Source organism: Prosopis cineraria, unplaced genomic scaffold (assembly GCF_029017545.1).
Source record: "Prosopis cineraria cultivar Desert tree isolate PC_DT_omini unplaced genomic scaffold, ASM2901754v1 PC8, whole genome shotgun sequence".
Lineage (NCBI taxonomy): Eukaryota > Viridiplantae > Streptophyta > Magnoliopsida > Fabales > Fabaceae > Prosopis > Prosopis cineraria.
This window is the reverse complement of record NW_026555339.1, coordinates 1,686,047-1,755,642: the sequence shown is the minus strand read 5'-3', so window position 1 is coordinate 1,755,642 and position 69,596 is coordinate 1,686,047. Positions and strand designations below refer to the sequence as shown.

At 35.0% G+C, this 69,596-nt stretch overlaps 8 protein-coding genes, 1 long non-coding RNA gene and 1 other non-coding gene across 21 annotated transcripts; 3 read left to right on the top strand and 7 right to left on the bottom strand.

Annotated features, from left to right (window-relative positions):
- Window positions 1-1,652: 1,652 nt before the first annotated feature.
- On the bottom strand, window positions 1,653-1,724 carry TRNAR-CCU (transfer RNA arginine (anticodon CCU)). The gene has a single exon. It is a non-coding gene; the product is annotated as a tRNA-Arg (tRNA).
- Window positions 1,725-2,688: 964 nt separating this feature from the next.
- LOC129317162 (protein WEAK CHLOROPLAST MOVEMENT UNDER BLUE LIGHT 1-like) lies at window positions 2,689-7,575 on the top strand. Its single transcript, XM_054961526.1, has 3 exons — window positions 2,689-2,785; window positions 3,624-4,882; window positions 5,396-7,575. The coding sequence occupies exons 2-3, from the start codon at window positions 3,662-3,664 to the stop codon at window positions 7,265-7,267; spliced, it is 3,093 nt and encodes a 1,030-aa protein (XP_054817501.1). The 5' UTR covers window positions 2,689-2,785; window positions 3,624-3,661; the 3' UTR covers window positions 7,268-7,575.
- LOC129317163 (uncharacterized) lies at window positions 3,748-7,159 on the bottom strand. Of its 2 annotated transcripts, none has more exons than XR_008594956.1 (4): window positions 7,019-7,159; window positions 6,462-6,923; window positions 4,566-5,471; window positions 3,748-4,470 (listed from the first exon to the last, which is right to left on the bottom strand). It is a non-coding gene; the product is annotated as an uncharacterized LOC129317163 (long non-coding RNA). The 2 variants fall into 2 exon arrangements; XR_008594957.1 differs by having other exon boundaries at window positions 4,566-5,468.
- A 195-nt stretch (window positions 7,576-7,770) lies between the features above and the next one.
- Window positions 7,771-10,313, bottom strand: LOC129318836 (pentatricopeptide repeat-containing protein At2g04860-like). Its single transcript, XM_054963807.1, has one exon. It carries the CDS (start codon window positions 10,193-10,195, stop codon window positions 8,009-8,011), a length of 2,187 nt encoding a protein of 728 aa, XP_054819782.1. The 5' UTR covers window positions 10,196-10,313; the 3' UTR covers window positions 7,771-8,008.
- Window positions 10,314-11,646: 1,333 nt separating this feature from the next.
- Window positions 11,647-15,143, bottom strand: LOC129317652 (uncharacterized). Of its 8 annotated transcripts, none has more exons than XM_054961996.1 (6): window positions 14,986-15,136; window positions 14,744-14,872; window positions 14,271-14,607; window positions 13,672-13,867; window positions 12,803-12,934; window positions 11,647-11,949 (listed from the first exon to the last, which is right to left on the bottom strand). In XM_054961996.1, exons 3-6 carry the CDS (start codon window positions 14,579-14,581, stop codon window positions 11,803-11,805), a joined length of 786 nt encoding a protein of 261 aa, XP_054817971.1. In that variant the 5' UTR covers window positions 14,582-14,607; window positions 14,744-14,872; window positions 14,986-15,136; the 3' UTR covers window positions 11,647-11,802. The 8 variants fall into 8 exon arrangements, with proteins under 8 accessions (XP_054817971.1, XP_054817970.1, XP_054817967.1 ...); XM_054961995.1 differs by having other exon boundaries at window positions 14,271-14,625; window positions 14,986-15,134; XM_054961992.1 differs by having other exon boundaries at window positions 14,271-14,625; window positions 14,804-14,872; window positions 14,986-15,127.
- Window positions 15,144-15,578: 435 nt separating this feature from the next.
- Window positions 15,579-18,531, bottom strand: LOC129317654 (cold-regulated protein 27-like). Of its 2 annotated transcripts, none has more exons than XM_054961998.1 (4): window positions 17,807-18,531; window positions 17,444-17,620; window positions 16,078-16,324; window positions 15,579-15,978 (listed from the first exon to the last, which is right to left on the bottom strand). In XM_054961998.1, exons 1-4 carry the CDS (start codon window positions 17,891-17,893, stop codon window positions 15,932-15,934), a joined length of 558 nt encoding a protein of 185 aa, XP_054817973.1. In that variant the 5' UTR covers window positions 17,894-18,531; the 3' UTR covers window positions 15,579-15,931. The 2 variants fall into 2 exon arrangements, with proteins under 2 accessions (XP_054817973.1, XP_054817972.1); XM_054961997.1 differs by having other exon boundaries at window positions 17,801-18,351.
- A 172-nt stretch (window positions 18,532-18,703) lies between these two features.
- Window positions 18,704-24,822, bottom strand: LOC129317651 (uncharacterized). Its single transcript, XM_054961988.1, has 12 exons — window positions 24,460-24,822; window positions 23,477-23,651; window positions 23,310-23,393; window positions 22,492-22,733; window positions 21,635-21,857; window positions 21,289-21,453; window positions 21,077-21,208; window positions 20,658-20,771; window positions 20,265-20,312; window positions 19,696-19,774; window positions 19,561-19,617; window positions 18,704-19,159 (listed from the first exon to the last, which is right to left on the bottom strand). The coding sequence occupies exons 1-12, from the start codon at window positions 24,645-24,647 to the stop codon at window positions 19,101-19,103; spliced, it is 1,566 nt and encodes a 521-aa protein (XP_054817963.1). The 5' UTR covers window positions 24,648-24,822; the 3' UTR covers window positions 18,704-19,100.
- A 4,938-nt stretch (window positions 24,823-29,760) lies between these two features.
- LOC129318145 (protein DCL, chloroplastic) lies at window positions 29,761-42,757 on the top strand. 2 transcript variants are annotated; one of them, XM_054962753.1, is made up of 4 exons: window positions 30,219-30,355; window positions 30,668-30,968; window positions 31,527-31,641; window positions 42,371-42,757. In XM_054962753.1, exons 2-4 carry the CDS (start codon window positions 30,679-30,681, stop codon window positions 42,545-42,547), a joined length of 582 nt encoding a protein of 193 aa, XP_054818728.1. In that variant the 5' UTR covers window positions 30,219-30,355; window positions 30,668-30,678; the 3' UTR covers window positions 42,548-42,757. The 2 variants fall into 2 exon arrangements, with proteins under 2 accessions (XP_054818727.1, XP_054818728.1); XM_054962752.1 differs by lacking the exon at window positions 30,668-30,968 and having other exon boundaries at window positions 29,761-30,355.
- Window positions 42,758-49,604: 6,847 nt separating this feature from the next.
- Window positions 49,605-54,341, top strand: LOC129318444 (bZIP transcription factor TRAB1-like). Of its 2 annotated transcripts, XM_054963204.1 has the most exons (5): window positions 49,605-51,353; window positions 52,188-52,259; window positions 52,381-52,410; window positions 52,858-53,000; window positions 53,896-54,341. In XM_054963204.1, coding segments are annotated over exons 1-5 (1,347 nt in total). In that variant the 5' UTR covers window positions 49,605-50,252; the 3' UTR covers window positions 53,897-54,341. The 2 variants fall into 2 exon arrangements, with proteins under 2 accessions (XP_054819179.1, XP_054819181.1); XM_054963206.1 differs by lacking the exon at window positions 52,858-53,000 and having other exon boundaries at window positions 49,610-51,353.
- Window positions 54,342-55,644: 1,303 nt separating this feature from the next.
- On the bottom strand, window positions 55,645-58,557 carry LOC129317688 (THO complex subunit 5B). The gene is made up of 5 exons (XM_054962041.1): window positions 58,277-58,557; window positions 57,689-57,979; window positions 57,093-57,429; window positions 56,269-56,606; window positions 55,645-56,140 (listed from the first exon to the last, which is right to left on the bottom strand). Exons 1-5 carry the CDS (start codon window positions 58,478-58,480, stop codon window positions 55,871-55,873), a joined length of 1,440 nt encoding a protein of 479 aa, XP_054818016.1. The 5' UTR covers window positions 58,481-58,557; the 3' UTR covers window positions 55,645-55,870.
- Between the last annotated feature and the right edge of the window lie 11,039 nt (window positions 58,558-69,596).

The following is a 69,596-nucleotide window of genomic DNA, read 5'->3' as shown; positions in this document are numbered from 1 at the left end:
CATAATATGATAAACTTTTAAAATTTTAAGATATGAGTTCAGAAATATTTATAATATATATTTTAATATTTTATAACATAAATATATATATATATATATATATATTTTGATTTTTAAATAAGTATTTTTAAAATAATATAAAGATATTTATAGTAATCAACTAAAATGTTAAGTGTTTTATCAAATTTTTAAGTGATTTAATAAAAAATTATTAAAAAAATTATAAATGTTATAATGCGAGATATGCATATAAAATTATCCTATAAATATCGTATCGAATACAAATATATGTATTTTCTTGAAACATCCATGCTTTATAGAGCTCCACCCATTTCAGCTGGAAATCCATGTGATGGGTTGTTCTTCTTCTTTCTACTAAAAGTGCTAAACTAAGGTCAAATATATTTGGTATCATGCGATGAGTTTGGTGGAATGGGAAATAGAAGAAAAATTGACGAGGTTTAGATGTTTTGATACAAATGAAAAGCCATTAACAAGGATTGGCCCATTACCTCAAACGTGGCGATGGGCAATCCTTCCCAAGATCAAAGGACTGGCCACCACTCCATGGGAATGAATATCTATGGACCAAAGTATCCCTGCCATGTTTTGTTATTTCCAAGCTTGCCCACCACTTTTTCCTCATTTCAGTATGCACTCTGGGTAGTGGTATATGTTCATAGAATGATACACTTTCCAAATTTTCCTATTTTGCTGTATGTACTTTCTACTTTGCTTTTGAATGCATCTTTGCTGCCAAATTGGCCCTCTGCCCATGTCATTTTGTAACATTTTTTTGTGGCTTGGCTAAATCTCTTTCTCTTTATTTTTTTCTCGCGTCTTCCTTCATTGTAAGCAACCTTAATTTTCAATTTATTTATAAAATAGGAGCCTCCATGCATATTGGAGTCCTTACACTGTACTTTCTACTTTGCTTTTGAATGCATCTTTGCTGCCAAATTGGCCCTCTGCCCATGTCATTTTGTAACATTTTTTGTGGCTTGGCTAAATCTCTTTCTCTTTATTTTTTTCTCGCGTCTTCCTTCATTGTAAGCAACCTTAATTTTCAATTTATTTATAAAATAGGAGCCTCCATGCATATTGGAGTCCTTACACTCATTAAATTGAAGAGCATCTTTTGACCTTCTTGGCCCTACAAGGGACGTATTCTTTGATAAGAAGTAAAAGTGTTTAATCTCAATGTAATTTAAATGTATTGAAGCTAACTCATCAAATTAATTTGAAAGAACCATCTTAACAGAAGTATGGGATCCACTAAGCATTTAATGATGCACAAACAATTAAAACTAAAATTTAATGGTCAAACTTAACGATGGCACCAAAATGTAATTTTATTTTTAAGTTTTAGGGCAATATTACTTAGAGAAAAAAATCTAGGATATCAAACACCACTCACAAATTAACATTTTTGCGTTTTAATCCTTGTTTATATTTGATATATGTTTTTCTTGTTCGTTACATTAACGATGTATAGCTGTATAAGTGATATTCAACATCTACAGTTTAAAATCTTTATCTTTCTCAGACCAGGCTACATCCATAATCCTCTGTAACTGTTCTGTTTAAGTAAAGAAAGGCAATAATAATAATAATAAATATGCGCGTTTGCTTAAAAATTGGCACAAACAAAACGCGCCAGGTAGGGTCGAACCTACGACCTTCTGCTTAGGAAACAGACGCTCTATCCACTGAGCTACAAGCGCCGCGGTTGCTTCTTGGGGAAATTAAACATCAAATAAAGTTCTAATATCTTGACGCCGTGAAGAATTAAAACGCAGGGGGTACAATGGAGAAATAAGTGGTGGCCTATGGTAGTAAACGCTTGAGCATCTTTTACGTCAACGGTTGCTAATTCGAACCTGCATGGATGTAATGAGCATATTTGATTAAGATGGCCACCTTATTTATCTATTTATTTCCCTGGTCACTTGGAATGATGTGAGAGGAATCCCTAAATAGTACTTTTTCTAAGACAGTACTTATCTATTACAAAGAGAGGATGATTAATATCAATATTATTCTTCATTTTAAAACATAAAATTTACATAAAAGTGCACTGTTCATAATAATGTGAACTGTTTTTCCTTTTTCAATTAAAATGATAATAACTTGTGTGTTAATTAATGAAACAAAGGATTTATTAGATAATCAATATAAAATATTAAATATATACTCCTTTCATCCCCCATATATGAGGTATTTTTTAAAATTTTATTTTGTCCCTAAATATAACAGGTGATAATGATATTTTTGAATAATTAAATAATTTTATCTTTGTTTTAAAAAATAAAATAGATAATTAATTATACATTTTCCTACTACAATCATGATATTAATTATGATATTATTAGGAATAAAATTAAAAAATTATTACATTTTTATGTGAATTTAACTAAATAACAAATTTTTACTAATATATGAAATTTAGTATTTAAAAGTACTAAATGATACACTCATGTTTATTTATTGCGCTAGAAGTCACGTAAAAGCGGGCATTGACAAGAAAAATGGGAGGATGAAGTGTAAAAGGGGGAAGAGAGAGAACGTATAGATTGGTAGTCCGTGTGATGAGGGTACGCTCCACTAACTGTGTACCCTTCCCGTCCTTCCCGCTCTTCTAAATTTAGTTGCTTCTTTCCCACCTTTCTTTATTTTTGAAGAACCTAATTTCGATGTTCATCCCACTACGTCTCTCCTCTCAGTTTTCAGACATCATGATTTTTCGTCGAATATCAATCATCTAATTCCTTTCTGCTTATTCTGGGTGCGCTTCTCTTTTTCTTTCCTTTTCATTGCTGCCTGCTAGTTTCCGCTTCGTCTGTTTTTCTTTTTTATATCAACTTTCTTTCCTCCTTAGATAGACGCATCAGAAGAATTTTCAGTTCTTCATATCCTTCCAGTTTCACATTGGCAAGGCTTCGTTCTATATGATTTATTAGCCCATCCCATGCATAAGTACATTCTAGATGCCATAATAACTTCCTATGGTTTACAAGAGGAAACCGATATCTTTTCTTATTAAAGTTTAGTAAGCGCAGATAGGAACATGGGCATACATGTATGGTACTTACCATTTTTTTTTTTTGCAGTTTAAATAAAGTATTATTGTCCTGTCTCTTTCTCTCAACTTCTGCTGTTTTGGTGATTGTATATTTGATTTCAATATTATGAATTTGAGAGGATAAAAAACTTACGTTCCATTTAGTGTATAATTATATAACTCTAAAATCTAAATATTTTTATTGATTGATCTTAAAGGACGTGGACGTGAATATATGTCCATTTAGTTACGGTTCAGACTAACGAACTTTTGAAGAAACTTTGTTCTATTATCATTCTTCCTTAATTTCCTTATAGAGACGATGAAAGGGAAACAGTTAATGAACTGAAATCTCATTATTTGGCCACCTAAGGTTTGCTCAGATCATAAAAGTAGGGTGGATTTAGGGTTTGAATCCTCTTGGATGAAACAAAAGAGAAGATTATCAGTATTTGGGAAAAGCATCTCCTCTTAATTTTGAAATTTTACGTTGTAATTCTTAATCTTGGAAATCATGATAATGAATCTCTTGTTTTTGCATTTTGTTGTTGATTGATTTTAGACACGCACCTCCTTGGTGCTCCCAACTACTTTATAACAATGGAGGGTGTCGAAGTGAAGACGCCTCTCTCGGAATCATGTTCAAAGTGGTCAGAGGAGAAGCCAAAGGCAGAACGATCTAAAGAGACTTCTGAAGATACAAATTCTTACATTGAAGCTCCAGCCAATCAACTTAGCAACGGAAAAGTGAAATCTATCACAAATTTTACAGAGACTGAATTTACATCACCACCACATGCTTTGGATGGTCAAATTGCAGGGCAAGATGAATTTTTTCCTGCGGTTAATTCAACTTCAACCTCAGATTCTATGGATGCTGTGAAAGAAAGAAGCAATCAGGAAATTGTCATTGAAAATACCGGACCAGAAGTTAAACACAATTTCTCGGATAGGCAACAAATGCTAGATGGTAGCAAAACTGCCACTTATAGTAGTGATGACCACAACCAAATTATTTCAGCTTCCTATCATGAAACACAAAATATGCAGAATGTTCACAGTGAACAAAAAAGTAATCCATCTCAAATAAGGGTCACCAGTGCTGCTGATGAAGTCTTGGGAACGATCGACAGTGAAGATCATAATGAGATTACACTACCAGCTTCCTCTTCTGAGATGAAAGGTCTTCAAAATGACCACAATGAACTAAAGTTTGGTTCTCCTCAAACACCAGCTAGTAGTTCTGATACTGAATTCTTGGAAACAGTTCAGACCGATGATCACAATGAGATTATACAATCATCTTCCCCTTTAGAAGCCAAAGATTTGCAAAATGGCAACTATGAACAAAAGAGAGATCCACCTCAAGTAAATGTTCCTACTGCCGCTACTGAAGTCTTGGGAACGATCTACAGTAAGGATCGTAATGAAAGTATACTATCATGTTCCTATTTTGAAATGAAAGATTTGCAGAATGATCACGATGAACTAAAGATTGATTCACCTGATATGCAAATTGCCAGTCCTGCTGTTGAAGTCTTGGGAATGGTCAACACTAATGATCATGATGAGATTGCAATATCAACTTCCTCCACTAGAGTAAAAGATTTGCAGGATGATCTCGACGAACTAAATATCAGTCCACCAGAAGTAGAGGTTGTGAATGCTGAAACTGATGTCTTGGGAATGATCGACACACCTACACGGGCCAAGCAGGTTGGCCATATTGATACCGCAGCTCCAATTGAATCTGTCAAAGCAGCTGTTTCCAAATTTGGAGGAATCGTGGACTGGAAGGCTCATAGAAACCAAACAGTGGAAGTAAGGATCTCTTATATATATTTTCATATTTTAATATCACCATTTTCCTTTTTCAAGTTACTCTCTCTCTCTCTCTCTCTCTCTCTGTGTTTCCAAATTTGGTGCTTCATAAGGAAATAAATCTTTTGGCCGCTTTGGTTGCTTCCTAAAGAATCTTGATCCTGGGGAGAAATATGAAAATAATAGCTATAGCTTTAATGGTTGTTGTAATGTTGTTTTGGGGGATGTCTTCAACCTGAAACTTCCTCTCGTTTGGCCTAAGTAATAATTTTATGGGCCAAATATTTTGCCTTAGTTGAAAGAGGAAGTTTTGTTTATTAAATAACCTTGGACAATATCAAAGCAGGAAATAAAGTTTAAATATGTGTATAAATGGTACTTTGTTCTGGAATAAATTTCATTAGCAAGCAAATTGGAACTGTCTTCCTCGCTTGCATCCTGCCAAGCCTAAGATAAACTATTAGTACTCACAATCACTATATCTGAAAAGGAGACTTTTACATGGTTGTACAGAGACGCCAACATGTAGAACAAGAACTCCAGAAAGCACAAGAGGAGATCCCGGGGTACAGAAAACAATTTGAGGCTGCTGAACATGTAAAAATCCAAGTATTAAAGGAGTTGGATAGTACTAAAAGATCAATTGAAGAATTAAAACTAAACCTAGAGAGGGCACAAACAGAAGAGCGCCAAGCAAGACAGGACTCGGAGCTTGCGAAGCTTAGAGTCGAAGAGATGGAACAAGGTATTGCAGATGAAGCCAGCGTGGCAGCCAAGGCACAACTTGAGGTTGCTAAAGCCAGGTTTACAGCAGCTATTTCTGAGCTTATGTTTGTGAGGGAAGAGTTGGAAGGATTGCGCAAGGAATATGCTTCCTTAGAGATTGATAAAGAAGTAGCTGTTAAGAAAGCTGAAGATGCTGTTCTTGCATCAAAAGAAGTGGAAAAGACAGTGGAAGAATTGACCATTGAATTAATTGCTGCAAAGGAGTCATTCGAGTCGACACATTCTGCACACTTGGAAGCGGAGGAGAAAAGAATAGGAACAATCATGGCTAGAGACCAAGATTCTCACAACTGGGAGAAGGAACTCAAACATATAGAAGAAGAGCTCCAAAAACTAAGCCAGCAAATTTTATTAACAAAGGATCTCAAGTCTAAACTAGACACTGCCTCTGCTGTGCTGCTTGATCTAAAAGCTGAATTAGTTGCTTATATGGAATCGAAATTGAAGCATGAAAGTGATGTTGAAGGAGTTTCAAAATTAGATCCAGAGGAACTAGAGAAGAAAACACATACTGAAATAGTAGCAATTGTCGCATCAGCTAGAAAGGAACTAGAGCAAGTGAAGATCAATTTGGACGAACGAACTAATGAGGTTAATCGCTTGAAGGTGGCTGCTGAGTCACTAAAATCGGAACTTGAGCAAGAGAAGTCAACTCTTGCCAACATTAGGCAGAGAGAGGGAATGGCCTCCATTGCGGTTGCTTCGCTTGAAGCAGAACTAGAGAAGACTAGATCTGAAATAGCTGAAATACAAATAAAGGAGAAAGAGACGAAAGAAAAAATGGTTGAGCTACCTGAAAAACTACAACAAGCAGCTGAAAATGCTGATCAGGTCAACTCATTTGCTCGAGTGGCTCGTGAAGAGCTGCGAAAAGTAAAGGATGAAGCAGAGCAAGCCAAGGCTGCAGCAACTACAGTGGAAAGCAAATTACTTGCAACTCAAAAGGAGATAGAGGCAGCCAGGGCGTCTGAGAAGTTGGCCATAGCAACAATCAAAGCGTTGCAAGAGAGTGAGTCAGCTAGAAGAAACCTTGATGCAGACCCTTCCAATGGGGTGACACTTTCTTTAGAGGAATACTATGAACTCAGTAAACGTGCCCATGAGGCAGAAGAGCAAGCCAATTTGAGGGTTGTAGCTGTTAATTCTGATATTGAGATGGCCAGGGAGTCTGAATTGAAAACCTTGGAGAGATTGGAAGAAGTGAATCAAGAGATGTTTGCCATTAGGGAATCTCTGAAGGTGGCAATGGATAAAGCTGAAAAGGCAACAGAAGGAAAATTAGCCACAGAACAAGAATTAAGAAAGTGGAGGGCCGAACATGAACAGCGAAGAAAGGCTGGTGAGTCTGACCAAGGAGTCGTAAACCAAAATCAAAGCCCCACGGTCAGTTCTGAGGGGACTGGGGACGTAAATCTCCAAGAAGCAGCTTCCGAGGAAGGTAGTCTTGTACATTACTTATCGAGTTCAAAGTCCAATGTACATGCAAACAACACTGACAATGGACCTGCCCCAGAAAAAAAGAATGGTAAGAAGAAAAAGAGGTCATTGTTCCCACGTGTTTTAATGTTCTTTGCTAGAAGAAAATCAACGAAGTCCTAGTTTTCCTCGGTAGAAATCATATGCCATGTAATGCTGTGGCTATCTTACTCCTCATCCTTTTGAAGTTCATGGGCAAGAATGGCAGGAAACTCGAATATGTAAAGAACCAGTACATGGTTAGTCATTGTTGTATGTATGATTGGCTCGAATATATTTTGCCTTACTGGAAGGATCATGTTTGGTTGGTAATTATATCATCCTTGGTAGGAAAAGAGAGAATAGGATGATTCTGTAATGTACATAGGCTTATGTTATATTGATCCTCAGGTTTTGTAAAGATTCATGAGATTTGATCAAATAAAAGTTCTTTTCCCCAGTGGTTACTTTTGCAAGTACAACTTCGTTAGTCAGAAGTTACCTAAAAATGGCATGATGCATGAAAATTCGGAAGTATTTTATAACAAGTAATAGAAATTAATCTTATGAAGCTTATTTGCATAATGAGAAAGTTATATTCATCATTAGTCCTGAGTCTCAAGATTTATTTCTGTTGCCTTAAAAGAGGCAGGATATTTTGATAATATTTAATAAATTTGAAAAAAGAATTACATGAAATATGATTAGAAGGGTGACATTTAGGTTTTTCGTAAAGAAATTATTGACACTTCGATCCCTTGAAATAAATGGCCTTTTTGAAATTGACAATAAGATATACCACGTTAACATTTTTTAAGTAGGAACCAAATGTTAGCAACTCCCTTATAAATTATAAGGGACGCAAAAACGGATCTCCTGTCGATATTATAGGCACAAGAGCATAGTATTTGCATTCAAATAGACTTCATTCATTCCAAGGTTGCTGTTCAAGTCCTCGATGGATGTTACTTCGACAACACTCACCCCATAAAATCCTTCTTGTCCATTGTCTCTCATCATATCCCTCACCCTTGCCACATCATCCCACCTCCCTACCACCGCATAAAGATTTGACATTAATACGTAAAGCCCACCATTTCTATGATCCAAGTAAAACAATTTATTCGCCAAGCATTCCCCAAGTTTGATTTCTTGGTGGATGCTGCAAGCACTTAATAATGATATCCACACAGCAGAATCAGGTCGGACCTCCATACTGTTAATAAATTCCATTGCTTCGTGAAAAAATCCTGCTCGACCTAATGTACCAACCATGCAAGCATAATGTTGCAAATCTGGCATCAAACCATACTCATCTTTCATGATTCGAAAGTACTCGATTCCTTCGCAAACAAGTGCACCATGGGTGCATGCAGCTAGAACTCCCAAAAAGGTTATTTTATCAGGTTTTAGCCCTTGTTTTTGCAGTTCATTGTAGCCAGTGAAAGCTTTATGTTCAACCCCGTAAAGGCTGTATCCTGATATAATCGAGTTCCAAGTTGCCAAACATGGATCAATGATGCTATTGAACACCCTTTCAGCATAATCCAACCTTCCGCACTTGGTGTACATGTCTGTTAGAGCAGTGCCCGTGAAATCTTCCATTTCCACGTTGTTCCTTAGGACATAGTTATGCAGCGTCTCCCCAGTCCTTAGGTACCCAAGCTGGCTACACGCGCATAGTATACTAGAAATAGTTATGGCATCAGGTTTTTGTCCAGACCTTTTCATTTGGCAGAACAAGTCTATGGCATCACTTGATTTTCCAGCCCGCACACAGCCAGATATCACAGAATTCCAAGTGATAAGAGGTTTATAACTCATCTCAAGAAACAAAAAGAAAGCAGCTTCTATCTCATCAAATTTTGAATACATGCTTATTAGCCCATTAAAGACTAAACCGTCGATAGTCAATCCATTCTTTAAGCCATAAGCATGGAAAGCACGTCCAACTGCAAGATGAGCAGGATCTATAATGCCATGAAGGACGCTAAGCAAAGCAACTGCATCCAGTTTCATGTCCAATTGCTGAGTTTGGATAAAATACTCAACTACTGACTTTATATCACCCTTCTCAGCATAGCTTGACATTATTGCAGTTAAGGAAATCAGGTTGTTGGTTGGCAAATGTTTGTAAAGAAGTTCTGCTATATGCGTGAGTCCTTGCCTTGCATATAGGCAAACTAGTGAAGTAATGACAGAAGCATGATTGATCATGCCACATTTAATGATGTAACAATGAATAGTTTCTGGAACAGCATTTGCTGACAGAAGGCACATCATTGTCACTGGGCCGGGTTGCAAACCCTCATTTAGCATTTCTTTGAAGCAAATCATTGCCTTCTCCAAGAATCCATTTTGGCCATAGGCACCAACCATAGAATTCCAAGAAACGAGACTTCTTTCGGACGTTTCTTCAAACAAAAGTTCTGATGCTTCCAAATCCTCGCATTTAGCATACATTGAGGAAAGGGCATTTTTCAATTGACAATCAAAACCAAGGCCAGCTTTAATTCCAAATCCATGAAGGGATCTTCCTTGAAGAATAAGTTCAAAGCAACCACAGGTTGGTGCCAAACCAACAATTGTCGCATGATCAGGTCTGGAACCATCTCTAAGCATGTGTACAAAGAGAGCCAGAGCATCATAACCATGTCCGTTCCGTGAATATCCATAAATCAATGCGTTCCACGAAACAACATCTCTACAAGGCATATCTTCAAACAGCTGTCGAGCATTAGTTGTAAGGCCCACTTTCATGTATAAATCCAGAAGAGCAGTATTTACGTAAACAAATCGGTTGACGCCCCGTCTTACTAATTGAGTTTGAATCTGGCTAACTTGAAATTCCGTAGCCACAGAGCTATGAGCATCGGAAGAGAGCAATGAAGCAATGGCTTTTACAAGTAGCGAAAAGGTGAGATCATTGGGATTCACATTAGCCTCTAGAAGCTGCCGAAAGATAACCAGTGGCCACTTCGCATTTTGGCTTCCATGATAGTATAAGGCAAGCAGCGAGTGAAAGAACGAGATGCCACGAGTTTTGGAGCTCCAGCCTGTACAAGCGTTCATAATCTCAGGACCTCGCGGGGATTGTAGGAGGAGACTAGCTTGTACATATTCCAAGACGGCATCGTCGTTTTGCGTGAACTGATAATTAGACGGACGACACGAGGAAAGAGTCACTCGCGTAAATGGAAAGCGCAATTGCTTAATAACGCACCATATCATTCATGTTCCATGTAATAAAAGCATGGTCTTCAAATAATATTAAATATAAGTTAATAATTATTTTATTAATAATAAAAAAATTTAAAAAAATTAAATAAATATTTTATTATAAAATAAAATTATTAAAAATAACACATAAAATTTTATTTAATTAAATTAGTATAATTTTATCGGATGGAGTATGAATAATGTAGTATATTAGATATATACAAAAATTTGTTATTTGTTATCCCACTTGACTTGAAGTTTTGACAGTGGAATAATGCTTTTTGTTGCATTAGCACATTCTACACATGGCTCATATTTTTCCTGGCAAAAGAAAGGGCCTCATATTCTCATGTCATTAGACTTTGGCGGGATTGTTTTTTTTTTCCCTGGTTATCAAATTTTTTGATTGAATTTTTTCCTATGGTTATTAAATTTTAATTTCAAATTTAAATTGTAAGAGATTTTCAACTATTGTGCTGATTTTCTAGCTCAAATGGCTTTGAAAAATTATTTTAATACTATTTTTTTTAACCACTAAATGTAAAAACCTTATAAATTTTGATATAACTTAATTTTGATCTCGTGCATGATTTTTTACCATAGACATGTATTTAAAAAAAAAGTTGTAAGAGATTTTTTAATAATAAAATCACACTTTGAAATTAAACCACCGACACTTTTGGAACAAACTATACAATTTGTGACCAAATAAACAAATTAAACTAAATTAAATTAGTTTTTCTTAATGCTTATGAAGTGATTATTTATCCCCCATATATAATACCATAGGAAACACACTAAATTCTAGCATCATACATTCTCTCTACCTATTCTTATTAATCAAAGGAATATATAGTCCAATCTTAATTATAAGAAAAGATTAACCATTTTTCAACTATTAAAAAGTGATAATTAAGTTCTTAAACTTGTTAAAAAAATATGTAACTTTTGAATTTCACTCTTCATTGGAATTAATATTTACAATAAAGTGCCCAATTTTATCGGATCATTAATTATAAAAATCCCAATTCCCATAAAACATAATGATACATTGATACTTACAATAAATGAATGCATGATTAAAAAAAAAACATATGAACACTGCATCTTTACACTTTGGATTAAGTGGGGAGAAAATAATTTTTCTATAATGATTTGGCCAAACAAATAATTTTCCTATAATTAGGAATAGAACCAAAGATAGCGTGGAAGAAAAGTAATTAATGTTTTGAAATATGAGGTGACCAACTAAAATTAAGAACGCCTTTTAAAAGTCGGCTTAGGACTAGAGAAATAGAGATCACTTAGATTAGACCCAGAAACGCTTTATAAAGAATAGAAACAGAAAGGATCAATAATTCCTTTGGATTACAATAACCACAAGACAATAGCATTGAGTGGCAAACAATCAAAAAGCCACTCAATCCTCGATTAAATTGTGAATTGATGTCAACTACGTTCTAATTGCGAGGTGCAGGATAACTTTGTGCTCTTTCACCATATGGATTTTCGAGGACTGGCACCTCCGGTCCATATATCAAACGGCAACGCTCAGTAAACGAACCAACCATTCTAGAGGCCACCTCCTTAAAGAACATTGAAGCAATCTGAGAACCAGAGCGTCAGTATTTAAAATATATATATATATATATATATTCTATCAATCAATAGTCATAACTCAAAAGTCCAAATACGAAGATGCCTGATATGGGATATTCAGTACTTACAACATCCATGAACACGAATAGAGAGCACAAAAGAATAAAGAAAGGGACCACATCACTAGAACACTAAGAAAACTAAACACGAATCTAAAATTCTTCTCCACGGGTTGACCATAGATTGCCTCTTTAAACTACATGCAAATATTTTCATGTTTAGATTTTGGACTGAAATCTAGGCATAAATATGTACGAATTGTAAAATTATGTAACTCTCATGTTGGCAAGACTCAAAGATCGATAACATTAACAACATATGCAAAACCCATGTTTTTAAATCAGACCAAATGTTTCGTCAGAAGTTGACAGTGTAACAGAGCGTGATATAAATCACAACAGCAGGAGGCGCACTAGCAATATAGGATAAAATTACCGCTAGGAACAAAAGGAGGAAGCTGAAGTAACTAGAACAGCATCTGTCATTGACCTCGTTGATTGTGTCAAAGGCCATGCTGGCAATTTTATGTTTAGAAACGTGGGAACATTGTGAAGGGAAATGCATGCCAAATTGCCAATATATATCAGGTATTAAGTTCTAAAAAAGCACATATTCTTTAACACACAAAAATATCTATTATGAAGGTGGCTAAAAAGACTTGGCATGGACTTGTATGATGCATTCAAATGAAGGGTTCAAGTCAAATCAATTTAATATTAACGGAAGAACTAACTCCAGTCAAGCAAGAATGACGACAAAAACAACACTGAGGGGAAAAGATACAGAATCACCGAGTCATACCTGTCTGTAAAGAGGAGATTGAAACTTAAAATCAACCAGGAAATAAACGTTGCAAGATCCTGGAACTGGCCCGGGATTAAATTCCCATATGTTTATCAAATGTTCAAACAGGGTACTCTGGGATACAGTGGTCTGGAGGCACAAGACAAACATTATGAGCGAAATGAAAAAAGACAATAGAGTTGGAACCCCCTACATAGTCAAATAAAGAATCTAGAGTTACACATTAAATTCAATCCATTATCTGAAAAATGACTTGAAGACACACTAGCATTGCAGGATTTTCTTCCTGCTGATTAAAAAACTCAAGTTCAATCGGATATAAAACCATGACAAGAAAGAAAGCACAATTACAAGGACAGCTGTTCGAAATTAGTTTGTGCAAAGTCTGCATTACATGTAACATGCCCATGCTCATCAGCAAATACATATATCGTAGTGGCTTAAATATAGCACTTTTCACTCTTGCCAAGATTTCAACAATCCACAAACAATTTATTGCATGCTGCATACCAATTGTCCTTGAGATGCTAAAGCAGAAGACATGAACAAAAATTAGACAAAGATGATATTTCCCATATCATTAATTGATTTTTTTCACAAGAATAAGAATATGTTTTCTAGTGGATAACAGAAATACTAGCCTCATCTTTTCTGAATGAGATAGAAGTAGAAATTAAAAGTAATATCAAAATTTGACAAAAATGGATCTATCAGTCTCATCCTTTCCATCAAAATTTGATGTAACAAACGAAATTGCTCATAAGTCTCAATAATAATCCAGAGACAATAAAAAAAATAAAACAAGGTAACCATAAGCAAGCTAGAATCCTAAACTACCATGCTGCAGGTCATAATAGGATGGATACCTTTATACGCTTTGGTCTTTCCAATTCAACATGGGAAACATAACTCTCAACAAGATATTTAAATCCAATCTCCAACTCAGCATCAAATGAACCGTCTGGATAGTCTTTAATTATCTCAGATCTCTGACACCATGGGACAAAACCATGATAGAAGTCAACAGCGGCAACGACGTTAAATAATTGCTCTGGGGAGTACCTACGGATTAAACAGTATATCAGCTTGCATATTCATTGATATATGGCTTCCAAGCTAAATTCCAATTTGCACAAAAAGAAGAAGAAGAAGAAGAAGAAGAAGAAGAATTAAGAAACGCGAGAAGCAAGGGCTTATACTTGCATTTAAAAGGTTAATAAATCGATAATTGGCAGAATTACACTGCGAGAGAACATATATCCTGTGTAACAATAGATGGAAACTTCGGGAAAACAAAATAATAACCAAATACGTCTATCGCTCACCAATTTACTAAGGAAGCTCGACTGAGACACCGAAATTAGAAGCAGAACACTCTGATTCCACCAAAGAGCATTCATTTTGTACACGTAGAAGCAAACGCATTATCGAAGGAAAAATAAAAAGAAGTATATAACCACATTACCCCAAAACGCGCTTCTCCTCGTACACTTTGGATAGTACACCTTCTTCACCATCTCCACATCCCAGAAACTGCCTCATTTGAACAAAATAATTCTGATGAAAACCTCCAACTGCTGATATAGAATGAGCGTAGCAGCCAAAGGGTTTGCAAATGGACCGGTTCTGGATGCCCGCAATAGTACTGAAGCATTGGCACCGATCGGGTTTCTCGAGCTGCCAATGGCTCGCGCCGAAACTAATTAATTGTCTGACACCGGTTTTACGCGATGAAAAGGATCGGAGAGCTTTTGAGGTAGACAAAAATGGTGGCATTTTCGAATCCCAGAAATTGGGGAACCCTAATAAAACGGGCGCGTCTAAATAGGCGCAAATCAGAAATACAATAATTACAATACAAATGCTGCTAAAATCACGGAAACAAGCTCATTGGAATTCTAACCGCAGAAATAATTGCCGATCAAAGGAAAAACTCACGAGCGAAGAACACATACTCCGAGTTAAAGCTTTTGAAGCCTATGAAACAAAAAACCGAACCTTGCAACAATCCTGAAATGAATGAAGACGCCCCGGCAAAGCAAAATCGACAAAGATTGAAAGGAACTGCAGAAGCCAAGGATTTCGTGAGAAATCGAGATTGGGGGTCGATCAACTGAACGGGGACTTCAAAGTGAAAATAACAAGAAATTATAATTGAACATGAACGGAGGCGGTTCCTGAACAATTGCGTTCCAGCCAAAACCACGTGGTTGTTCCCTTAGAAGGACCAAACAGACAGCGCCGTTGCTGCTTGACCCGAACCAAAAAAAAAATAGGAACACGCGCCTTCCACGGCAGAACCGCCTGCGTATTGTTTTGGTAATTGGCAGGTGGAAATTGACGGCAAATTCTTGTGAATGAATTTTTTATCTGCCGTGTACTTTTTTTTTACTCACTTATTGACCTTATATACTATAATACAATCACGAAAAAATTTAGGCATATTTCCTACATCATCGCTATGCTATTTATGCGGCATAATTTATGCCTATGGCATGATAAATACATGAATTTCATGAATTTTTATATAGTTTTATTTTTTAAATTCATATAATTAAATTTTTTAAAAAATAATATGTTTGTGTATAATTATTTATTTGAGGAAAAATATTTTGATGGAAGCTAATTTGGATGCACTTCAATTGTGCGCAAGAAATAGTCCCCCTTTTTTCGGGAGATTGGAAGGCTAGTCTCGTAAGCAACATTATTGAAGGGCAAATAATTCGAAAACGTACGAATGGAAGCTGGAAAAGCGATGACAGGTGATGCCAACTAAAGAAGCATACGTAATTATAATTAATAGTGAGGACAATGAGCTACAGACTCCAGAAAATAACTACAGATGCTGTAACTTGTACATCCATACATACATCACCAGCAGATCAGAAGCCCCGTATTCGTTGAAGGAGATGAGCAACGGTGCATCTGCAGCTTGCTGGTGAATGGTGATGCATGTGTTCTCCAATCATATATTCATTCAAGTCAGTATTAACAAATCTAGCAACGGTGCATGTGCAAGTGATCAATTATTCTCAGCTCCAGAATCACTACAGATAGATATATTATCCAAATACAGCGAAATTTCTTAATACTGGTGCATGGAATCGGGTATGAAAGGCTCGAGTTTTAGCATTCCGCCACTTGTTCATCAACAAAGTTCTGATCTGTCATCTCTGCAAAAACCCCCGGCTGCTTAATTAAGCGATTGGAGGACAGACAGAGGAGGGAGATAGCTAGAAGGAGATGAGACGAGTACAGTAGCAGTGGAGTACCTATATCGTTGAACAACATGTGGTGAGGTAGAGCTGAGTGAATATGGATTCTTGGGCCTGTACCGCGCACTTTGCTTGTGTCTCTGGACGTTACACTTTCTTCCACAACGCTACCACTTGAGCAGCTCACCTGCTGAATCCATGGCTTTGCCTTCCGTTCATGATGCCCCTCGTTCTTCCTACTTGTTTGCGCCTTCTCTCTTTCATATTTGATCTCTTTCCAGCGTCCATCCCCCATATCCTTCCACTGTGAAAAAAAAAACAAAAGAAATCCAAATTTTTATACCAAATTCTTAAAAGGACTATATGTGATAACTTGTCCACAGAGAAGTCACTCATACAACTTGTCACTGGGTGCAGCGTGTTTCACGATATTATGAAATTAAACTGCGCCGAAGGCACATATCTAATTAAGGGCCATTTTAATCAACTTTATGTATACGGCAATTTATATATTATATACTCCTTTGGTTAAAAAAATATAAATTATTTTTAATTTAAATTTCACCACATAATAAAATAGTTAGTTATTTTCAAACGAACATCATTTTTTTATATTTATTCTGTATTTAATAGGATATTTCACTTTAAAATAAATATAAAATGATATGTTTATTGAGGGTACTTTAAAAATATATATTAATTATATATTTTAAAATATTAAAAAACATTCAAATCTTAAAAAAATATCTTATATTTTTTAAGGAGGGAGTATATTATTTCAAACCATGCAATATATCCTCCTTTTGTTGTGTGTATTCATTAATCATATGATATAGCACTTTAAGAAGGCAAACGCAAAGGGAAACAACAATATCAGGGCAGCAATGATTATATTAAATTGAATATAAAAGTGATCTTAACTTATATAACTAGCTTAATTAGCATTAAATTTGTGCGAAGTCAAAAGTTATAACTTGGTGCATTAGAAGTTACTCCTCTATTCTTGTATATATAAATTATCTCCTAAAAGAATTTTATAATCTTAAATATAGGTCAATTTGAACTTGCCAAAAAAAAAATTATATATATATATATATATAGGTCGATTTGAAAGAGCGTAGCATTAACTACTTTATTTCAAATATGCTCTTCTTTTTCATTTTCAATCTCGATGAGGAGATAGAGAATATTTATTTTTAAAAATTTATAGCATCTATTAAGAATAAATTAAAGTAATTTTTAGACAAATTTTTCTTTATTCATGTGAATTTGTTACAAGTGATTTAATAATAAGAAATGAAGATAATAGAACATTATTTTTACTCACAGCCAGGAAAAAAAAAACTAGTTATCATGCATCGATTATTAATGAATGCAAAAAACACATTTTGTTTGAATCCGGGAGAAAAACAATATAAGAAACCTGAGAAGTGATGGGGGCAGTAGAGTGCGAGAGAGTTGCTTTAGGGGGGCGCCAACCCAGCACTTGCTTGGAATTATACAACTGATTTACAAATGATGCTTCCATGGACTTGAGATACTTGCTGTGTTTCTCATCGGTCCACTCTTCCGTTGACAAGCATCTCTTCCCCAGATGGTTCTGGTTAAAATAAACATGAAAATAAAAAACAAAGAAAAAAAAAAGTAAAGTAGACATGAAAATGCGTTTTTAATTTTAATTTCTTGGGATTCATTTTATGGATGGTTTTCTCCGAGGACCAATAAATTAAAATCGCATGGGATGTGAAATGAGTTGATGATGAAGAGAAATGAAAAGTACCTGCACCTGATTGGGTGGTAGCTTGAAGTCGCTTGACTGGTGGAGGAGGTTGGGTGAAATCGTCGGAACTTGGGCCGATCTGAAATTCTTCATAGTATCTCGTCGAAGATGAACAGAGGAGGAGGGAGACACATTAGGATATAGGAATGGGAGAGGAGGTGGAAGCGGTGGTTGCAACCAGGAACAAGAATGAAAATAATCAAAGGTAGTTACAGTTGTCAGCGCTTTAACACGTGTCAGCGCCCATCACATCGCCACGTCATCTATGTGGGAGAACACAGGGCGACTGATATTTAGCAGCATGAAAAATATCTGGCTTCCCACACTTGAAAAGTTGGAATGGTGATGATTCGTTACATTCGATGACGTGGCACTGCACTTTCAGGCCTGAGCCCCCTCACTTTTCCTGTTCTTTAAATAATCCCATTCCCATCGGATCCTGTTGTCCTTTTCTTATCCTATCCCCGGGCGATCTTAAAGTGTAAGGTTGCGAGCGACAACTCCACCTCACCTACTTTCATATTCTAGGATATTTTACACTATATAGTGATAAGCTTATAATTTTCCCCCCTAATTTTAGTGTCAGATTTTACTAGGAAATTTAAAAATTTAAAAATTACAAATTAGTAACACTAATTGATCTTAATGCTGCTAATATCTGTCAGAATAAACCGTTAATCAATTATTATTAATAGCAACTATTGTTCAGTTATTATTAACATTTATGAGCAAAAGACTATTCTTTTCTTTGGGTCGAAACGAACAAACAAGGAAACGACTACATAATGTGCCTTACGCACACCATATAGGATTTGTTTGGTCCGTGCATTTGCAAAAGCAAAAAAACGAAAAACGAAAAAGAAAAGAAAAGAAGGCATCACCATAAATATCAAATGGGGCGTCTAACGTCGAATAAACGAGTTTCATATATACTGCAAAAACCTTTTTATCATAAGAACCATATAAAACAAGACAAATCTGTCGTTCAAAACTAAGGAGTACTCGAAAATATGAGTGGATGCTGCATGATGCGGAAAAACTGCGTTAGAATTGCACAAGTTTTAACTTTTGTGTCACGTATAATAGGCAATAGCATCATCACTCGAGAGCCCAAAGAGCAGGTGATCTGAGCCGCTTGGGACGTTTTAGCTCTCCAACCATTACATGACCTTATTCCAATCTGCCCGCATTGAATAATTGTCTTGGGAACATTCAGTGATCAGTGATGTTCTTCTTCAAATGGCATGTGCATAGAATAAAATACACGATCCAGCAGAGGCACAACAAGGAAGATTATGACTCAAATATCTGGCTTCTGCTCACTTTCTGGAATGGCTGTGTCTTGCAGATCAATACGACCTGCATAAACAAAGCAAGTAAAAACAGCAGGCTTGAAAATTATCAGCGGCTGGAGAACAGTAGAAGGATTAGCTGGTCTTTTTTTTTTTTTTATTTTAATAACAAGAAGTGGAATTGCAGCCAATTACACAAGTCTAGGGGCAGAAACCCCAATACAAGCCTAGTACATTTCTCCTACCATTTCTCTTTCAATTGGAAAGAGAAGAAACAAGGGACAAGGGCGGGGAGAGGATAAGTAAGTGTACTTGCTGCAATTTTTCTCCTTTATCCAGGCAGATTTCTACACTACTAGGTTTTGTAAGGATAAAAAAAAAAAAAAAACTTTTTTTGCCTAGTCCTGTCCTGCCTGCCTGAATTTATTTGTGCGAAGTGCGAACCTGTGCAAGTATATCAGATCATACCTAACAAGGAAATTAGGGACGGGGATTGTGATGATCCATGCAATCTGACATCCGTATCTGCAAAACATTGTGCATTTAAAATTACAGAACAAGATGTTTCGAAGCAAAGTAATTAGACCACCGTAGATGACCTACCTGAACTTCCTATTGATTTAAGGACGTCTGATTTCTTATAAGTATATCCTATGAAATTGGTGTCTTTAGATGTTAACATCTGCGAGAAATGTCAAAAGGAAAGTCATAAAATTGCGGTTTCAATACAAAGGGAGTATGTATAGCACGTATAAAAGACCTTGAAAGCAAGTTTTAGGGGAAATGAATAAACAAAATATCTCCCAACAGACAAAAAATTTTGAAAACGAAAAATTTCACTCGACAGTGATAGTGGTCAAACTAGACTGCTGAATGTCATCAGTCCAGCGGAATATGCATTTCTTTAATAGGCCAGAAGAACAAAGAAGTGAGATCTAATAGTTAGCCCAAGGCCAAAAAATATATTGGGCCCACTTCAGAATAACTTTGGTTAGCAAACACTTTTGGGGGAAAAAATCAGAAGTCAATATTAATTATATAATGGGCCTAGCCTAATGAAAACAGTAAGGTTAAGGGAAAAAAAATCCATGCACATAAATCTTGGCCATAAACTAAATCCACACGCTTAGAAATGACCTTAAGCAATTGCAATATGACAGAAAATGATTTACCTTTCGCCACGGTCCCATGGTAGCTGTTGTGGATGGTGGTCCTTCTAACTGAAATAAACAAACTCACAAAAGTTGAGTTGTGCTGAGATAGTATGGAAATTGAAAGCATAAGCCTAGGATCACTAAGGAACCTCCGTGATATAGTTTACAGTTTTCTGCTACACTGGCTCTCAAACAAAAAATAGTATCTAACATAATTTGCAATGCGATGAAAAACTTGAAAGATAAAATGGAACATGTTGACATTGAAAGAAGCAACCATTTCCATTCTTAAAAAGGCCAGTGGAATTATATTAGTTTAGAAATTTTGTGAAAGTTTCTCCGCAGAATTGGCAGCGCAAATTTTCCATTTTCACCTGTCAGAATTTTCTACATGTACATTTTTGTACTCACATCTGGAAACTTCTCAAAGTTTTGTGTGTCCAAGTCTCCAGTGACAGTAGGTTTATATGCAGCTTCCATTTCATACAGCGTATCCCACTGAATAGATCTGAACCATGGATGAGCCTGGAAAAGGAATTAAAGGTATATTAACAGTGGACTTGCCACATAGGCATGTTCAAAAATGGGCAAATGTGCATTTTTGATTTTGAAGTATTCTTCAAGAAGCACCCAACACACTAAATTATTGATTAGAGCAGTTTTTCCCTTAATGTAATTATTTCAAGGACAAAATTGTTTTGACCAATAGTTTAAGGTGCTGGGTATTTCTCGAAAAATACTTTAAGAATAAAAATGCACCTTTACTCTTAAAAAGAAAATATAATTTCCCTAGTAAGCAATATATTGGCTATACTTAACAGAGTTGTTACCTTTATTTCTTCGACCCCTCTGGTTCCAAGTCTTGTATCCACATCACATAATAAGTGACAAATAAGATCCTCAGCCTCAGCTGATATTTTGGGCTCTCCAGGGAATTTAAGGCATGTTTTCCAGTTAATTATCTGATACAATAAACAACACCATGTCCTTATGAACAAATGGGAAAGATTATGAGAACAGAGAAACCAATTTAATTAAATACCTTACGACATGTCATCCTTGGATCATCAGAACAAAAGGGAGGATATCCGATAAGCATCTCATACATGATAGCCCCGAGAGACCACCAATCACATTCCATTCCATAGCCCTTTTTTATCAAAACTTCAGGTGCCATGTAATCAAGAGTTCCAACAGTTGAATATGCCTGAAGAAGTAAGTTAGAAAACATAAACTACCTTCGTACTAACGTACTTTTCTGTTTATAACTAGAAGCAGAAATTTAAAACTTCTGTAAATCATTAAGTCATTTTGTCGTAGCTATTGATTTTTTTTTTTTCCCGAACTAACAATTAACGATGATTTAAACTGGAGGGAAATGGCAATACCAATGCTCGGCGATTACGTTTCCACTGTTGTAATTGCTCCTTTGGCATCAACCAAGGGGATGCAGAATATCCTTCAGCCTCACTTGTTGATTCATTACTGGTCAAATCTTCACTTTCCAACAAAATTGATGAATACTTATCATCAAGAGGCTTACATAAGCCAAAATCTGATAGCTTCAGGTGGCCATTTTTATCCAGTATCAAATTATCTGGTTTTATATCCCTACAAGCAGAGTGCATGCGACTAAGCATAATCTTTATTGCTTGATAGATTTGAGAATAACTACTCACCAGAAAAAGTTATAAATCCTTTTCCATAAACAACGTTCCTCAGTAGAATTTCTGGATATGGACTGATGTGACTTAAGCGGTGAGGAAAACCCACCAGGCCCCCATAAGAAACTAGGGTATTATAGGTGGAGTGTCTTAAGACTTACATACCATTTTTATATTTTGACCGTTACTCTGTATGGGACATTCAAGAGATTCATCTTAAATGCATTCTTCTTACAAATCTGACAAGCTATATCTAAATTGTACATGTTATTCTTTTCTTTTCTTTTAACTGCAAGCAATCCGTGTTTAAGAAGATGAAATACTGCATTACATATTGTACCTTAAGAATACAGGCTCCTGGTAATTTGAGCCAGAGTTTGCAGAATTTTATCCTTTTTAGACCAAGTCAAGAGCTAACTTTTTTTCCTTTGAGATCGAACTTGTTAGTATAAAGGATGGCTCTAATGGCGCATGAGAATATGAAGAACTTTCAAGGTATTTTATGTTCACATATCACAGTTCTTGTACATAAATTAGCTTCGCGTAGCAGGGAGACCAAATTAGTTTCACAATAGCCATACCTGTGTATGTAATTGTGTTGATGTATCGAGTGGATAGCTAAGATGCTTTCAGCAATGTAGAAGCGAGCAACATCTTCAGAAAGGATATCTTCTCTCATTAATAATGTCATGATGTCACCACCGGGTAAATACTCCATGATGAGATACAGGAAATCAGAATCTTGGAACGAGTAATGGAGTTTTACAATGCATCGGCTATCAACCTCTGCTAGTAAATTCCTCTCAGATCGAACATGTTCCACCTGAATTAGAACGACAACGTGATGTAAGAAGTAAATGAGTTCACTCTAGAGGTCCTGTAGACGCCATTATTTAGCACTAAAAATTTGAAAACATTTAAAACTCCTTTTTGAAACTGAAGCTCATGTATAATAAAAATCTTATTCAATCTTTGCCCAACATCAAAGTACATATGCAACGCCCTTTTTCCAGCCAGATATATCCCATTAGACCAAAGGAAAACAAATATATTTATTGAAAAAGTTAAACAACTTTAAGCAGATACAATATACCAGGTAGCACCCTATTTTCCATTGGAATATCACATAAAGAGTTGGCATTCAGCACTTAAATTTTGTTAATGTCAAATGCTCTCTTGAAGCCCGATGAACGGCAATGAGCAAGATCAAGAAAAGTATAAGACAAAGTTTATGTCTTTGATTGCAATTTGAAATAACCCATCATTTTGAAATGAATACTAATTAAAGTGATAGGCCGATGAGCACAAGGGTTTCCGCTTTCTTGCGATGAGTGGTTAGAAGATTGCTGCATTGGAGTAACATGTATGCAGAGCATGTACCAAGCTTGACTGCTATTACCTGTCCTCGGCTAAGCATTTCTGATTTCTTCAGTTTCTTCATGGCATAAATCTCTCCTGTACTTTTAGCACGACATAACCTCACCTGCATTATATGACATGTTACGGAAATACAAACTATTAGAATTTAAAACTTAATTTGCAATGCTATCTATCTTCATTGCGCACCTCGCCAAAAGCGCCTTTGCCAATTACAGTTAACTGCTCAAAGTCATCAATTCCAACTTTACGCCTCTGCAGTCTCATGTATTCAGTCTCTCGGCGCTCCAAATTCCTCATCATTTGCTCTTGTTCTTCAGTTGATACCTGAGCTTCTTGTGCTTGCCTTTGAAGTGCTATACGTCTGAAACAAAAGCATAATTTATTGAAGTAACACCTATTCTTCGGAAATAAAACAATATCCGCTTTGACTATTCTGAGTTAAGTTGATAATTATAAAATATATGCTAATATATCCACCCCGATGGTCCATCATAACTCAAACGCAAGATAATTATAAAGCGCGGGCCTCCTAATATAATTGTTTTAAAGCTCGTAAATGGAAAATATAGCATGTTCTCAATCTGTTACCCGAAAGATTCTTGAAAAGCATCAGACAGCGTTCTAATTTGGATTTTTGGGAAAGCACATATATGAAACAGACATTTGAAAGAGGATAACACAAGTTTTGCTGCCCCGGCGGTTTTTACTGGACATGTCTCTTTCCAAGTGATAAGAGGAGTCTTCACACATCATATTTGTCAAAGGGATGTATAATATGAACCACCAATTCAGGATAAGGAGAGACGATAATACGAAGACTTAACCAAGAACAACGTCAATATTCCTATTCCATTGCTTTAATATTCTCAAAAGGAGCCAGCAAGAGTTTAACCAAAAACTATGATATGAACACGATTATACAAAGGGTGAGAAAATAGCAGAGAGAAAAAAGAAGTGTAAACAAATGCACGTAAAGAGAAGCGACCAGTAGACTGAAACAGTAAATCAGTTCTATGAAAGCATTAACTGGAAGATTGGCAACGGAAATCTCAGAAACTCTGAATCAATGGAGGAGGAGGATGGAAGTAAATGCAGAAAATTGTGTCATTAAAAACGAACAGAGTTAGACATGGCATAGCAAAAAAACTAAAAAGAAGGAAAATACATACCTCTCTTTTCGATCCTGCAATCCTTGGAGATAATTCTTGTAATGATTTTCAATGAACTGCTTAGCAGCAGCAGCCTTCTGTCTGGTAACTGGAGAGGAAACCGACACATCAGGGCCGGAGTCAAATTCATTCCGATCGTGGTTCATGTTAAGAGCTCCAAGTCTCACAGTCCCGTCGTAACCTTCCATAATCGTACGGATCACTCAAAACGGCAGAATCAGAGAGGAAGAAGAGCGCGCGGAAAGAGCGGAGGCTTCGGAGTCAGAGGATTTCGTAAGAGAGATCTGCGAGTGTTGGTGAAACTGACGCAGAGACGGACTGCTTGGCAATTGGTATATATTGGGATGGAGTCTACGAAGCTGTGGCAAGGCTGTCTTATCAGTGAGTTGTCGTCCGCACATATTTTGTTGTTTGCTCAGAAAATAAATTCAAATACTCCGATTTTGTCCCGATTTATTTGATTTTGGAGGAGAGACATATTTTCTTCTATATTTTTTTTTTTTAATTGGGGGTGGGGTGGGCGCCAATTTTTTTTTTTTTTTTGAGGGTTCAATTGGGGGCCAATCTTTATCTGGAGTTACTGATGAGATAAATTTTGTTGGGAATGGAGTGGGATCGACGCCATCGTTTTCCTCACATTAAGTGGTGGAATCTTTGGAAGCATTTCGCATCATGGTGATATCTGACTTTTGACGCGAAAGTGGGGAGAGATAAATTTTGACGCTACTGTCGGCGGAGATCCGTTTAAGGCTACACAGTCACGTTCTCATCCCCTGGATGTGAGAAATGAAAATCATACTTCCACGAGATTCCTCCCTCATTTAGTATTTTCTAAATATATTATACAAATAGTTATTTTCTTTCTCTTTATAAAATCTGGCTGTTGTTTGAACAAGTCAAGGCCAATATTGACAAGACCTCAGTCAAATAAAGAAATTAAATTCATGACGTCTTGGTTGCTTGGAGTAGAGCCCAAGGGATAAGAAATAAGAGCAGCGTCTCTGGCCACAGGCTTTACCCAATCGCTTGGTGCGTTACGTTGGAACCTCTATCTTACATTCTTCTCACGTAAAAGCACACACAGGAGAGCTAGTACTTGTTGGATTTGCAGAAGGTTTTTATAATAATAAAAATAAACAAGTTTAACATGTCAAGGAAAAAAATTTGCATGCTGTTCATGAAAAAAAAAAAAAAATTGGATGCCGATGGTCTAGGGGATCAGATGATGCTATCTCCTTCCTAAAAAGGGCAGCATGCGGGTTCAATCCTGTATGTAGAAGTGTGTATTGTGGTTGCCCTTTAATTAAAAAATTAATATTTATATGTTGATGAATAATAGTGACTCTAATACATATTAAATATTTTTATAATTAATTATAAAATTTACATATATTCAATAAAATGAAATATTCGGTTTTGAAAATTTTGTTATGTGTTTTATATAAAAATCAAAATATATACAGTTTGTGTTGATAATATGATTCATTTGAAATTTCTTTAAATAGCATCATGAAACAAAAATAATATTAGAAAATTGATAAAAGTGAAAATTCCTTTTCTCATAATCATAGGTAAAGTTGTTAAACTTGCAACTTTAAATAAACTCGTAAAAGAAATGTGAATTGGTATTGAAAACTTAGATTGTAAACTCATAAAAATTTACTTATATTGATAAATAATCATTAAAATATGATTGTAATTTAATTTAAATATATTAAAAAATAAATTATTGAAATTAAATGCATCTACATTAATAAATTATCATATATAAGATATAAAAATTTTAAAATAGGGAAATTAGTTTTGGCATTTTTGTTTTCTTTTTTATTAATATTAGTTTTTACATTTTAAGTTTTTTTGTCTTTAAATCAAATATTATAACTTTTATGAACCAAATTTTTTATAATATATACTTAACATAACGAGCTTAACAAGCTTAAACAAATTTACATTTAGTTCGAGTTTATGAATTAGTTAACATGATTTTATAAATTAAAAATGTAAAAATGATAAACTCACAGGTATAACTAAATTTGTATGTAGTCTAAGTTTATGAGTAAATTGACACAATTTTATGAGTTGAAAATGTAAAAACATTAAACTTATAAAATTAACATGAAAGTTTGACAACTACAGTGATAGCTAGTGGAATTTAGACATGATAGATTATATATATATATATATATATATTTTATCAGCTCGATTTAATTTAATTTCTTACTGCGCACGTCTTAATTTAAAATTTCATCATGTATACTGAACAATGCATCTGTTAGAAAAAGTGTCTTCTACAAGTCAATGGGCTTCCTCTATATCATTTCAGGAATCCTCAGTCATGCTTTCACTTGTTTCATGAAATCATCACTGTCAAGCATAAAGAAATTGCTATCCTCGTTGAATTGGAGTGGCATTGTTTAAATTGCAGCCGTACACAAACAATATATATATATATATATATCGAGGAATGAAATTCAGGAATTACTGGCACGTATATTCAAGTGAGTATATTGGGACGGAAAACAGGAAAGGAATCTCCAGTGCAATTTTCGGTACATATGAACTGCACTTGTCCATTTGTCATTGCCCAGGAAAATCGCCTCCGACAAATCATTCTGCTGCTAGATTGATGAAATATGCTAGTGCTTATTATTGCAGAATTCCAGAACTACCTAATTAAGCTCATTCCTTGCATAAATCATTTGCTCACTGTTGCTAATTTGAAATTACATTAACCTCTCATTAATTTATGTTAGTAATTAATTCATGCCATCCCTAGCTTCAGAGTAACGTCATGATTAAAAAAAATCATTGGGTATTAAAAAATCAATATTGTCTTAAAATTTTAAAATAATAGAAAAATAGAAATGATTTTCTAAAAGGTACTAGTAATTGTTTTCCTGTTTCGCACGCATATTCAGCTCAAGATCTATTTACATCAAAAGAAAAGGAAGGGAAGTTAGGTGAAGTGAGGGCATAGCATAACAGACAGTCCTAGATTGCAAATTTAAGATACGTGCCTAAAAAATGAAAAGGTTGCGGTTAAGGTGATCCGAATTTATATAATTTAAGCATGTATGAGGGATTACCGTTAACGTTGGAATACTAGGCATGGTTCGGTGATTGAGAGCGAGGGAGTCCTCTGCGTTATTTGTCGGCGGGGCAACGTCACTTGTCAAGCTTCTAAAAGTCGTGGAAATAATGTTGCTTCTAAGAGGCTCGTCAATTGGTGTCCTTTCTTTCCCACCAAATGCACAGCACTGATTAGCAAGCCGAGGATGGCAAATCACGCCTGAAGTTGTAGAGTAGAGTAGGCCAACCGTATTATCTTGCTGTTTCATGCGTGCAACTGGCGCTCCCTTCCATATCTCGACTGAGATTTTATCGCCTTTTGGATCACCGCTCAGTGCTCACGCGTCCATCGCCAAAGTTGAATCCTTCGAAAATGCCTGCGCATTGGTGACGTCATTTTAGAATTATTTGTATTAAGTTAAAAAAAAAACACATACGCTATAATACACCTTTTAAAGAAATCTGTTAGTCCTTAATATAAGATATTTAATTAAATATTAATTTCATTTTATCAATATTACTCATATTTAAATTTATTAACTATGAAAAAAAATATAATACATATTTAAAATGTTTCATTTAAATGTCAGTAAAATTGGAAGTTCGCTGCATTTTCAAGCAAAATTAATAATTTGATCATCTTTGCATTAATTATGATAAGATGAATAAAAATGCTCTATAATGAGAATGAGAGAGAGCATACATCAAAAACAAAACTGTGGGGATTCATCAACATGGGTCCTACTTCGACGTCACCTTTGCATTTCGGAGCAATGAGGAGCTCCGCTTGGGGAGCAGTTAAGAAACCACACTGATCTCTTTGTTCTCAGGGGCTTTTGGATCCTCGGTAATAATCAAATCTCTTTGTGCTATTGAGTTATTTCCTTCCTTTATTTAAAAATATAAAATATTTTTAATTAAATTATTATCCTAATAATTATTTAATTATTTTTAAATTAATATTATCTTTTTATATATGTCTTTATTTAATTAGGCGTTTTGTTTAAAGATAAATGACTGAGTGATATATTCATTAACGATGGTTTTAAAAAGAAAAAAAAACTCACAAACCGTGTATTAGTATTAAAAAACTAAAAATATTTTATAGATTTGAACACCTAATTTAAAAAAAAATGTATTATATTTTTAAATAAAAGAAGCACCATACAACATAAAGGATCTCTTATTTCCCATACTTTTGATGTTGCATTACATTATTTGTAAGCTGGAATTTTTTTTTAATTCCCAACACTCAATGTACAGTTGTTTTTTTGTGGAATGAATTCATCTTCGCTCGACAGAAAAGGATGTCTTGTCACACCCCACTACTGCGTTTATTCTCTGAAAGAGCGAGCAAAAAGATTGTGAACTTGAAGTTTAGGATCTGTTTATTTTCTGTTTTTAAAAATTATTTGTTAAAAATTTAAAAATTTATTATTTTCAAAACTGTTTTTATTTTATGTTTTTAAAAATTAAAAAAAACAACTTTAAATTGTTTTTATTTTATTTTTCTCATATTTAAAATATAATACACTGGTTTATTGAAAATTATAATTCTTTTAACCAATTTCTATTATTAACCACCACAATTAACTGTTTATAAACATCATTATCAGTTTATTTTTATTCTAAAATTATTTTTTAATTGACATAACCACATAAATTTTTATTTTATTTTATTTTAAAAATAATTTTAAAAACTGTATTACAAAATATTTTTAAAAAATAAAGAATGAGAACAGAAACCAAACAGATATTTTTTCATTCGCATGACTAACGGTAACAAAACTTTGAGTGTGTTTGAACCCTATATGTTGATAATTGGCTGTGTAATTTAGGTTCATTGGGTGGGTAGAAGGACACAGACGTGAATTTTGACCAAAGAAACAATAGCCTTGCCATGAAAGTAGTATAGGTCCTCTCATTTTTTTCTTTTAACCTATAAGTATTTTTTATTAAAGATAATTTTTTTTAATAAAAATTTAAATTTTAATTTATTATATTATGAGGGATTAATTTTTCATTGTTTTTTACTCTGGAATAGATGTGAAAGTTCTCCATGTGGGCCAAGAAACATCTATATAAAGTATAAACCATAGCATTGCCTTGAAGATTTTTTGAAGATCAAAAAGACTTTTACTGATTGATATATCTATTAACCCAATGATCTCTGTGGCCCAAAAAAACCCAATTATAAGTGAACGTAGTTATCCAACAAAACAAATTGAAGGGCCGCGAAAGGAGAACTGAGCTCGGTTTTTGATCTTCTTGTTTCTCTGGGTTAGTTTGCACAGAGCACAAAGCTTCACTCTTTTAAACCGATAAGGTGAACGTTAACGCTGAAGTCTATGACGTACGCGAGAAAATGGATGCCATGCCAGATAAGGGAGAACTAATCTGAGGTGTAGAGAGAGAGAGAGAGAGAGAGAGATAGGAGGAAGGAAAAGCAAGCAGAGAGCACTGTTAGTGCTCCAGGCATGGCTTCATTAACTAACTTGCCGCCATATACCCACCCTCGCACAAACCCTACGTTTTTCCACTTTTCTCCGGCGATTCTTTCTTTCCGTTTCTGTCGGAACTCATACTTGCTTCATCCTCGTCTCTGTGCCCTCAACTCAGGTTCTGACGCCGATAATTTGCTCAGGAAGCCCGTTGTTTCTTTGGGGAAGGACATCGCTGAAATTTTGGAAGAAGATCAGGACAGAGGCGTAAAGAGGGTCTTTGAAGACGACAGCGAACAAGAGAGGTGGATTGACTGGGAGGACCAGATTTTGGAGGATACTGTTCCTTTGGTCGGTTTTGTGAGGATGATTCTTCATTCTGGAAAGTGAGTTTTTCTTCTTCCTATAATTATGATATTTTTCTCTTATCCGATTTCAGAGTTTCAGTATTCAGGGGAAGCAGTTCGAACGTATGACGAATTAACGATACTGCAGCATGTTGCCCTTAATATTCGAAAATCTATATTTTTCATATTAGAAGTCCGGAATAAAGTTTGGGCGCTGTTCCAGTCATTGTTTGATGTTAAGTGAGATGAGTTACTTAGACATTAAAATTGAAATGCCTTGTGTTTGGCGGGTGCGTGCAATCCCTGCAATGGATAGTTTTAAGCTTAAACATAAAGTGTAATAATCTGCAGGTGATCACTTGATGGGGAAGGATGGTTGTTGTTTGACTTTTATGTTGTGGGCTTGGAGTAAAATTGACTTGCATTCCACTGTCAGCCTCGTACCCCGAGATTGTTTATCAAGAAAGTATAACTATTTCATATCAACTTTTACTCATACCCTCTCCTTATTTCCATCTCAACAAAGCATTTTGCGCTTGTATAACATGTGCATGTACCTGGACGGAGCTTTGTTGAGTGAGATGTCAGACTTGAGGGAGAGCATTTTGATGAACAACACAGCCCTTTGTTTCAAGCTTGGTTTGAGTGAGAGGTGAGACTTGAGGGAGAGCATTTTGCGTTTTTATAACATGTGCATGTACCTGGACGGAGCATCTGGAAGCTCCTGAGGGCAACTTTCATGAAGCCATTAATTATTATTAATTTTTCGTTATTTGAAAAAAGCCATTACTTAGTTGAATACTTTATGTTTTGGCTGAGTGAACTAGGTGGATACATGTGTAAAGGGTTCGTGTGATCATGTAGTTGTTCTGACGTTGTACTTCCTTTTCACCTATTGATCCCTGGATTAACATTTGCAACCTGTAGTTTTCACTTGAATTTGAAGTATTGCCTATCAGGCTCTGATTCATGTTGTCTTGTCTCAATGCCATCCACCCCCTGGCTCTGGGTGGGTTGCATTGTTTTCTTGCCTAGCATTCCATCGAGAAGGGTAATCATTGCAAATTACTTTTAGAAGTCTCCGTGCCAAAGATATCTGATACATTTAATGACAATAATGTTAATATGTTATTGATAATGTTTCAATGAAGTGTTCTGATTTCCTTCATGCAAATTATAAAATATTTCTGAATGTGAAATCGTGCCACAGATATGAAAGTGGAGATAGACTTATTCCAGAGCATGAGAATACCATTCTTGAGAAACTCCTTCCGTTTCACCCAGATTTCGAGAAGAAGAGAGGATGTGGAATTGATTATATAACGGTAACTTTCTCTACTAGCATTCTCGCTCACTACATAAACTGGAAAACAGAATATTGGTAGAAATTAAAGGAAGTCCAAATTCATGCATTTCAGTGTCCGTGTTCATTATTTATGAATTCTGAAGGTTTAGCAAGTTATTAATAGACATTGGATGTTGCCCATTCACAAGTAGCTCCCCACCTGTCATTTCAACACTGAAATGGGTCTGTAGGAGGATTCAAACCTGCTTTCATATATTCGCTAAACTAGGTTTCATGTATCACGAAATGCACACATAATTGGACTTAATTTATTCTTATATCCTTCTCAACTTTGCAATAAGTTCCTGATGCTACTGGTGCTATTAAGATGGTCTTTAAATTGCCCATATTTTGTCGTGTCGGAAGGATGAATTTGAAAGATGCTTTATAATCAACTTCTTCTTGTTGTCTTTTCTCATCCTATGGTAGTTATAAGTTCACACAAATTTTTTTTTTCTTTTTGGGAATCAAAACACTGGAATTCATTCAAAGTAAAGGAAAGAACAATACAAGGCCCAGTACAAACCTAGAAGAAACAAAACTCAATCATCATTCACCTCCTAATGTAACACCAGGTGGTGCATGATCAAAGATACAAAAAGTGCTATCCAAAAAATGAGCTTTCCTAGCAAGAGAATGAGCATGACTAATAATGTTCCTAAAAACAAAAGTAATAGAAATATTCCAGTCTCTATTAAAAAGATTATAGGCTTTTTGAATGAAATCATGGTAAGGGTTTTTTTCTTGGTAACCTCTGGTGATGAGATTAATAGCTTTAATGCTGTTAGAGTAGACTTCCACATTCCTAAAGCCTTTAGGCTAGCAAAGTTCAAGGTCTTCATAAATTCTCAAGACTTTAGCAATGGTAGATGGATAGTTCAACAAGTCTACAGTTAAAACCTATTAACCATTCTCCATTATCATCAATAACACAACCTCCACAAGTAGCAACTCCATTGAGAGAGGATCCATCAACATCAAGCTTGATGGCAGCATTAGAGGGGGGATGCAAGGTTCTTGTATATTGTGATCCCGCGTGAAAAGTGTGGAGCTTTCCTAGCCATCTGGAATCAGTCATCGCTTTTGCAAGGCATTTGTTAGGATCTTGTTGTATAAAGTGATTCTTGAGTATCAAAAAGATTTTTACATCAAAGGTCCCAACACATATATGCAAAAATCGTTGTCCAAGGTAGACTTGGATTAGAGCTACGCCCTGATGGGTTGGAAGAATTCCACCTGATCCACTCTAGATAGTCTAATTTTGTAAAGTCAAACTAACTTTCAGGTTTGACTAACTGCCTCTATGCCTTTTGAGCAAATTTGTAGTCACGAACAATATTCATGGCATTCTCCTCCGTCCTGCATCCAAAAGGGCATTCATGCGAAACAGCTACTTTCTTTTTGGCCCGCAAGCTTGCTGTGTGAAGCCTATTCTTTCCTAGGAGCCAAGGTAAAGCTTTGATCTTTTTCAGCATGTTCCATTTCCATAGTTTCGTCTAGATTTAGTCTTTACCTGGTGATGTACTTGCAAAAAGAAAATCATAGGCAAAAGAAACATTAAAAGAGCCATCAATGGACGGCTTCCATGTAAATTTTTCTTTTCCTCTCCTCTCATTAGGAGGGCTAGTGCTAGTGATACCACTAACAACGGAGTAATCAAGCCATTTCATCATTTCTGGTTCCAAGCACCATTTGGGTTGATGAATTGTCCAATTTTCATATCAAGTTTCACCGGAAAGGTTTTATTTTGAATAACCATGACCAATGGTTGATTTAATATAGGCCAATTATCACACTAGAAGTTGGACGCGCTACCAGGGATACACCTCTTGTCTAAACCCTCTAGAAAGCTCTCCCAAACTTTGATAATACTCTTCCAACTTTTGAAGGAGCATTTTTGTTTTGAGACTGAGGGGAGAATTTCATTTTCACATTCATAGTTGGTTTTCAAAACTCTGACCCACAATGCTTCCCTATTGGTTACTAAATTCTGACAAAGCTTAAGGATGAAAGCTTGATTTTGACGTGCAAGATCCTTCACCCTTAATCCACCTTGTTTTTTTTTATGTTTCACAATTTCCCAAGAGACAAGGTGCATTTTCCTTTTGTCATCGCAGCCACCCCACAGGAAGTTATTGCTAGCTTTTTCAGCATCAATCAATGGCTTTTTAGGGAGGAGCATCGTTTGTATATGGTAATTAGGTAGAGCTGTCAACACAAAGTTAATAAGGACAGATCTGCCCGCAAAAGTTAAAAGTTTACCTTTCCAACCGGACAATTTCTTGTAAACCCTTCCCAATATAGGCTTGAAATGATTATAAGAGGCTCTTGTGTAAGAGAGGTATGCCAAGGTATTTCCTGAGATCATCAGTATGCCCAATGCCCATAACTTTACTCGGAGTCATTGCTTTGGAGAAGTAAACTATCTTAGAGACACCCTTGCGAGTTTTACTTTTATTGACTAAGTGGCCTGAGGCTTTACAAAACTTATCAAGGCAATCATTAATAACTTCCATTTGGTCCACCGTAGCCTCCCCGAATAGGAATAGGTCATTTGTGAAGAAAGGATGGAAGATAGCCAAACCATTTTTGACTAACTTGATAGGCTTCCAATTTCCTTCTTTAACCTCATCTTTAATCATGTGACTTAGTTCCTCCATACATAGTGTGAATACATGGGGAGAAATTGGGTCACCTTGTCTGATCCCTTTAGAAGGCTTGAATTCATCTGTTGATTCCCCATTCCATAAGATTCTCATGGTTGAGCTTTTCATGGAAACCAAGATAAGATCAAGACTATTGTTTTTGAAGCCCATTTGTTGTAAGCATTTCTTGACAAAATCCCATTCAAGTCTGTTATAAGCTTTTTCCATATCAACTTTAATGGCCACTAATCCATTTTTGGATTTTCTAGTTTTCGTGGAATGTATTACTTTTGGGCCACAATGACATTATTGCTCCCTTGCTTCCCTTTGATGAAATTGCTTGGTGGTCTCCAACAAGCTTGCTCATGACATTCTGGACTCTGGTAGTTAGCACTTTAGAGATCACCTTGTAACTCACATTGCATAGGAAAATAGGCTGAAATTCCTTTATGCTCTCCGAGTGGCCAGCTTTAGGGATTAGGGCAAGATGGGTTTGATTGATCTTGCTGATTTTCACTGGATTTTGGAAGATATTCTGCACCATCCTAATGATTTCATCTCCCAGAATTTGCCAATATTACTGGTATAGGAAAGGCTTGGATACCAGCGGGTCCTGATGCTTTCAAAGGACCAATATTGAAAGCAGCATTTTTGATTTCCTCTAGAGTAACTTCAGCGTGCAAGGCGCTTTTATCCCCTTGTTCAAGTTTAGGGAAAGTAGTGATTGTTTTAACCTAATGAAGTTGGGAATGATCAGACTTGAAGAGGTTTAAATGAAAATAACTGCTATATCTTTCAACTCTTTTTGATCAACAATCCAAACCCCTATCGAATTTTTCTGGACATCAATTCTATTTCTATGTCTTCTCATTTTTGTGGTAGCATGATTAAATTGGCTGTTCTTATCACCCCATTGAAGCCAATTACATCTAGACTTTTGATGCTACAATAATTCCTCTTGAGTAAGTGGTTTGTTGTATTGCTTTCAAAGTTCAAATTTGACTTTTTGGAGATACTGGTTATCTCTTTTGCTCTTGGCTCTGTCTAATCCTTCAAATTGCTTCACAAGGTTCTTTTTTTTTTTAGGAATATTGCCAACCTGTATTTATTCCAGTGCTCTACCATTGATTGGAATGTTCTAACGTTCAAAGTCCAATCCAACGATGACCATGCTTTTCTTAGAATATTATGAAAATGCTCTTCTAAAGCCTAGGCAGCTTGCACTTTGAAGGTTCTGCGCTTGGGGGATATGTTGAGAGAGCTGAAATCTTTAAGGAGTAGGGGTTTATGATTTGAGCCAAATATGGAGAGGTGGTGAACTTTAAAGTCAGAGAATTTCACATGCCAATCAGTATTCGCAAAGCCCCAGTCAATACATTCTTTAACTCTATTTTTTTCCAGGTGAACTTATCTCCTACAAAATCAACCTTAGAAACATTTATTTTCCTCATACAATCACCAAGATTCCTTGTAGAAGCAGAATTAGCTGCCACTCCTCCAGATTTATCTTGCGGGGGTAGATAAGCATTAAAATCTCCGATCAAAAGCCATGGTCCTGAGATAGAGTTTCTAATAACGTTGAGTTCATCCCAAAGGTTTTTGCAGAGGAGGCAGATAGGTTCAGCATAAATCCCCGTAAACTAGAATTCATTACTAATATTGGGATTAGACATGAAGATGTTAAGAAATTGGGTAAAGGAAGAGTGATATTGTACAGAAGTTTTCCCTTTGTTCCAAAAAAGCCAAATTCCACCAGCATAGCCTGTTGCCTCTACCCTAATCCAATCAGAAAAGCCTAGTCTAAGGGAGATTTGATTTGCTTTAGACCTATTGACTCGTTTCTAACAGTACTAGAATTTTCACCATCTTATTACGCAGAAGATCATGAACAACAACAACAACAACAACAAGCCTTTATCCCACTAGGTGGGGTCGGCTACATGGATTGCAAGACGCCATTGTGCTCTATCATTTATTAAGCTTTTAGAAATATTATTAATTAAGAGATCACGTTCAACAACTTCCAAGAGTGTTCTCTTAGGCCTTCCTCTACCTCTCTTAATCGGACTCAAAGTTATATGTTCCACTCTTCTCACTGGTGCCTCCCTTGGTCTTCTTTGTACATGCCCAAACCATCTCAACCGATTTTCTACCATTTTTTCCTCAATAGGTGCCACCCTCACTTTTTCACGTATGTGCTCATTTCGAATTTTATCTTTACGTGTATGTCCGCACATCCATCGTAACATTCTCATCTCTGCTACTCCAACTTTATGCTCTTGCTGTCCCGTTAGAGCCCAGCATTCACTACTATATAACATTGCCGGTCTGATAGCAGTACGATAAAACTTTCCTTTAAGTTTATTAGGCACCTTACGGTCACAAATAACTCCTTTAGCTTTTCTCCAATTAAACCACCCAGCTTGAATTCTATGCGAAATATCTCCACTGATTTCGCCATCATTTTGAATAATGGCTCCCAAATATCTAAACTTTTCCACTTGAGGTATGATTTGATCTCCCAATTTCACTTCCAAATTATTTTCGAATAGTCTTTTACCAAATTTACAATATAAATATTCCGTCTTACTTCTACTCAGACGAAAACCTTTCGACTCCAATGTCCTCCTCCATAACTCAAGTTTGCAATTAACCTCTTCTCTTGTCTCTGCTATAAGAACTATATCATCCGCGAAGAGCATACATTTCGGGATTTCCTCTTGAATATGTTCCGTCAAAACATTTAAAATCAAGTTGAACAAATAAGGACTCAGAGATGATCCCTGATGTAGTCCAATCTTGATAGGAAAATCCTTTGTTTGACCACAAGGCGTTCTTATACTAGTTTTTACCCCCTCATACATATCTTGTATGGCTTTAATATAAGCAATCCGTACTCCCTTTTTTTCCAACGCTTTCCAAAGCACTTCTCTTGGTATACGGTCATAAGCTTTTTCCAAATCAATAAAAACCATGTGTAGATCTTTATCTTTACAACGATACTTTTCCATTAATCCCCTTAGTAGATAAATTGCCTCTGTAGTTGATCTACCTGGCATAAAACCAAATTGATTCTCAGAAATACTTGTCTCCAATCTCAACCTGTGCTCAATTACTTTCTCCCACAATTTCATTGTGTGGCTCATGAGTTTAATCCCTCTATAGTTAGTACAATTCTGAATATCTCCTTTATTTTTATAAATAGGAATTAATGTACTTCTCCTCCACTCATCAGGCATTTTCTTGGATCGTAAAATCACATTAAATAATTTAGTTAACCATCTCACCCCTTCTTCACCTAAACATTTCCACGCTTCGATAGATATACAATCAGGTCCGTTAGCTCTACCATTTGCCATTTTCTTAAGAGCTTCCTTTACCTCCTTATCACGTATTTTTCGATAGAATGACAAATTTTGTTCTCCTACACCAGTTACTAAATCCTCCAAGTTACTAGATGAATCCTCTCCATCATTGAAAAGTTTAGAAAAATAAGTCTCCCATCTATTTTTAATTTCATCATCTGTAACTAAAATTCTTCCCTCTTCATCCTTAATACACCTTACCTGTTCTAGATCTCTTGATTTTCTTTCCCTACTCTTGGCAATCTTATAAATATTTTGCTCTCCTTCCTTCGTCTCAAGGTTCTTATAAAATTCTTCAAAAGCTTTGGAACGAGCTTCACCCACAGCTCTCTTAGTTTCCTTCTTAGCCATACGGTACCTCTCCCAATTTTCCTCATTGTTACACAAATGTATGGCTTTAAAACAGTTCTTCTTATACTTGATTTTGTCCTGTAGACTATTATTCCACCACCAAGACTCCTTATCTCTCGGACCAGAACCTTTCGATTCTCCCAAAACTACTTTTGCAACCTCCCGTATCTTTTTAGCCATATCCTCCCATATGATGTTAGCACTTCCCTGAGAATCCCAAATTCCTTTATCCAAAAGATTTCGCTTGAAAATATCTTGCTTCTCACCTTTTAATTGCCACCACCTAATCTTTGGTGTTACTACTTGTCGACGTTTTTGGATTTTACTCATAATACACACATCAAGGACTAGGACCCTATGTTGTGTCGTTACAGCATCTCCAGGGATCACCTTACAATTTTTACAAAGTTTTCTATCTGTGTTCCTAACCAAAAGAAAATCAATCTGCGACCTTGAGGCTCCACTTTTGTAAGTGATGAGATGCTCATCTCTCTTCTTGAAACAAGTGTTGGCAATCTTAAAATCATACGCCAATGAGAAATCAAGAAGAGTTTGCCCTTCATTGTTTAGCTCTCCAAAACCAAAACCACCATGCACCCTCGCATACTGACCAGCTTCCCTCCCGACATGCCCATTAAAGTCTCCTCCAATAAAAATCTTTTCACTCTGTGGTATGTGTCGAATCAACCCCTCCAGATCCTCCCAAAATAATTCCTTAAGACTGGCTTCTGTCCCGACTTGCGGCGCATAAGCGCTAACAATATTAACAGTCTCACGTCCAATTATCATTTTTAAAGAAATAATTCTGTCTCCAATTCTGCTAACTTCTACAACGTTCTTCTTCCACTCCTTATCTATAATGATGCCTACTCCATTGCGTGCACTTACTTTTCCTGTATACCAAAGTTTGAAACCTTGAATATCCTTAGCTCCTTCTCCACGCCATTTTGTTTCTTGCAAGCAAAGGATATTGATTTTCCTTTGAATCATAACCCCTACAACCTCTACAGATTTACAATTTAATGTCCCAACATTCCAAGTACCAAATCTAATTTTGCTCTTATGGACTAACTTCTTTAGCCGCGTGCGTCCAGAATGACGCGGTAGCCCTTGCTCATTTAACACTACATCCGGGCGCCGATGCAGCGGCTCTAACTCACTTATCACTGTACTCGAGCCATGCAGCGCGTTACTTACGGGCAACGACCTAGCATTAACATTATAACGTCTATTGTCCATGTTCATGATAGATTCAACAAATTTTTACATTGGCTGTTGATGGCCTAACACAACCCTCCTCCTTTACCCGGGCTTGGGACCGGCTATAAACATAGGCGGAGTTGCAGAAGATCATGAACACAAAAGGGAAATGTTTTTGAGGCTGCACCTCGACAATTCCACACTGCTATTTTCATTTAAAAAAAAAAAAAAAACACACACACACACAAAGGAAAAGTGGAAGCATAAACTTGGAGCTTAGACCAGAGCTATTGAAGGCGTTTCAAGCACTACCTCCAAATCAATATCTTTCTCATCTCCTTCCAATTCGTAGAAATGTTCTTGAGGATCTGTTTCTTCGCTTTCACTAAGTTGTAAGATTTTCTCATCATTCGAATGCAAAGGGGGATCATAGGTATGAGCAGAATAGTTCCCCCTCCCCTCCACTGAAATTGGGATATCCTTAATTGTGGAATTGATGGGTGACGTAGCATTAATGGGCAACTGGGGGAAATGAAGATTTAGTATTATGATCATCCGAATGAGTCACTTGGTCAAGAAAAAGGGGCCTTTTGAAAGTCACATCATCCATGGTCACATTATGGACTCTATTAAAAAGCTTCCTCTTTTCAACGCTGGTGATAGAATTTTGGGCTTGGTGGATTTGTTTCTTTTGATCCCAATTTCTACTATTTTGTCTTCACCAGACTCAGATCCATATTTTTTACTTTTGTTATGTGCTTTGCCCTTCCTTGGTTCTTTTCCTTTACAGGCCTCAGCCTTAAAGGAAAATATTTTTTCTGCGTCTACTTTGGCGGCCTTGTTTAACTCAACTGTATGAAGCTCATTTTGACTTGGATTTGACATTTTAGCTTTTTCTTGGCTCAATGGCCAGTCTCAGGCCTCAAAATCTGTTCATCTCTATTGTTTTCACTAGCATCTTTCTTCTCCTCAATTTCTTTCTTTCTCCAAACTTGGTTTGGTGGCTTTTTGGCGTAAGTTTTCTCCTTTTCTTGCATCGGTTCTGCTTCCAAATCTTCTGTCAAAACAAAAAATCTGGATGAGGTATTGGCATTCATCCCTCCCTTTGTAAATCCCCTTTGACCAATGTGCAAACCTGGTTTGATGTTGATTGGCTCAAGTCTCAGGTTTCTCGAGCGAAAAGGACGTTTTTCCAGCATCCATTCACCATACCATACATCTAATGGAATATCTTTTGCATTCACCAGAGTTCTTGGCGTTGTTGCTTTGTGTTCGTTCAAACCACTGTTTGAGGCCTTCTCTTCCTTTGGTTTTTTTCCTGACCACCCTTATCAAGGGATTCTTCACTTTTATGCCCAATCCTACCACAGTTGAAACATATGGTGTTTATCCCCTCATATATTAGAGTGTAAATCTTCTTTCTGATCTCAATCCAAGAGGGTAGAGGTTTTGTGAGATCAACTTCAACACTCACTCTAGCATATCTCCCCCTTTCCACCATACTGCGTTGGTTCACCTAGGCAAGCGTGGTCATATCAACCTTGAGAACTTTGCCAGCCATGTTACCTATTTCTTGGATGAAGTCTTCATTATAACAATGCATTGGCAGCACAAGGATCCTAACCCATAAGGCAAGTTTTTTCAGCTGGTTTGTGAACGGGTTAAAGTTAGGACTCCAACGTTGGACAGCTAAACAATGGCCTGAGATAACCCACGGTAGAGCTCCATATTATCAGTCCTAAAAGTGAAATAATTGTTCTCAAAATCTATCAGTTCAAAGTCAAAAGTACCCCACATTTGTTGCCATTTGTTTTTCAAGTCAGCTAGATGCATTCTCTTTCCTAATGGAGTAATGATTAAAGAATCCCACCATGGTTTACAGAGCTCCTTTAGTCACTCATCTAGCATCTCTAGACTCGACAAGGCATCCATTATTTTTTGTTGTTCATCTGACCATTTAGGTGCAATTTGGTCCTCTTCCAAAAGCCATTCCTGAAATCATTTTTCAAAGTCTTGTTCTAACTCTCTCATGTTACTTTTGCCTAGTAGTTTTGCCTTATACGACAATTGTTTTAGCCCTTCATCAATACTGGTGGTCTTTTGTTCGGCGATAGGGGGGCTGACTACTTCATATGCATGCTGTTATCTTCATTTACACCTTGTATGGGAATGTCATTGTCCAGTTTTTTGGTACTCCTCTCTAACACGTCTTCCTCCTCAAATGATTGAACACCATCATTTCCACCCAACAAGTTGGTAGCCGAAGCTGAGACACTAGCCCTAGTAGACCCACTCTCTCTAGCTTTCTCACTCATCACTCTTTTGACTCCCTTTCTTTTTTAGATACGCAAAAAATGTTTAAGCATTTATTATCGTCTTGTAAAGTCTCTTGTAATTGGCCAAATATAGTCTACCTCTTGCCCAAAACCAACCTCATCCCCTGGTAGTTATAAGCTCAGACAATAGACATGTTTGTATTTGTTGATTTAACAGCCTTTGTAAAGTATCTTGTAGTTAGCCAAATATAATGTTCAATCATAGTGTTAATGATAATGGATATGAGAAAATAGAGCTTTGAGCTAACTTAGCACTTTATAAATAGCAGACCAAATGATCCCACCTAACAACCCCAGGGAAGAAAACAAAGTTAGAAACAAAACGAATACAATGTCAATAATCAATCTCATAAGAAACACATCCTTCTGTCTAGAGCCAAGGTGGTAAATATTGACATCCATGTGAGAGTCAGATTTGCTACCTATGTTCAATCTTATCGATAGGCAGTATTTACAGCTGCTGAGAAGTATGTAACATGATAGGATCCTGCTTTCCCAGCTGCTGGTCTGTAATTATTGGCTTCTGATCCCTAATTCGTCACCTTCATCTCTTTAGGACTAGCATAAGCTGACCCCACTCTTCAACACGAGGGGGCTAAGAAAGAATCTGTAAATTGGGAAGGTTTAGGTTTTTGGTTTTGTGTGTATGCCACAATTTTCCATGACATCTAATGATACGTGTTAAATTCTGTCTAATCTGTTTTTTCTTGGGTTACTATGAAACCTGGTTTGTTATTTTTTTACCTTTCGGTGGCTGGTTTTAAATCTCGACTTGATGCTCAAATATATCTGATCATTCTTTCCTATTGCAGATAGGATATCATCCCGACTTTGAAAGATCTAGATGTTTGTTCATAGTACGAAAAGATGGGGAGATGGTTGACTTTTCATATTGGAAATGCATCAAAGGTCTGATCAGAAAGAATTATCCATTATATGCGGACAGTTTCATTCTCAGACATTTCCGGCGGCGTAGGCGTAATTTTTGAAGTTGCCAATGTCTTGGTTCTTTTTGCTGATTGGATGCTATTCGAAGGCGCTGCTGGAAGATGGAAATATAGTGACAGATTATCATTCAGGTCAGGGGAGGGATTAGCCTTTAGTACTTTATTATTTGAAAGATGGCCATAATGGTGGAAAGTGGAAAATGACTACTCTATTGTTGATAATTTCCATTTTAATATATATTTTTTTTGCTATGTAGATTATGTATGTAGTGGTGTGCATTTCTTAATTGACTATAATTTCAATGGAGAGATTGGACGAGGCGAAAAGTTTTTCAATTCTAAGACTTGTTTTAAGAAATTGAGAACCTCAAATTAAAAATATTTAGATGAAAGGATGTTAAAATTTAAAATTAAATGCCTTTGATCGCAACCTCTAGGGGAGCAGCTCCCCTAGAGTCTTAACTCGTCACTCTCCTTGGTCTCCTGTCATTCGCGAATTGCTCTGCTAATCGTTTGGAGAGATCAGAATGGCTACCTTTTCTTGGTAGGGTTCGTATTTTTTATTTTCCTATTTTATAATCCGTTAAAATTACTGAGTCTAATATTATAGTTTATGCGCAGTTCGCATCTTTCGCATGGTACACTGGCCAAGTTTTTTTAACACTTTTTGGGGTGAGTGGTGCATTAGATTTTTTTCACGTTCTTTTTAGCTTACTTGTCACTGTCTCTTCTTTAATCAATGCTTCCTCCTGTGCTAATTCGGTTTTATCTAGTGCTGCGTTTGGATGTAAACTTGCTGATACATTTATATGAGGCCCTCGTAATTTCGGTCTCTACTATTTGGCTTGATTTCATTCTTGTGAGTTGAGAATTCAATTTTTTTTTATAATACATTTCCTGAATTTCTGATATCTATTAGCAGCTATTTGAAGGTATTAAATTCAACGCGATTAAAAAAATACTGAATTTTAAGTGTCTCATTCCTTGTTGATGGCAGTCTCTGCAGAAGGGCCTAAAATCAAATGTTTATTGTAGTGATTGAACAATCTGGTCTTACCCTATCCTTAATTTATGTTTTGGGATTCCATGTACAATCGTCAAAGAAGAAATATTATCTTTTGGATTGGCCTTTCCACCATTAGAGAAACTAAGAAGCGAAATGACAGTAATTCTCAGTTTATCTGATTGGAATTTTTTGGGTGAGAATTTTGGCATCAAGTTTGGCTCACGGGTTCCCTTATTTCCGACAATTTCAGTTGAGTCATTTGAGATATAGGACCTTGTTACTTTCTTATAGCAGTTTTTCTTTTGGTTTCTCCCCGATGTTATTTGTTTGTGTATGGTCTAGCTCTAATAATCGTCATTATGGTTTTTCCAAGTTCTCCCTTTTCAGTTTCTCTCTTGCTGTCTTTGTAAGCTATAATTGCATCAATTTTCAAGAAAATAAAAAAATTTCAACTAGAGTTCATATGATGGGATAAGGGTGGTTGTTATTGTTGCTGTCATTTGGAGTTTAGATGGTCCATGTGTATTTGCATTAATCATGCAAGGCCATATTATCTAGGCATGATAGTGGACTATCTTAATAAAATTGTCTGCTTTCTAGTTTTTTTCATGCTCTAGCTTTCAAGTAGAGCTCAAATTGTGTAAATGAAAATTAAATGCCTGATTGGCTATGTCATAGTTTACAGTGAGTTGCATGAGGCTTCTGCAAGATGATGGTATTACAAAGATTATTCTTGCGTCAGTGTTGTGGCGTGTATCCAAATACTAGTGTCATAAATAGTCATATGATGAATTGAGAACATCCAAGTGTTTTGTTTGTGAACTTTTCCCCAGTAACATCCTATTATGCTGTCTCAAGTGCATCACACGATCAAATCTCATTTCTTACTTGACATGTTCAATAGAATATTCTTGAACTCAACAAAAGAGACTTAGATAACGGGCAGTTGCGCATATAGGGTAAATTCTATACCTTTAGATGTATCTATCATTTTGAAGATAATTCTTTAGTGTATTTTGCACCAGGTTGAAGTAATCTTCAACGATGATGTCTCATCATATTATTACTGTGGTCTTGATGGGGGCCTCATTCATGATAAGACGACGTCTTTTGGGACTTATTTTTACTACATGCACTTTTTCTTTCAGGAAGTTATGGTATATTGACACAAGCTTTTAATCTTGAGAAATATGATGTAATCTTTTGATTTCTAATTTGGTAAAAAAATTATAAGCTATAAACATAATGACTCACTCTTCTTTTGTCACTGAATAGTATGACTCACTTTAAGATGTACATGAACAAAATAGAGAGAGGTGTTGTTACCCTTTATTTTATTTTTAAAAAATTTAGAATTTTAAGTATACAATCACATTTAAATTACTGTTAAAAATGATGCATTTTTTAACGTTTAATTGTTGAAAAAATTAATTTAAAGTTTTAACTCACTTAAAACTCAATTTTTTAATTATAATTTAGTGTGATTTAATCTCTGAATAAACTTCGCATCTAACTCAATTTATAAACTTTTTGTCATTTATAATTTTATCCTTCTCATCATGACTCAATATTGAGTCATCAAAAAATATAAATGATACTGAGAAAAAAATTGCTGATATGGCTTCGCATCGGACATGAAAGCGCGCAATCAAGAGCCATCAACGAGATTCCAATTTTCTTCAACCTCTCCCACCCTCTCTGCTTTTCTCTTTCAAACACACACATAGCACACTCATTCCTCTACCCTCCCCATAGGTAAATTATTCCCTTCATTTCATTTTAGTTTTACATCACCATAATCACGATGCTTTGTTTTCAACTGTTGAATTAAGCCTTCGCGTGCGATGCTCCTCTGGATCATTAAACTTGAATAATTTAGATGTCAAGATTCAATAGTGTAGTGATAATGCTTCCAGGTGCACTAATTTGGTTGAATGAATTCATTCAATTAATTAGAAGAGTAGCAACTAAGAACAAGAATATAGTATAGTTAAGCAGAGCTTGTGGAAAAAGAAGAACAAATTGAAAAATGTTAGTAGTGGGTTAGCATGACAGTCCGTTCCAACAAACAAGAGAGTGCTGGGAAAGAACAAGGAGACCCCACTGAGTAGGAAGAATAATGGGGGGTTATATGCTTTCGAAGTTCATTCGGCTGACAACGCCATTGTAAATTCTTTCTATTCTGGTTGGCATCAGAGCTGAAGAAAGCAGTTTCGCATAAATCTTTCTTGATCGCGATAACAGAAGGCGTCTTTATCTTCCATGCTTGAACCATCGCCTTCTTGACCTCAGCATTTGATCTTTACCTCTTTTGCTTTTCATACCCACGTTTCGTGAGTCTACTCGCCCACCGTTGATGACCCTTTCATATCTGAAGCGGAACCATATTAGCAATTTTTTATCAGTATTATTTATATTTTTTTGCCATGTAGGATGTCTCATTGAGTCATGTGATGATAAGGATGAAATTATAAAAAGTAAAAAGTTTAAGTATTGACTTACATGTGAGTCAAAAGTTTAAAGTTTGTGTTACACCGACTTATAATTGAAAGATTAAGTTTTAAGTGAGTAAAAACTTTAAAGATAAAAAAATTAAATTTTCCTTCATTGTTAATATATAATATTTTTTACCTATTAAAAAAAACTTCTGATTTTTTTGGTAAATATTTTATTGAAAATATAGGTTGGGCCTATTGGACTGATCCAATTAATCAAAAAAAAAAGGTTGGTTTGAAAAAAGGAGAATGACATTTGTCACACCTAAATCATAATAATTTTATTTTATCTCTAGTACATTCAAAGAATAAAGATAATAAATTTTAATAGATAAATATTTTTTTATGTTCAAAATGAGTAATGATGGAGGAAATTTATAATATTAAAGTGGTGCCTTAAAGTGAGACATTTTAAGTAATAAAGATTTCTTTAAAAGTTATAACAAATATTGGTTTATAACTCTCATATTAATTCATGAATAATCTTATATTAATTTATGAATATCACATGTTGGTTCATAAACTTACATAATTTAATAATTAATATTGATCAAGGGTTATTTATAATACTCCCTCCATTTAAAAATATAAAAAAAATTTTAGGAGTTGGATGTTAAAAAATATTAAACATTTTTAGTCTTTCGATATGTAATCATTATTTTTTTTTGTTTCAAAAGTACCTCTATTGATAATAACTTAATATTTATTATAGAATGTTTAATAGAGGTAAATATGAAAAGATAAGGTTAGTTTGAAAGTAGGTAACTATATTATTGAAGGGTGAAATTTAGTTAAAAATACCTTTTAACATTTTATGAAAAGAAATATCCTTTTAAAATGTAAAATTTTCTTGAAATACATCCCCTTTTAATCAAGTGATACATTTTAGTTTTATACATCCTCTAGTCCTATTTATAACGTAGAGATAAAATAATTTTTATCATGTTTATAAGTCATGTTATTAAATTTTTATTATAATTTTTTTATCCTTCATTGAATATTCGAGAAAAGAAACATGTTATCAAATTGTGTATATTTAATAGAGGCAAAGTTGAGAACTTATTAAATTTTAAGACAGAATTAATGAATTTTAAAGTCTTTCTTAATATTGATAAAATATATTAAAAGTAATTTATAAATAAAATCAGAGAAGTAGCTTTCTAATAATTTTTTTAAAATTTATAAATACATGACCCTAATAACTATAACTCTTTACACAATGTTTTATAAAATTATTTTTCAATTTACAAGGACATGCTCTCTAATTTATGGGGGCACAAATTTCTGTGGGGAAATACATGGCTTTTCAAAAAAGGCATCTTCAGTTTAAAAAAATTCCAACAAACGTGTTACGTGTATGCATCGATTTGACAAAGATTGCCCTGTGGGTTACGGACTGAATTCAAAGATTGTATGTGGCCAAAGTATCTTGCTGAAAGACTAGAACTGGACAAACTAAAGATGATATAATTCGAATCTGACAAGTCTTAGTTTATGGAGCATCTCTTAAACAAATAAAAATAAAAATATTATGTATTAAATAGAAGGGTGTATAAAGTTTTTTTTTTTTTTCAAATTTTACCAGTAGAAGGGTGTATAAAGTTGATGTCACTTATTTTTACCAGCTCCTTTTTTTCCCTATTATCAAAAAGACTTGATAACTTTAAAGAAGAATATAATAAAACATCAAACGCTAAAGTAACAAGGTGCTGAACTGCTGTTGTTAAACAGCCACAGTGAAGAATAACAAAAACTGAAAAACAGGTCCAGGAAGGACAGGGGGGGGGGGGAATTAAAAGGCCAATTTTGATTGAGATGTTAAAAGCTTCGTGGTTGCATGTGGATTGCACTTTGGCATTTGGGGAGATATGTCTTCTACGTGTCTGATTCTTATTTGACTCCCTCTGCATCTACCAACTAAAGTGACGCCTTTCACTTCAATGTGTGAATTCTGATAGCTCCACATCGCAGGGCACACTGACAGTGTGTCTACTTTTGTATGGAACATCTCTGATCCCCCACTCCTCATTATCATCATTATCATCAGGGCATTTATCTCTGTTCGTCGCCATGAACAGTCACTCAAAAGCTAAGCGTGGGGCAATCACACAGTTTCACACAAGGATCTTCCTGCAGCTCTCAACTTCATATTTGAATCATGTTATTCCAATCAGCTCCATTCAGGAATCATTAGCCACTCTTTAGTGTGTGGTTGGAAAGTTGATCTTGGTCCAAAGTAATGTGAGAACGGTTTTGTCATGGCATTTGTAAAAGCTTGTCTCCAAATGATTTCCACGTAAGCTAATTAATTTTCAGTTGTTTTATATGACTGATATAATTAATCTGGGTGTGAATGAGAGTTACTAGGATGTGGGAAAATTCAAAGCTTCACTCAAAAGTGTCTCACCATACCATCTGGGGTGCCCATGCTCAGGCGGAAATTAAAACAGCAAAAAGTGATGATATCATGATCACAACGATGGTTAATTCCAACTTCCTAGTCTATCCACCAAACATAAAACTCAGACATCAGCATCCTCCGGATCCTAACTTTGAATACAATGCTGTTTGGAAGATGAAGTTCACAACTTTTTTCCCTTCCCTTTTGTCGGTTCCCAGTGAGAACGACAGGAATCTACTCTCATAAAATATATGTGTGTGTATATATATATTATTTGTTGACGTGCTTGTTCTCTTGTCCTTTGCCATTGACATTTTCTCACCACAATTTCTATAACACTGTAACTTTGACAATCATCCAAGCATGACTCACTACTGGGATCCCATTTCTTTATTATGTACTGAATTCTAGTAGTCGCATTTTATAATATGATTTTTTTAATAAAGATATTTGTGAGGACAAGCAAAACATGTGACGCCAGATTCTGTGAGAATAAAGAAATAATTAAACTTATATAATAGTTATTATCTGTTTTTACTTTATAATATCACGTGAATTTTACAGACAGATTAATTTATAATTATTTTTTTGACCTTTATTCGTTTCTCTTTTCTTTTAGGGTATCTGTTAAAACAAATAAAATTATTGAACATTGATGGGGCGGAGCAAAACTTCACACAGTTTCTTTTCACGTGGCTTGAATGGATGTCCGCATGTGATCACGCCACTCATTTCGTCGCCAACGATCAAAACCGATCTCTGACCCTTCTTTACGAAGACACGTGAATGGTTAAGATTCTCCCAGGAAGCAGAATGTGATTGGGTTATGTCCCAATCAGGGCCCTTCAGTCCCTGCTGATCATTGGTCCACGTTTTGCGTTTCTGAAGACAGCATCGTGCAAGCACTCAATTATATAATTCACCTTCGTAACAAAATACTGATTATTTAATAAGTAACAAATGTATTAATTAAACTCAGGATTACGACAAGCAGAACCCACTGCATCCCGATTCAATCTTGAAAATCATGAGAAGCGACATCGTACAATGGACACTTGGCGATCAAAGGGTAAAGCAGCATCACCAACCACCAGACACTACTCTACGGAAATGCTCAAGAAAAATAAAAATTACCAAATCGGGAAAACTTTTAAAAGGAAAATTAAAATAAAAAAGGTAAATATACTGACCCCTGATTCCTTTTCTGTTCCTTAACCTTTTTCTGTCCTTCCTTCTTGCCATTCCTCCTTCCTTCGCCAGTAATGAGCTGTATTATAAATTTTTAATTGATCACTCATCAGTCAACAGTTATCCGTCTGAGTTTTATTCATTTCTTCGCTGATTTTGACGATAAGTTGATCATCTGGAGGTTTCAGTTTTACAGTCATTTTGTTTTTACTTTGTGCTTCAAGGTCCCCTCCCCCCGGGGTTTTAATGCATTTCTATTCGCTGGCTCTGATTCTTAGTTTTCATTGTTAAGACTGGAACAATGGCTGATTCTGAATTCAAGTTGAACCTTGATAACAGGGATGTTTCATGAAGTCTTCTCACGACATATATTTGAAAAAGAAAATGACAAGGTTCTCAACACTGTGTTCTGCAATTGTGTCTTCTCCTTCATAGTTTGAAGAAGCTAAGCTTAATTCACTGTTGTATTATATGTAAACTCAAGACCATCATCCCTTTGTTCTCTATTTCTTTGTCCATAGTGAGTCGGTTTTCGTTGATTTCGTTTGCAAGTGTGGGGGAGGGGAATCTGAATTTGTTCCCGTTGAAGTAATATATAATAAGCTTAGATCAGCTTGTGATAGTTCTCCATTCAGATTTCATCAGATTGAGACCACGATGAACTTCAAGAATACGAAGAACGACCCTGCGATGGATAACAGCGTTGGCGGAAGGCCGCCAGGGAATTTTTCCCTGATACGACAGCCGTCCGTCTACTCTCTGACATTCGACGAATTCATTAGTACCATGGGAGGTCCAGGAAAGGACTTTGGGTCCATGAACATGGATGAGTTACTCAAGAACATCTGGACAGCTGAAGAAATGCAAGCAATGGCGTCCACGAGCAGTGTTCAACCAGTGACCGGTATTTCTGGTGGTGGTCATTTGCAGAAACAAGGCTCATTGACACTGCCACGGACACTTAGCCAGAAGACAGTGGATGAGGTCTGGAAAGATATTTCCAAGGACGGGATTGCTACGGGTCATGGAGGCCCCAATTTACCGCAGAGGCAGCAAACTTTGGGAGAGGTGACCCTGGAGGAGTTCTTGGTCAGAGCCGGCGTGGTAAGGGAAGATATACAATTAAGCGAAAAACCAAACGGAGGGATTTTCGCCGATTTGTCTCGGACGGGGAATCATAGTGGCTTAGAGATGGGTTCTCCGCAGTTTAACGAGGGTGCAGGGTTAGCGGGAATTCTGAATCCCGGCAATAACAACGATCGTCTAACTCTTCAATTGCCCACCAACTTGCCGTTGAGTGTTAACGGGATTAGATCGAATCAGCAACAGCTGCATAATTCACAGTCGCCGCAGATGCAGCCGCAGATACTTCCAAAGCAGCCTGCTATAGCATATACAACTCCAACGCCATTAATGAGCAATCAAGGAATCAAGGGTGGAATAGTGGGACTTGCTGATCAGAGTCTAAAGGGTAATATAGTTCCAGGTTCTGCACTGCAAGGTGGAGGGATCGATGGTATGGGTTTAGGACATGGGGGTGTTCACGTAGCTACAGGATCCCCAGCGAATCAGATGTCGTGCGATGAATCTGGAAAGATTAATGGTGATACTTCGTCAGTATCGCCAGTTCCGTATGTATTCAATGGCTGTTTCAGGGGGAGGAAGAGCAGTGGAACTGTGGAGAAGGTAATTGAAAGGAGGCAGAGGAGAATGATAAAGAATAGAGAATCAGCTGCTAGGTCGAGGGCTCGCAAGCAGGTTCGTTTGTTCTTTAAGTGCGTTATCACCTTGCCGCGACCCCAGCATCTTTATTTTCATAATTTTGTCCACTTACTGGGATTATTCTAAATTTAATGATCTAGTTTGCTGCATTTACTCATTCAACTGACTGAATACTTGGATCCAATAGAATATCTTCAATCAACTTGGATTATAATGAAATTAATGGACTGATATAATACTAAAGAAGATAGGAACTCGTGTATTTCTTCATCCCTTATTATTTAGTATTGCCATCTGGATTGGCCGATCTTACGCAAGATGCTGGCCCGTGCTGCAGACTGTTTATGTACTTCTAGCAACAGGGAAGAGAGTTTATGTAATCTTAATAAGAGAAATTTCCTCATAATTAATTCATAAAAGGCAATGATTTCAACAATCAAAAGAATATGCTGAGAATTTCCTCATTTTATTGCTATACCAATACTTCCACTAGCCCTTAACTCTGTTTTTATTCCCTGGTGGCATACTGTAGAACAAAACTCCATGAAGGATTATACAGTAGGTAATATGATGGCCATCTCACTTGATGGAAGTTGAAGGATTCCGGGGATTAACATTCATGAATAGTTATAAAGATCCAGGTTGCTACAAGATATTGAAACATCTGATCGATGGAATGCATAAAACAGCATCGTCATAAAAAATTCATAAAAGAGTTATGCATTAGTAAGCATATTTTATCTGCTAAGTGATATTTTATTGGAGACATAATGTGGGAGCAAGGTGCAGATGGAAGTTTTATAAAATGCATCAAGATTCAAAATTCCTGATACCATTTTCACCCAAGTCTTCCACTTTCTGTTCTTCCAGGCGTATACCATGGAATTGGAAGAAGAAATTAAAATGTTGAAAGATGAAAACCAAGAACTTCAGAGAAAGCAGGTAATTTTTATAATTGCAGCATGTTACATACAGATGTTGGTACACACACTAATTCATTATGGCCTAAGTTCATCTACGTTACTGTAACTTTTTCTGATGCACTGTTTTTTGGACTCTGCAGGCTGAAATCATGGAGATTCGAAAAAAACAAGTAAGTTGGTCTCCTGTTTACCTTTTTTATGCCCCAATTCAGGGTTCTTTTCCATCTTTTATGTTTAGTTTGACTTTTACTGCTGTTGAGGGGTGACAACTTTTGCTATGGTTGAGCCATGAGATTTGTACCCTATTTCATAATTATTCTGGTTCCGGGTATCATGGTTTAAACACTATCCATGCAAGATACTAAATCCTCAATCTTAAACTCCTAGAGCAGTTTTGCCGCTCAATATGCACTTCAACCAATGGGAGATTTGAAGAAGACACTTGGCAAAGAGAGCGTTTTGCCACAAAATATGTCAAACTTATAGAGACTAGAAACATGAACAATAACTGTAGCTTAGCATATATGGACGTGAATAGGGAAACTGTATGTGTGAATATATATAGGATCCTATCTATAGGCGCATGTAGGTTAACGTTCCTTTCTTGATCATCGTAGCGTGAATCTTACAAAGTTCGTTTGGTGGAAAATGGTGACGAGCTTGAAATCCCGCCTAATATAGGCTTCCACTTATTACGAGTGAATTTCTCTGAGGAAACGCTTTTCTCTACCTGGAGGCTTTTGTATTGTGCTCTTTCATGGTGTGTGTTCTCATTTCTTCTGTCCAGTAATTCCCTGATGGCTGTTGAATTGACTCGTTCTTGTAATTTAGCAACCCAGAAACTATTTCAAATCTTCATTTAGGGTATTCGAAAAATAAAATAAAATAGATGTAAGATATATGCTTTTATGTATTATATTGTTGCTAAATTGGATGATAACATATGATGATGATGATGATGCTAAATTGGAAAATCGCATCAACACGGGAAAGACTACAAATGAGATAAAGCAAACCTATATAATAGTTAACTGTCTCATTTGATCGTAATATTTCTTTCTTATTTATAGGCTAATATCGTTAACTGATTCTGACTAAACCTATTCCTCCGAATTTCTGTCAATCATAAGCCTGGCTATGACCCCTCGGTTATTCTTATTCTCCTTAGATATTGAGTTTCAGGGACTGCTAAAACTAGCTTTTCTTTCCCCTATCCCTTCCTGCAAACAGGTTATTGTAACTTGATTTATGTTATTGCAGCTGCATTACATTCTGGCCAAAAAATACAGCTGTTTTTTCATTTAGCCCATCATGTTAACCCAAGTGAATATGTTTTTAGACCGGTTACGAGTTACGACGGTTGCCAGGTCTTGCCTGGGATTGTTTCCCGGATAGAAATTGGTTTTATTTCTTATGGAAACTGTTACTGGTTTGCATGCAAGGGGTCGTAAAAAGTCCGTTAACTATCACAAGAATCCTAAATTTCCATCATTCTAGCCTTTTAGTTCCCAATGACTATCTTCATTTAGAAAACTTGATAACAAACCCTAGCCACTATCAGATTTGCCCTTGTACAGTTGTGGATGCTATTTAATATTTTGAATTATTCCATGCATCTGGTTAGAAATTGATGCCTACTTTTCATCCATTCCCAGATTATGGAGATGATAAATATGCATCGAGGAGTCAAGAAAAGATGCTTACGACGCACCCAAACTGGACCTTGGTAGAATGCAGATGGTGAAATGATGCTGGTGTAGGGTAACTGCATGACTACATGTACATACTTCCAAAAATCGTATTCTGCTGTAGATTGAGGGTCAATAGGTTATAGATTTGCGTTTTGAAAGTTTGACATCTAGCTTATACTTTAGACACTTTTGTTAGGGAGAAGAAATGTGTTTTAGCAATCGTCCAATTTCATGTCATAATTGGAAAACACTCCTGTGCGTATTGTTCGTTGCCGAATATGATTCGCATAGAAATTCAAGTTTTTGGGTTAAATTTTGCACCTTTCATTGTATTTCGGTTCATAGGACTCTTTAACAAAGGGCCCAGCCTTGCTGTTTTGGGTATTGCATCCTTGTGTGTGTGTTTGAAACTCTGACTTGTTTTTATTTCTAGACAATTTTGTGATGACTTTTGTCGCTAGAACAAAGCATTGAAAATCGCACCGTCTTGCTTAGGGTGTTTCAACTTCGCAACACGTAATACTAATTCAAAACTGCATTCTGTAATTTCCACCAAAAAAAAAAAAACCTACATTCTAATTTTAGCCTTGTTTGATATGAGCTGCTCATTTTAAGGGGAGGGGAATGGGATTGAAGGTGGGACTGGGAGTGAAAATAAATTTTAAAATAATGTTTGGTGTGTCATAAGATTAAAAAAAAAATTGGGATTAAACAAAAAATTTGCTAAAAGGATGCAAATATCCTCTTCTTCTTTCCACTCTATCCAAACTCATTGACTTGAGCATGTTAGCAAACACTGTTAGCTACACATGAACACACTCACCCACTCTTACTCTATCTCTATTGAGAAGCTAATTAGCTAACACACGAACAAACACCATGCGTCTCTCCATAGAGAAGCTCACACCATATGCAATGAACAAATTCGAGCATGCCAACAACATCATACTTGAAACCCCTTCGTCTCTGTATCTGCCTCTCCTTTTGCCACATGATCTAGATATGTGCACAAGCAGGGCTGGAGACTCAATCTAGATCTGGACTTGAAGGAACGGAAAAGCAATCTAGACATGTGTACGAAAAGGGCCAGAGACATGATCTAGACCTAGATCTGAAGGGGCAGAGACGCAATCAAGATCTAGATTTGATGGGATGAAAACGGAGGCATAGTAGGAACGTCTAAGATGATGGCACAGCAAGAACGATGAGCAGCATATCAAGAAAGAGGGAGATGTGCAAAGAATAACTGGTGAGGTTGGAAGGCATTTTTGCCTTGAAAAAATCAATCCTAGGATTGATTTTGCAATACCATGAGAGAAGTAATGTTAGGTAAGCATTGAAATGCACATTACTTCATATCAAACATAAAATAGTGAGATTATTCAATCCCAATCCCACCATCTCATTTCTTCATACCAAGTAAGACCATAGGGTAATACTGAAGAGCTTAAGCCAGAGTCACTGGCCCCTCAACCGGGAGATGACTATCGCAACTTCCCATTCAAATTGTCCTAGGGGTTAGCGGATATGCATTTTCTGCGCCTTCGAGGTCGATTCACCCTGGAAATAACTCCATATATAAGATTGGTGAAAGATTTGACCCTTTTAAGTTAGAAAAGAGGTTGACAGGATTCAAAAGAGAAGGGGGGGTGAATGGACACAATCTGGCGTAAAAAAGTCCATTGACGCTGAACAAATCTTAGGCATATCCAATGGACAAGAAAGATCGAAAAATTAGAATTAGAATTACACGCTACAAAAATTCTAAAAAGGGAGGGAGACAGAATCAATACCCCCATCTATACAACTACGAAGTCAGCTGCACTAACAAAATTAAAGCAAAAACAAAGTGCGAAACTTTCAGTTGATCTCATCATATAATATTTTATCCAAAGTATCAAGGAGGATCCTTCGTGTCCTAAAATACAGGGGTAGTGACTCACAGATGAGCCAACTGAGCTTTTCTCTGTGAGCGTATTCTCCGTAGAATTGTCTGTATTCGGTTCTGCTGTAGGTATAGTGAAAGACCGGATCTAACATCTTCGGTTTTTGCTGCTTCACCGTTGTCTGAAGTTTCATGCTCAGCAAGAAGCATGGGAGACACCTCAGGCAAGAAATCAATTCCCGCCAGGTGTTGAGCCCACTTATAAGGACGTGAAGTTCTATTTTCATTGAACATTATAGCATCCCCAACAATGAGCTTGGCTGACTGCATCACCAATCAAAAGGATCATCTTGACACAGACACATCATAGAAAGCCGAAGGAATAAATGAAGTATGCAGATATACAAATAATGAGCCGCTGACATGAAGGAGAAAACATCCCGTTCACATACCTGATGAGGGAGTTCGAGACCTGTGTCATCAGGGAATAAATTGCACAAGATGTCATTTTTGGGACCATCATCAGATGCTTCAATTCCAACACATACCATATTCAACTTCACGAAGTATTCAAATGATAGAATAATGAGCTTCTCCAACTTAAAATCAGAAACCTCATCGTCGTACACGTGGAGATTGATTTTAAGTGGATGAATTTGCAACACGTCCAAGTGGTAAAGACTCTCCTTGCCTCGAACAATCCTAGGCCGTTTTCTTTGTCGCTGGACATCTTTTATGTCATCAGATGCTTCATCTTTTAATTCGGTAACATCCAAGGTAGTGGAAATACCTGAGCATTAAAACCACATTACACTGAAATCCTACATATTCTATGTGGAGAGGAACATTGTAGTAAATGTCAAATTTGAAGAGGGTCAGGACTTAATACTCAGACAATACTCAGACACTAAGCAATTACAAAGCCAAGTGGGGTGGACACAGAAAAAATAGAAGACGTTCAATTGTACCATATATTATACTAAGGTAACATAAACAGAACAACTAATCTTGACCACTCGATAATAAGAGTTTCTTTCCTTCACTGTTTGGGTGCTTTTACTATTACACCTATCATAAAACTTCTTTCAGCAATTATCATTGTCTTAGATAGTATTGTCAGAGTAATGGTCTAGTATAAGGTTTAATCGTTAGAAAGATACGGAAAGGAAAGTTTCAGAATCCCACGTCAATAGACTTCAGCCAGCTGCAACAGTACCGGATAACATTTTGATGCCACACTAAGAATGCCATAATTTAAATGTTAACTCTCATTTACCAGTGTCCTTGTGAGCTTGATGACGGGAAAAAGTTTGAGCATCTGTTAGGCTTCCTACGATCTCCAGATCAATTGATTCCCCAAATGCTTCCTTTTGAGCCAACAGCTGTGAGTAAATCACATAAAGAGGTGGCGGAAGCAACTCTGCTGAACTCTGATGCTTTAGTTTCCTAGTTTGCTGAACTCCTAGTTGACTTTGTATTGGCAACGATGCTTTCTTAAGAGACTTGAACTGTGAAGGGAGAATTGACAGGAATTTTTTACGATTTGCAATTGCATCGAAAAGGATTTTCTTTTCTTGTTCTAGTTTGCTGTGAAGTTTGCAGAGCTCCTTGCGCTGATACAAAATAGTAACTATCATAGCATCTAACTCTCTTCATTTTAAAGAAAGGACGATGAAGCCAGGTCATTAACACAGGCAAAAAAGACAAAAAGGCCCAATTTTAACATGGTAAAGATGCAGCATATATCAAGAAAGACAAAATGTGTAGCATTGGCATGTTGATATATGAAACATCTATCATACACATAAATCCGCCTTATAGCTGAATATCACATGCAACGGCCGGGCTTTTGCAATAATTTCCAATTCTTACCTGGAATAGCTCAAAATTGAGCCTCTTAAGCATCAAATTGTGTGCACTGTCATTTGACAAAAAAGAATGCTTGATCTCGTCAGGGCCATCGCGAAGAAATTCTTCCTCTGTTACCAGTTCAATGTCAGAATATCTTGACTTGAAGTCTTTGCAAGTTTTTATTGCTTTCACATAGTGGCTTTTCTCATACATCAGGTTTTGAAGCTGTAGACTTGAGAAATCTATCGGCGCCTTTGCATGTTCTGTTTCCATTCTAACACGGTCTTCCTCAAGCAAGATGGAACGATTTGCCTGGAAATATATATGTGCCGTTGACTTAATATGAAGTGCATAATTTTGGACTTAAACCTCGGTACGTGGAATGGTAGAGATTGACTAAGACAGATAGATCATAAGATAGCTGATTAGTGGAGGCAGCTAAAGTGCTGCATCACCAACAATATGCGAATATGAATAATAACATACGGAAAGCGGATACTATCTCGAATCAAACACAGGATCGTTCGTTTGAATTGGCAGAAACCATTTGAACTGCGAAGTTAGATATAATCCCAAGAGCAGAAAACAAGACGAATAGAGAATGGGGACCTGACGGAGAGTGATGAAGTTGAGGAACATCTGAGTGACGAGCTCCCTGAGGTGCGATTTGGGTTTACCCTCTTTCTTAACAGAAAGCACTTCGGCGACGATGTTCTCCGCTGAACCCTTGCAGTTTTGCAGTATTTCGTAAGGAGACTCCTCCAACGTGTGCTGCTCCGCGGAATGCGCACCTTGTCCGTCTTCGTCTTCCATTTTTCTTCTCGCGAACGCCCCGATGTTCCCCAATTCCAGAATCGTGTCGGCGTTGGAGCTGAAGAAAAGCACTTCAATCCCAAAAAAAAAATCTATAAGCTAGTTAGTTTTGCTTAAGAATCATTATAGAATTTACTGGGGCGATTAGAAAAAAAGAGAAAAAAAAAAAAATTACGTTCAAGTATCTTCCAAAAAAATTAATTATTATAAAATTTGTTAACAACAAGACAACTTACAATACATTATGCAATTTTTTTAAAAAAAAAGTCAATCCATTCATTTATCATTTTCGAAGTTTAAAAAACGTTAAATGTTTTGTAATTATATTTTTTATTTTTAACGAGTCAGTGGTCAACAAAAGATAAGACAAATCATATTCAATAAAGATATATTAAAAAAGTTATAATTTTTTAATTAATTATAAAAAATTAATTAACATGATTGATTTTAAACATAATTAATTATATTTTGTGATATATATTAATAATTTTTAAAATTGATTGATAAGCTTGATTTTAATCAAAATTAAAAGCAAAATTGTAAAGTATAATTGTAACATCCCAATTTAAATTTTAATAGTTAATTTGAGTTAATAAAAATTTTAAAAAATATTTAGAGGTAAGCAAATTAGTAGGAGATGATTATTAAATCTAACTTATGATATAATTATAAATTAAAATTTAAAAAAATTAAAAAAATTAAAAAAAATAAAAAAATATTATTAAATTATTATTATTATTAAAAAAAGAGAAAAGGTAAAAAAATAAACAAACAAAATGAGAAGAACAAGAAAACTTTCGACTGTGCGCGTGTAATCATTATTTATATAATAATAATAATAATAATAAAAGAAAGAAGAGAGAGGAAAGAGGAAAATAATTAAAAAAATTGTGGGACTCACATTCATTTTTAAAAACCACCGTTCTCTTCTCATTTTTCCTTCATTTCTCTTCTCTTTCGTGTGCGATCAGAGAGAGCGTCTGAGCCAAGTTCACCGGTGCTGGGTTTTAAGGTAAGAGTTTTTAATAGGATATTTAGGGTGTGATTTTAAGCTTTTCAAGACTAAGTAAGTGTTCTAAAAAATTTTCTTAGTCATCCTTCTTCTTTGGTTTCTGAGTTTGTAGTGGTAGAAAATTTAAGATCTGGAAGAGGGATAAATTTATGTTAAATAAATATGGTTTTTGAGGTTGTCAGTAGTATAATAAATGTTCTAGAGTATAAATTTGTTGATGATATTTGAATTTATGACTTATGGATCAAATTCTAAACTAGATCTGAAAATATATGTTGATTTATTGAGGTTTAGATGATTATTTGGGATGAGAAATGAATTATTATGGCTATAGGATTATGATTCTAAGTTAGAGACTCAATTTTTAATTTTTAGGTATTTTAGGTACGAATTTATGAAATAAAAAGAAAATTTTGATAATAGAAATTAGTTTAGAAGTTGATTTTTAGATTATTAATGTTTATTGATAATTAAAAGAGGAGTTAAAAAAATTTTACTTAATAGTATTAACTCTAGATTTGTATTAAGATTGAGATTAAGAATTATGTTATATTTTTAATTCTATTATTAAAATTATTTTATTAGTTTCAAAAATTGAAACTAATATTTATAAATAATATGTTATTTGTAGATTGTATTACTGGTGAAGATTGTGGTGAAAGAGAAATTTTAAGGAATAATTTATTGAAAAAGCCACAAGGTAACCATGCTTTTAATTTGTGATTAGTGTTACTTCATGTTAATTGGGTGATTATTGATAAAATTATTAATTTTGTAATATTGTATAATTGTGCAATATTATTATGAATTTGTTTGATTATTGTGGGAGGTGTTGGAAGACTTGCTATTATTGTTGTATTTATGTGCCACGTGGTACGCCTCTATTGGAGCTCAATAGGTGGTTTGTAAGGGCTCGGGCTAATCTACCTTTGGCCAGGTAATTTAGCACCGAGTGAGGGCTACGGCTCGAGGTTAATGGAGGGATATAAGGATGGTTGTTTGTGTATATTGTAATATTTCTTATATTTGTTGGAATTATATTATTTTTAATTCTCACTTAGTAAGCACACACTTAACTGTTTGTATACGCTATCATAAATTAGTTTTGGTTACTGGGACTTTTGAGTCTCATTATGTGGTTAACAATTTTCAAGAGAAGAGCCACAAGTGACACGTGGAGGAGTCCCAGAGGCTTAGTGGTATAGATCCACTGTCTCTTTTGGGTATTTAATTTATGATTTATAATGTGTTATATTGTCAATATTAGGGCTTTTTGTTTATTGTCAATTATATGAATATATAAATGTAATCATGCCTTTCAAACTATTTCTATTTTTGGTACAATTTGGATGATTGTAATTTTAATATTTGGTTTACTTTGGATTGGTTAAAATGGCATGATTATAAGGCCAAATAACTGGCTTGTGTTGAAAATTTATTAAATTGCTTATTTTACTTGTTGGGGAGTATAAGGATGGATAAATGTGATTTAGTTTACTTGTTGGGAGTATAAGGATAGACAAATGTGATTTAGTCTAATGGCATGTGGGAGGTAAAAATTTATCTGAAATGTTATAGTGTGTGAGTTGAAACCAATTATAAATATTTTATATTAAAATTATTGATATAAAATGTGTTGGGTGGCTGTAACCCAACTATGGTTGAGTTAAATTATTTAAAAAAAAATTTTTTGGTGTGTTGCAATAATTGAAAATCATGTAAAACTATGGTTTATGTCCAAACACTCATGTTACATATTAAAATTAATTATAAATCTAAAATAATGTTTTTCTTAAAATATCTAAATTCTTATTGTACATGTCGAAATCAATCATGATTTTTTTAAAATTATCCAAATATCTTTATACATGTCAAAATTAATTATAAATCTTAAACTGTTGTTATTGCATAAGCTACTATTATCTAATTTGCAATTCAACTTTTCAATTATATGTAACGTCAATCTCGATATTATCAAACACACAAAACACTAAACATGGAATACATTATGATAACTAAGACTAATTAAATTTCTTATAAATAGTTATCATAACACAAGGGTTACGAAAGAGTTAAATAAGTTGGAATTCCAATGAAACCTTTTTTGAAAAGTCACTTGAGTTCAAATTATAGTTTAAAATAAATTACACAAGATAACGGAAACATGTATACCACTAACAACTCTTAAAAACAACAAAACAATCTAAAAAAAATACCAGAATTTGCGCCATCCACCATGATGCAGGCTTCACCCACTACGGCCGATGGCATAGCACCTGTCATGATAGCACTTTGGGTCAACTTTTAGAATGTGTCATTTCGCTATCCGACATCCGATTCAAATGATTCAAACGTTCATATGTAACTCTTTGAGCCAATTAGCTATTGGCATTAATTTCATAACCAAATATTAAACCAATTGACAATTGGATACCCGGACATAAAATAGTACATTTTCTTTTTAAAACAACAATCAAAGTGTTCAAACTCACATACCAAGTGTCAATAATTGTGAAACCATTTGAACCAACTCAAATAGACTATAAATAACTTATTTACAATGTTAAATCACAATATTTGGCCATCTACACCCCAAAACTAGCATAAACCCAAAAAGGGCTAACAACCATTTAATAATCATTCTTATGGCCATACAAACACATGATTAACATTCAAACAACACTTGCATTAGTATCTCAACCTTTCACAGCCATCACATCACAACTACAATATTTTAAATCGAGATACCCACAGTTTACAACAACATTCATGCAAGTGACCACAATGACATATAATCCTGAGTTAGCATAAACATAAATAATTCGTTACAAAACCAAAGAAAGATAAAGGACTATACAAACACAAGTCCTCTCAATGCTCAGCAGCACATTCATTTCCTTTATCTCTATCAGAGCCTTTACTTGAAATATGTAACCACGAGATGAGTTAAGGATTCAATAACCAAATAGTCTAATAAAACTACTCATATGTAAAAACAAATAGTGAATATGTGAAGTGATGCTTGAAACACGTATAACAAGTTACATAAACTTACATATAGCTATAAATGATATGCATGATCAACATATTCTTCTTATATCTTTCGACTGAATCTGTGGGTAGACAATTCAATAGAATTAAATCCATGTAACTAGATTGACCCAAACTCACCAATTGTGAGGGGCAGCTCTCGCTAAGAGTGCCTTCACCTATTATGGACCACAGATTCCCCCTATCTATGAATACTAAGAGTTTCGATGTTTAATCTATCTTGCATAGTATTGGGACTTCTAAATAAATATCGAATTGTGCATTAGGACCTCTATAGTGTCAGTATATCATAGAAATTTTTAAATAATGTCTCTAACACCATATTAGGATGAACTCCCACCATCTCACAATGATCATGCCAAACATATGCTTAATGATTCCACACAGTAACATATAATTTTCACTAAAATGATTATTTCCACATAAACCATATAATTTCTTAAATATTTATACTTGAATATAGAATTTAGTCTTCAAGATCACAATGTTCAAAATATAATTTTCTATTCCACTTCACATAAAGTTTTTAAATTACAATCATTTCATATTAATACTATACTAATACAAAACAAGGGCATTAATGTTAATAACTATCACGCAACTATCCAAACACATAAAATAAGAGTTTAGACAATTCGGCTACCTTAACCTTTTTGTCACAGAATGTAACAATACATGATCAATATCTAATCTATAAAATTAAATATTAAATTATCAATTTACACTCTAATTAACCCCTTTTAGCACGACTTCGATTACCCATTATACCAAAAACCTTACTTTAACAATACCAACTCTCCCAACACACTCTATTAATTTCATTTAACATTTAAACATGCTAATGACCTTAAATTTCTACCCACATTGCTCTTAATCTCTTAATTTTCACTTAAGGTTTGTCCAAACCCTACCCAAAAACTTCAAATCACTACACGATCCATAAATATAGGTTTATAAGCTTGATTTAATTTCATAAGATCTTAACCAAGGTAATGGTTTGGTCACGATCCAAGAAAAACTAAAATCAAGTCCCACATTACCTTAATCATATAAAAATTTATGTATAAGGGAGAGGGAGAGATGTAGGAAACTTACCCGATAATGAATCTTGCCTAAAATACTTCTAAATAACTCCAAAGGTCCAGCCCTAATAGCCTCAAGTTGTTCATCATTGCCCTTCTGCATTTCCTCTTTTCCTCTTTTGTTTTCTATCTAGTTTGAAATTTGATGTGTACTAATTTTTGTACATCCACTATGGCACATGGCATAAAGAGGCTCAGACAGATTTTGGCCTCTCTCGGTGCCATAATTTGCTTGAATTCTGACCTAGCTTTCTTCTGAGATTGTCTAATGATCCAATAATTACATTAGCCTTTTAAAAACATTATTATTAAAAACTCATCTGAATGTATCAATCTACCCTTCTAAACACTTAAAATTTCAAGATTTAAAATTTAGGATGTTACATTATACATTTTTAAAAATTTATCTAAAAATCTTATAAAATATTTTACAAATCATACTTTTAGGTTCATAATTGATCTTGTTATGTATAAATTAGATATTTTTTAAAAAGGGAGAATTTCAAATAAGGATTAGAGATGTGATATAATTACTAATGGATCATAAAAATTTTTGAAATTTTGTTTAGTCCAGGAGAATAAAGGTGAAAATAATTTCAATCATGAAATGACCAAATTATCATTCACTTATTATGTAAAATCACTAGTTGTTGATTTTCTTACTCTACTCATTAATTTACTAATATGAGTTGTAAATTACATAAATTAACATATCAATAATTGTATAAAAATTGATATCAATTGTTTAATAATAGAAATATTAATTGTTAAATTATTAACTTTATTTGTTAATTTACTAACAACAGTTGTAAGTTACTAATAAGTCTTATAGAATTTTGATAATGATGATGGGCATGAGTGTAACATTCCAATTTAAATTAATAAAAATTAAAAAGAATATTTGAAAGTAATTAAATTAATTAGAAGATGATCATTAAGGGTGACTTAATATAAAATTTTAGGTTTAGATGTTTTGGAATAGAAACAAATAATAATAATTATAATGATAATGATAATAATAGAGAAAAGAAGAGAGAAATATAAATTATAAAAAAAAGTAAAAACTTAAAACGGTGGCGGAAGCATTTCTAAAAGAAATTAAAAGAAGAAGAAGAGACATGGAAAAGGAAAGTGATGTGGGACCACACTTTTGAATAAATTCACCAGCAACTTCTCTTCCCCTGTGCATTCTCCTTCTTCTTCGTTCTCTGCTTCCAGCGGTGCTGCGTGAGGGAGAGGCTAAGCGATTTTTAAAGGCAATGCTTCATGATAGAATATTTTAGATGAAATTTTAAGTTTTTTAAAATTATATAAATATTTTACATATTTTTTTAGTCAAGCAATCTCTTTAGTTTTTAACTTTTCTCTTGACGATGAAAAACTTAAGGTTTGGTATATTTTAAATTTATGAGTATTTCAATTGATTATTTAGTTTTAGTGGGGTTAATGATGTTAGAATAATAGTTTGTGTGGTTTACATTTGTCCAAATTGTTGATTTAAGGGATTAAAGCTAGGTTTTAATTGAGAAAATTGTGACATATGAATCTGGTGGTGGGGTTTATTCAAATTTATTATTTATTTTGGTTTAATGCAGGTTATATTGATGATTAAATAGATTGGTTTTGAGCTTTCTAGATTGCGTGTTAATATTAATGCTTTTTGTAGGTATCATCGATGATTTGGAACTTTTGAAATTAAAATGATTTGGAGAAATCCTCGTTGTTTAATACCTCTAATAATGAACTGCAGTTATTGAATGATCTGAATGTATCAGGATGAAAATTTATTTGAGTAGTGAATCGAATTTCCAAGAAAATAAAGTGTAGAGAAAATTCGGGTTTCTTTGTAATGATTACGAGTTTATTTGATTTAGAATGATTGTAAAGTGCTACAATGATGATTTGTGACATGAGACTAATTTTTATTTATGGGATATTTTTTGTGTGAATTTATAGAATGAAAAGAGGAAAATGGTGATACTAAAATAAAAAATAATAAACAAATTAAAACTAGAGGCTAATTATAGCTTGTTAATGTTTTAATTGTTGGAAGAAGGTTAGAATTTTAGTTTATCATACTAACCTGGAAATGATATAAATAATAAAATTGAAAGTATAAGTTATATCCTCAACTCTAAAATTAACGTTGTTTTATTAGTTTCAATAGTTAAAATTAATATGTTATAATACTTGGCCATATATAGATTGTTTTATTGGTAAAGATTGTGGTGAAGGAGAAGTTGTAGAGGGTAATTTATTGATAAAATCATAAGGTAATCATATTTTAATTTGTAATTAGTGTTGCTTTATGTTATTTGTGTGACTATTGAGAAAAATTGTGAATGGCGAATATGCATTTTAAAGTATTTTTGCCAAGTGGGATGTCATGTTGTAATATTATTGAAAATGAGAAAATTATAAAGATTATAAATTATATATTGTACAATATTGATATGAATTTGTTTGATTATTGTGGGAGGTATTGGAGATTTATTGTTGTTGTTGTTGTATTTATGTCACGTCGTGCACCCTTATTGAAGGCCCAATAGGTGGCTTGTAAAGGCTCAAACTAATCTACTTTTGGCCAGATAATTTAGCACTGAGTGAGGGCTACGGTTCGAGATTAATGAAGGAAGATGAGGATGGTTTGTTGTTCATGCATTAATATTTCTTATATTTTTGTTAAAATTTATGATGATTGTTGTTTCTCCACTTAGTAAGCACACATTTACTATTTGTATATACTATCATGAATTGATATTGGTTAATAGAATTTTTGAGTCTCATTATGTGGTTAACATTTTTCAGGAGAAGAGCTAAGTGTGTGGTATTTGGAGAAGCCCCAGAGGCTTTCTGGTGTGGAACCGCTTCCCTTCTCTAGGTTGGATTTACAATTTTATAATACATTATTGCCAATGTTAGGGCTTTCGTTATTTATTAATGTATGAATTTATAGTTGTGATCATGGTCTCTTTAAAATAGTTTCCGCATGTTATAGGGTTTTGGGATGACTGCAAATATGTGCTATTGATAATATTTTAATATATTATTGAGACATCGATGATACTTGATAACAGTAGATGTTAAAAAAAAACACATGATGATTGAGCCATATGTTTTGGCTTGTTTGTTGAGTTCGACCAATTGGTCTATCTATAGTTGTTGGCTTTTTTTGTAATTAATAGGAAGCATAAGGTTGGAAAATAATATTTTTTGCCTAAATGGCATATGGAAGGACAGTTTATAATGATATTATGTTGCGTAAACTAAAGTCCAAATGCTAGATGAATTTATGTTAATTTTTTCTATATAAATATGTTTGTGTTGGCTGTAAACCCCATTATAGTTATAGATATATATAAGTTAGTAGCAAAATATGTTTTGTGGTATTTGGAAAGGTTAAAAAATTTGGAACGGTAACTTTTTTTACTTTTGTTATTTCTTTTTTGTTCTTATGTTTTAATTTTCAATAGGATTATGTGAGCCTTTACCCCTTGTTTTTATTTTCTAAATTTTGACCTTCTCATTTTAAAAATGATAATTTAAGAGTTTTACTTCTATTTATCATGCACGTACTTATTTTACTTCCTTTATTTTTTTTTCCTTTCTAACGTGGGCGAACCTTTTGTATCATATATAGTCATTTTAAAAGATAAATTTTTTATAACGCTTTGTTTGATCATTTCCTCCATAGTAATGTTTTAAATTATAAAATTATTTAAAAATATTAGATATGCTGACTTTCTTTTATTATGTAGATACTTTTTTCTATCATGGTTGAGTTAACTGTTTAAAAAAAATTTAGGGTGTTACATGAGCAAAGCTCATGGTTAAGCCATTTTCTCGGTGGATAGGCAGAGATTGAATTTGTAACATAGATTTTTGTTTCGATTGAATGGCTTGATTTTGTGTTCTTGATTGTTTGCTTGGTGTTACTTCATCTTTCACTCATTGTTCTCTCAACCAAAGGAGGAGAGATTGATTTGTTTCTTTTTAAAAAAATGCCATGTGGTTGCCCATGAGGATAAGAAGTGAGATGGATGACGTAACATCTCAAATTTTAATTCTTAGATTATTAATAATAATCAAGTTTACTTATGAAAACTTGAGTGATATGATGTGGCGTGTGTGGCCAAAGAGGTCTAATATATGTAATCGGTTTGATTTCAATCTTAATCATGGGTTTAAAGTGAAGTCCGGCTATCCCAAACATCGAAAGGAGGAGGAAAGCGTGAAGGATTGTCTCAGTGCCACATGCCACAGCATGCAACACATTACCATAGTGCACAAATGGCAACAAAGCAGGAAGGGCCTATCTATGCCACATGCCCAACACAAACGGCCATAATTTTTGATAAACAACCTCACTAATAGATAGAAAACTAGAAGGAGAAAAAGGGAGAAATTAAGAAGAAGCGACAAATCTCTGTCAAGGTTTGCCACATTAGCAATTTAGGAGTATTTTATTGCTAGAAAACACCCAAGTAAGTTCCCCAAGCCCCCATCTCTCTCTCTCTCTTCCATTTTCTTAAAGTTATTGGTTACAGTTCGAAAATGGGAAATAATTTTTGCTCCATATAGTTATTGGTCTGAACTTATTAACTCAGGTAGAGTCAATGAGAGTTTTTTTAGAGTATTTAAGTATAGTATTAATAGTTTTAAAGGTTATTGTTTGGTAAATGCCATAAATATCTGAAAAAGATATTAATAAGGGTTGTTGGAGGCAGGAGTTTTAATGCCATTAATGAATGCTTCATGACTCATTAATGATATTAGAAATTAAAGAGAGTTAATAAACTTAATGGGTAAGCTCAAAAGTAAGAATTAAGACTATTGGGTATTTAGAAATTAAAAACGTAAGAGAGAAAAGTGTTTGACAATGTTGATAAGTTTATATTTGATTAATTATAAATTAATCGTTCGAGCACCATATCTGGCTTGGAAAATCAGCTTGGAAGTTAATTATTGAGTGATAACTTTAATCTCTCAAAGGTTTGAGGTAAATGAAAAACCCTACTTTGGATAGTTATTTATTAATTGAATGTTAATTGTAAAATGTGAAAATTGGCATGTATGATTAATTTTTGAACATGAAAGTGTGCCACTAGCCTTGATAATTATTTAAATTGTGAATGTGTATCGTGTTTTATTTTGACTTGGAATCTGAAATTAAAGTCAAAATAATTTTCCAAACTATGAATATGTATATATTTTAAGATGAGAAATGTGATGTATGCGATATGATGATTGGTCTATTGAGAAAGAAAATTGATGATTTAACAAAGTAAAGAATAGTTGTGAAAATATTGTGGATGTTTACTTAGGTGGTATGTTATCTTGAGCCCAATGTGCTAATAATGAATAAGTAAATTTTTTAAATGAGTTAACACCGTACAATGCATGATCTATTGGCGAGTGTTCACCTAAGGAGAGGAGTAATTAAAATTCATCTGGTATTTTAACTATCTTTTGATACACAAGAATATAGCCTTGTCTTATAGTTTGTCGAGGAACTGTCATATAATTTGTTAAGGGACTATTTCATAGTTTGTCGATGGATTAAAACTTAGCTATCTCAATTAGTTTATCGAGGGGATTAGCTTAGGGTATACGATATCTTAGAGATTTAAAAGTGGGAAAAACTATGATCTAAAAGTAATTCCTATGATCTATGGTTAGGTCACACCTTATAATTGATGAGTTTGGGTAGTCCAGTTACACGAATGGAGCTCTATTTGATGTTATAGCCCATGGTTTCAATCAAAGAAAATAAAAAAGATATAAGAATGGTTGATCATGCAAATGTGTTTTTATGATGTGTCACATCGTTATTTAAGTTTGTGACAAGCCGTGATAATAAATTTGATCATTATAACATGTCTGTGTGTCTTATATCAATATACTGTGTGATTGAGGTGAAAATGGGATGAGAATTATATGAATGAGCCAAATTAAGAAACGACAATTTGTG

Bases quoted from the DNA above. Each gene is read 5' to 3' on its own strand.
- LOC129317162 (XM_054961526.1), top strand. From the start codon at position 3,662: ATGGAGGGTGTCGAAGTGAAGACGCCTCTCTCGGAATCATGTTCAAAG. The intron at 4,883-5,395 runs GTAAGGATCTCT...ATGGTTGTACAG, and splicing joins ATAGAAACCAAACAGTGGAA to AGACGCCAACATGTAGAACA.
- LOC129318836 (XM_054963807.1), bottom strand. From the start codon at position 10,195: ATGAACGCTTGTACAGGCTGGAGCTCCAAAACTCGTGGCATCTCGTTC.
- LOC129317652 (XM_054961993.1), bottom strand. From the start codon at position 14,581: ATGCCACCATTTTTGTCTACCTCAAAAGCTCTCCGATCCTTTTCATCG. The intron at 13,868-14,270 runs GTAATGTGGTTA...TTTAATCCGTAG, and splicing joins GAGGAGAAGCGCGTTTTGGG to GTACTCCCCAGAGCAATTAT. The intron at 11,950-12,802 runs GTATGACTCGGT...TCTGGTTCTCAG, and splicing joins AATCTCCTCTTTACAGACAG to ATTGCTTCAATGTTCTTTAA.
- LOC129317654 (XM_054961997.1), bottom strand. From the start codon at position 17,893: ATGAAGAATTTCAGATCGGCCCAAGTTCCGACGATTTCACCCAACCTC. The intron at 16,325-17,443 runs GTTTCTTATATT...TTTTTTTCACAG, and splicing joins CTGCCCCCATCACTTCTCAG to TGGAAGGATATGGGGGATGG. The intron at 15,979-16,077 runs GTACTCCACTGC...GGGTTTTTGCAG, and splicing joins CATGTTGTTCAACGATATAG to AGATGACAGATCAGAACTTT.
- LOC129317651 (XM_054961988.1), bottom strand. From the start codon at position 24,647: ATGGAAGGTTACGACGGGACTGTGAGACTTGGAGCTCTTAACATGAAC. The intron at 19,775-20,264 runs GTAAATCATTTT...CATTTCTCGCAG, and splicing joins CCATGGGACCGTGGCGAAAG to ATGTTAACATCTAAAGACAC. The intron at 19,618-19,695 runs GTAGGTCATCTA...AATGTTTTGCAG, and splicing joins TAAATCAATAGGAAGTTCAG to ATACGGATGTCAGATTGCAT.
- LOC129318145 (XM_054962752.1), top strand. From the start codon at position 30,006: ATGGCTTCATTAACTAACTTGCCGCCATATACCCACCCTCGCACAAAC. The intron at 30,356-31,526 runs GTGAGTTTTTCT...ATCGTGCCACAG, and splicing joins ATGATTCTTCATTCTGGAAA to ATATGAAAGTGGAGATAGAC. The intron at 31,642-42,370 runs GTAACTTTCTCT...TTCCTATTGCAG, and splicing joins GTGGAATTGATTATATAACG to ATAGGATATCATCCCGACTT.
- LOC129318444 (XM_054963204.1), top strand. From the start codon at position 50,253: ATGAACTTCAAGAATACGAAGAACGACCCTGCGATGGATAACAGCGTT. The intron at 51,354-52,187 runs GTTCGTTTGTTC...CTGTTCTTCCAG, and splicing joins GGTCGAGGGCTCGCAAGCAG to GCGTATACCATGGAATTGGA. The intron at 52,411-52,857 runs GTAAGTTGGTCT...TGATCATCGTAG, and splicing joins TGGAGATTCGAAAAAAACAA to CGTGAATCTTACAAAGTTCG.
- LOC129317688 (XM_054962041.1), bottom strand. From the start codon at position 58,480: ATGGAAGACGAAGACGGACAAGGTGCGCATTCCGCGGAGCAGCACACG. The intron at 56,607-57,092 runs GTAAATGAGAGT...TTTAATGCTCAG, and splicing joins TCAAGCTCACAAGGACACTG to GTATTTCCACTACCTTGGAT. The intron at 56,141-56,268 runs GTATGTGAACGG...TTGGTGATGCAG, and splicing joins GTCTCGAACTCCCTCATCAG to TCAGCCAAGCTCATTGTTGG.